The sequence below is a fragment of the Cajanus cajan genome, chromosome 5, assembly GCF_000230855.2.
Source record: "Cajanus cajan strain Asha chromosome 5, NIPB_CcT2T_4, whole genome shotgun sequence".
NCBI classification, from domain to species: domain Eukaryota; kingdom Viridiplantae; phylum Streptophyta; class Magnoliopsida; order Fabales; family Fabaceae; genus Cajanus; species Cajanus cajan.
The window spans coordinates 44,463,172-44,535,260 of record NC_138521.1 but is presented as its reverse complement, the minus strand read 5'-3'; the positions used below and the strand labels follow the sequence as shown (position 1 = coordinate 44,535,260).

The window sequence follows — 72,089 nt, the reverse complement described above, 5'->3', positions numbered from 1 at the left end:
TATATATATATATATATATATATATATATCTTTAGAGTCCGTTAAGAAAAAAAAATTAAATATTTATTTTTTAAAGTTGATTTTTGTTTTATCATTTCTCTTCAACTAAAATAAAATATTATCCGCTATAACATTTTCTCTCTTTACTTTTTTTTATTTTATCCACTAGATCGACCTAACATACAATAATTTAGATTCATTCACTCTGCTGGTTTTGTTTTCTTGTTAGTTTTGTTTTGCTAATTTTATTACACCATACCAAAAATTGAAACACGTGCTTACTTCCCATTCCCAATGTGGAAGTTCTGAGCGGCTACACAAAAGTGTGTGTGTTGACTATACTCACGCCAGCAATTCTCCACATCGTTAGGCGAAAACTAAGAACGTCAATCCCACGATTAACGCGGCAATAATGGTTTTGGATAATTTAGAAAATTTCAAATTATAAAAAAAAAATTTAAGTTTCACATACACTAAATTATAAACAAAATAAATAAAGTGTATATAAATGAAAGATAATTTTTATATTTCATTATTTTCTTATGTTAAATTATATTTTTAACCCACTTTTTAAGATTAATCAAAGCCTATTTAAAAAATTTTGTTGTGAAGTTTATCAAATTATTCGTTGTAGGATTGTTATTGGACTACTATCGCATATGTCTAGTATTGCAAATTTCACACTTCATATATATAATTTTCAGTGTATAAGAAATATATTAAAGATTTCACATTCTTTAATGATGAAGTTAAAATATTGTATACAAGTAGTGAAAGAGAAAATAAAAAAAGAAAAATATAAATAAGGTAAGTAATACAATGTGATAAGAAGACAAAGATAATAAAAAAAATGAGAGATATCACTAAGCTATTTAAAAAGATAAAATTAATCTCGAAAAATCACTGCTTGGATAATTTATCTAAATCTAAGGAATTTTTATTTTGGGTACTAATATAGAAAATTAACATTTTCTAAACAATATGACGAATGCGTGAATCAGCTAATAATAAATTATTATAATTTAACTAAAGTTTTGTTGTTCATAATGGTCTTTCTCAACTCAAATATAATTACTTTTAGTAAATGATACATGTGTTCAATACTAAAAAATATTTAAGATGATGTTTCCTCACAAGATATTTTAAAAATAAGATTTTTGAAAATTCATTATACACATGCATGCTTCGTGTAGTAGTGTATTGTTTTCTTTTTCTTTTTCTCTTTCTTAAGTGTAGTTGATTTTATTAAAATATTGGTGTTGTGTTGAATTGTTGTCTGGTTGTTGATAAACTATGGAATTATGAAATTCCTTATGAGTTTTTAGTTTTTTTAAAAGTATCTTTGAGTAAAAATTGAGTTGGATTTGTAGAAGAAGGGTATATTAAGCCTTTCTAAGATGTGAAGTTGTGGAGAAAAGATAAATACTAGAAGGGAGGTTAAATAGTGTGTATAAAAAAGTCACATATTTTTTGTAGTGAAGTAGTAACTCTAGTCAAATGAAGTTGGAAGAACAGTCAGATGAAATACTAGGTATTTTTATATTGGTTTGTCTCAACTACCAAGACTACATCGAATTCTCAATTCAACCAGATTGAATTTCACTATCTTTAAAACAAAGATACAAGTATTCTTTCAACAAGTCACTTTTGGTTCAACCCTAAGTATTCTTTGATCTGCCTCTTCACGTAACTACCCAAATATTCTTTTAACAATAAGCCTCTCCAAGCTTAATAACCAAGTATTATTTTATAGTCAAGCCTCTCCATGCTCAAAACAAGCGGTTTTTTTTTCAAACAAACCTCTTCAAGCTCAACCTTATAACCATGATTATGAAGGTTACACGAATGTTATGTTCGTCTCACTTAGATGTTATATAATCAATATAGAATAATGAGTGTTTACAAAGAAAGAATAAATTTACAGAGTATGTTTCTATACAAAGTATATGGTGCATCTTTTGTGTAAATTCTATCTGTCTTTTTGACTTTTCAATCTTCTTATATAGCAGCTCAAATTAAAGAAGATGACTGTTGGAACACTTTTAGTCCAGCTCACAAGTTTGTTTCATTTATTTTCATCATCTTTCCTTGTGATGGTAAGTGATTGTTCAGCTCATTTAATAGGAGCATTAAATACATTTCACCAAATGGTAGCTCTTATTTAATCAAGGAGGTTACTTATCAACTTCTCATACCAAATGGAGCTTGTAGAAGCAATGTCAACATAGAGTAGCTATTGTCAGAACCCGAAAAATTTTGATCTTGCCCACAAATGGATTAAACATCCATTTTAAAAATTTTATTAATTGAGGAATGCTCGGACACTAGACTAATCCTCAACTAATGGTTTTGAAAAGAGTTCATAGAGTCATCACCAATGTTTTGCTCAAAACATCAAAAAAAGAAGAAAATAGTTTCAAAATACCAAAACGGCCTTTACAACCAAAATTGGATTCGGGAGTCGATTACGTGTTGGTATCCTATAATGAAACTAGTGCGATTGCAAACGATAAGTTAAATATTAGGTTCCTTTTCTATTAACAATTATTTACATATTTACACAATTTTTCCTAAAATGCCTATATGATTGCCTTCGTCTATGAGAAAAAGAATAAATAGTAAAGAAAAATACCTCTTAAAATGAGCTTTTATAGATACTTCCAATGTAGTAAATTTAAGGTGTTTTTTGGCTACTTTTCACACTTCACAATGTCTCACCAATCTCAAGAAACATAACCAAAAGAAAGAGAAGAGTTCTAGATTTTAGAAGGACTATTTAGAGACTAAATTTTTTGGCCTCGAGCACTATGCACGAGCCTTCTATTTATAGGCACGAAAATCCACCAGAATGGGTTGTTTTGAATTCGGAATGGGCCGTTCTAGACTTTTTTGTTGTGTAAAATTTGAACTTCGAACGGTGTATTCCCAAAGCGTAACGACCCATTCCAGATTTGAATTTTACAAATAACAACCTAGGTTAGAACGGGGATTCTGACCTAGGGTTACAAGCCTTTTTCTAAGGTTGGAATGACCCGTTTCGATTTGGAAACGACCCATTCCAAGCTACTAATTCTGGCACTTTGTGTTTTTTTGGATCTTTGGATGTCATATTCGCCCATTCTAGTGTTATTTTAGGGCCTTCGAGAACTTCTTTTTCATGTTGAAAGTCCATTTCTTTGTTTTTGTGCCCCTAGATGAAATTAAGTGTCTACAAATGCCCCTCTTTACTTGTCCTTTTGGATATCTACATGTTTTTTTCAAAAGCAAGTAAAGACGTAAACATTTCGTCTGAATCTTCTCTTTATCTCTCTATGTCGACGGTTCCACATTGTTTCCTTTAGACAAATGGGTTTGCCTATATCCATATTCCTTAGAATAACTGAGTTTCAGGTTGCATACTTCGTTGGGTAATCAAGTATGGAAAATTGTACCATTTGATCTTTTGTCTTCATGTAAATGCTCCCTGCCGTTTCCTTTAGTTGCTTTTCTACGATCATGAGGTGAAGATCCAAGTCTTCTCTTTTGCTTCAACAATGTAGGTACTTTCACATCATTTCCTTTGGGGTAGATGGGTGTCATAACCCGAAAAATTTTGAGCTTACGACCAAATGATTTATACTAATTTTGAAAAATATCATCAATTAGGGAATACTTGGAGACTAGACTAATCCTTAATTAATGGTTTTTAAAAATGGTTCATGGAGTCGCCACCAATGTTTTGCTCAAAACATTAGAAAAAGAAAAATGTTTTCAAAAGTCCAATAATGGACTTAATAACCAAAATTGGGTTCGGGGGTCGGTTACGTGTAGGGAAGGTATTAAGCACCCCCACAACGCCCTAAATTGGTACCTTTATGATGAAATTAACATGATAAGAATTAATAAATTAAATATTAAATCACCTTGATTAACAATTATTTACATGCTTGGAATTTAAATTACGCGGTTAATCTTGAAGCATCTACATGATGATTTTTTGTTCAGGGTAGTCTTTATCAAGATGAGACAGATAAAGGAGAGAGAGGAGTATTAATGGAAATACCTCGTAATTGAACTCTTATTAGATCTTCAAATTCAGGGCTCAATAAGCGCTTTTTGGCTATGTTTCGCATTACACTATTCCTCACAAGATCTCAAGAAGTACAAAAAGGGAGAGAGAGACAGATTTCGATTTTATATGAAGTTCTGGATGAATTTTTTCGACCCCTGGAGCAGTGCCTGAGTTTATTATTGATAGACGTCAAAGCTGACCAGAAAGGCCCATTCTGGATTCAGAATGGCTTGTTCTAGTTCATTTCATTATGAGTTAAATTTGAACCTAGAACGATCCATTCTGATGATAGAACAACCCGTTCCAGATTTGAACTTGTCTCATAACAAACTGCATTGGAACGGCCCGTTTTCAACTAGGGTTTCTGGGTCCTTTAGTAGTTTAGAACGACCTATTCTAGTTTAGGAACGACCCATTTCAACTTGGGAACGGCTCGTTCCAGTTTTAGAACAGCCCGTTCTAGGCTACTAAACCAAATTTATTGGGCTTCAAGCCTTCTTATTATCATATGGTGTTGTTTCCATGCTTTGGGAGCTCCTTCCTTTCATGATAGAAGTCCATTTTCTTGTTTACGGGCCTAGAAGAAATTGGGTGTCTACAACTTCCCCTTTTTACTTGTCGTTTCGAATAGCTAGGTGTTTGCTTTTCCAAAGGCAAGTAAAGATGTAGACATTTCGTCTGGGTTTTCTCTCTTGCTTCGGTAGTAGATGCCTCCAGTTGTTTCCTTCTGTCGCATGGCGTTGTGATCTTTTATTTGTGGCTCAAAATTGAGGGAGTATGTTCTAAGCTCAGCCTCTTCGAGCTGGACTGATATTTGGGGCTTCAGCTAATCCGAGTCGAGTTCTAGTTTTGGAGGTCTAACAGCTCTTTCTAAACTTGTGCTAGTTTTGGGGATCTAGTAACCCTTACTATTCTTGTTCTAGTTTTGGGGATCCAGCAACCCTTATTGCTCTTGTACTAGTTTTGGGGATCTAGCAACCCTTACTGCTCTTGTACTAGTTTTGGAGATCTAGCAACCCTTACCGCTCTTGTACTAGTTTTAGGGATCTAGAAATCCTTACTACTCTTGTACTATTTTTGGGGATCTAGCAACCCTTACTGCTCTTGATGTTGGGTATTTTTGTGTCAGCCTCCCTAGGCTGACTGCTGAGATTGTGAGTTTTATAGTGATGGAATAACACTAAGGCCAAGAAGACCAACAGGTGATATATTGAAGGAAGCAAGAGGAATGGGTTAGTGTTGAAAAACCATAGGAGGAGTAAGCCTACTTTTGGGCCTTAGCTCCTAAGTTTTTATAGCATTTATTTTTATTCCTATTTTTGCCCTTATCTTTAATTTCCTATTTTACCCTTGTATTTTGGGGTGCTTAGGACTTAGAATTTATTTTCCTTGTATTTCCCATTTTGCCTTTGTATTATGGGGTGCTCTAGATAATTAGGTTTTTAATTTTGGGCTAGGGTGTTAATTAGAGGGTGATGCATGTTTTTTGGTGTCATTGGGTCTATTTTTGGTGTTAGAAAGGCTTAGGCTCAAGTGGAGGGCAAAGGTTGCATGGTCTTATCATGCACCTAGATATAGCCAATCTAAACCCAAAGATTCCATCCTTGGCCACCAAGTTGCATCTAGGGTTCATTTGCATTTCATTTGGAATGCATTTGCCTACTCCAAATGCAACCCTAGATGCCTCCCCTCCTATAAATACCCAACACCCCACACCTTGTAAATACTTTGGATATTGAATATAAAGAGAGTCTTTTGTGCCTTTATATCCTTCCTTAGACACCCTTGGCTAATTCGACCACCTCCCTCCCATCTCCACCTTGAGAGAAATAACCCTAGAAGTGGCCTTCATCATCATGAAGTGAGCCAACCCTAGAGTACCCTTCTCAAGCATTTCCTCAAACACCTTCTACCCAACCTCCATGTTCATCCATTCCATCATCATCCACCCTAAAACCTTGTGCAACCTTTGAAGAACTTGATCCTTGGAGTAGGCGTCCTCTTCCTTTGATCATCATCTCATGTTCATGCAAGTAAGGATGCCATCATATAGTGTCGGTCTCTCCAGGTCGGTTATTGATATTGTGAGTATTATTGTGTTGGCCTCTCCAAGCTGGTTGCTGATATTGTGAGTATGATTGTACCAGCCTCTCCAGGTGGGTTGCTGATTCTTATGGTCTGATTGCCTCTTTTCCTTTGTGAAGACGTTTGATGAAGATGAGGATTGCTGATGGTTGGTGCCCTTGTGCTGATGGGCAGTGGATCATTCTTGTTGTGATGAGTATTCTTTGTAGCCTTTCCAAGCATCCTTTGTTTGGGTGTTGCATCTATTCTTCTGTTAATGACTAGTCATCGTGATGTCGGTGTGGATTTGCTTGACCTTATCAAGTTGTCTAATCTGATCATTGTTATGAGAGTACCTTGCTCTTATGTATGGACTCTCATTCCCGAGTTTTAAAAATTTTATTATTGATGCATATGCATGATTTGGAAAATATTTATATTCTTTTGCCTTTTTTTTTTGAATAATTCCCCTTAGATGTGAAAAGTTATTTCTTTTGAATATGAGCCTTTTGTATTCCATACATGCACGATAAGCCTTTTAGATGTTTATTGTTATCGGGTGACCTTCCTTCACTCCTTCGATTACACCCATTCCCTTTTTTTTTGCTATGGAATTTTGTATTAATCTTCACTTGTTTAGGAGCTCGTACGAGATCATTTTATTTATTTAACTAACTTTTATTGGGTTGTTTTGATTCTCTTTTTAATAACAAAACACGTCATTTAAGCACACGGGTAAAGAGAATTGAGAAAAATGGTATCTTTATTGCAGATCAAAAAGTTTCAAGGAACGATTACAAAAGGAATCTAATGAAAAGGATGGCTAAGGTTGGCTGGTGTTTGGGATTAAGCAACCATGACATTAAGAAGAAAAGCTAAGCATTCTCCTTGTTGTCTGATCGACACTACTCCGGCTTATTGATCGACATCTCCGAGGGTTGATAGGGTATCTTGATTGTCCGTCGATCTTTGCTCCAAACGCTCATTGCTTTAATTTGTTTTCACTTTTTGTCCAGGATTCATTTTGGGAAACCTTTTTTTTAGCAATTGCATTTAAGGGTAAAACTTCTTTACGACATCGGAGTTTACTGGGTAAACAAGTTCTTCACAATCCATGTTGGTAAAAATCAATGCTCCTCCAAGAAAAGCTCGCTTGACCACATATAGACCCTTGTAATTCGACATCCACTTCCCTATCTTATCCTTTTGCGCTGGTAGAAGCTTCTTAAGTACTAGGTCTCCCTCTTCAAACGGTCATGGTTAAACCTTCTTATCAAAGGCTCTCTTGATCCTCCTTTGATAAGTCTGTCCGTGACAAATAGCGTCCAACCTTCTTTCTTCTATGAGATTTAGCTGGTCAAATCTAGCTTGTACCCACTCAGCCTCGAGGAGCTTTGCCTCCACGCGTAATCTTAAAGAAGGAATTTTCACTTCAACGGGTAGGACTGCCTCCATATCGTACACCAAGGAGAAAGGTGTGGCACCAGTCGATGTGCGAATAGATGTTTTGTACCCATGTAGGGCAAAGGGTAACATCTCATGCCAATCTTTGTAGGTGATGACCATTTTTTGGACAATCTTTTTAATGTTTTTACTGGCTACTTCAACCGCCCCATTCACTTTTGGTCTATAAGAAGAGGAGTTATGATGCTGAATTTTGAAGGAGTCACACAACTCGGTCATCATTTTGTTATTGAGATTGGATCCATTATCTATATGATTTTGTCAGGTATTCTGTATCGGCATATTATGTTCTTCCTAACAAAATTGACTACTACTTTACGGGTTACATGTGCATAAGACATGGCTTCAACCCATTTGGTGAAGTAGTCTATGGCTACAAGAATGAATCTGTGTCCATTCGAGGCTTTGGGTTCAATGGTTCCAATGAAATCCATGCCCCATATTGAGAAAGATCAGGGTGAGGCCATTACATTGAGCTCACTTGGTGGGACCTGAATATTATTGGTGTATATTTAGCATTTGTGACATTTCCTAGCATATGAGATACAGTCTTTCTCCATGGTTGACCAAAAATACCCTGCCCTTAGAATCTTCCTGGCCATGGCTTATCCTATCACATGGGTGCCGAAAGTTCCCTCGTGGATTTCCTTCATCAAAGATCGAGATTCCTCTTGGCCAACACATCTTAGTAGGACCAAATCAAAGCTTTTCTTGTACAGGGTCCCTTCATGTAGTGTGAATTCAATAGCTCTTCGTTTGGTCATTTTCTTGTCATTGTTAAATGCCCCAATTGGGTATTTTCCTTCTTCAATATATTGTTGGATGTCGAAATACCAAGGGTGGCCATCGTCCTTTTCTTCTAGCATATAACGATGAATTTGTGTCTCATGTCGTCTAATCCTGATGAATGGCATCTCACATCCTCTTTTATGGCAAACATGGAGGATAATGTGGCTAGGGTGTCTGCCAAATGGTTTCCTTCCCTCGGGGTATGTTCGAAGTTGATGGATTCAAATTAGGGCATCAGGCCTTGTACATATGCCTAGTAGGGGATTAATTTTTGATCCCTCGTTTCCCACTCTTCCCTTAATTGGTGTTTCACCAAAGCTGAGTCGCTGTAGACTTCTAGTTTGGTGATGTTGTTATCAAGGGTAGCCTGTAGGCCCTGTATGCAAGCCTCATATTCGGCCATGTTATTGGTGCATTCAAAGTCTAATCTTGCCATCATCGGGATATGTTTTCCTCAAGACGACATTAGTATGGCGCCTATTCCATGTTCCATTAGATTCGAGGCTCCGTCGAAGAACATGGACCATGATTCTTTTTGACTTTGTTTTCCTGTATCATTTTCTAAAGCCAAAATTTCCTAATCAGGGAAATCGTCCTTCATCTCGTGCTCTTCCCTAGTTGGTCCACTTGTTAGGTAATCGGCCAGGACACTACCCTTGATTGCCTTTTGTGAGACGTAGACGATGTTGTACTCTGATAGTAATATTTTCCATCTGGCGACCCTCCCTACAAGTACGGACTTCTCAAGTAGATACTTGATAGGGTCCATTTTGGATATCAACTGGGTGGTATGCCTCAACATGTTCTGTCTTAACCGTTGGGCGGCCCATACCATAGCGCAACATGTCTTTTCCAAAGGCAAATATCAAGTCTCGTAGTCAGTAAACTTCTTGCTCAGGTAATAGATAGCCCATTCTTGATTATTAGTTTCACATAGCTGACCCAACATACATCCCATGGAGTTCTCCAAGACCGTTAGATATAAAATGAGAGGATTCCCTTCGATCGGAGGCATCAATATCGGTGGATTTCTAAGACATTACTTGATACTATCGAAGGCGATTTGGCATTCTTCATTCCATTCCATTGGTTGATTTTTCTAGAGTAGCTTGAAAATGGAAGTACATGTATCGATCAGTTGATATATGAAACGAGCTATGTATTTCACCCTTCCAAGAAATCCTCTGACCTCCTTTTTTGTCTTTGGGGGCGGCATCTCTATGATGGCTCTGGCTTTATCTAGAGATCCACTTCTATCCCTTTTTCACTGACAATGAATCCAAGGAGCTTTCCTAATCGGACTCCAAAAGTATATTTATTAGGGTTTAGCTTTAATGTGTACTTGCGGAGTCGATTGAATAATTTCCTTAGGTGAATAAGATGACCATTTTTGCTTTTTGACTTAGCGATCATATCATCTACATATACTTCCACTTCCTTATGGATCATGTCATGGAATAGAGTTACCATCGCCTTTTGATAAGTTGCTTCGGCGTTTCTCAAACTGAATGGCATTACTTGACAATAGAAAGTGCCCCATGGAGTGATGAAAGAGGTCTTCTCGTGGTCCTGGACAACCATCTTGATCTGGTTATATCCCGAATATCCGTCCATAAATGAGAAAATAGTGTTTGTGAATGTATTATCCATGAGTACATCAATGTGTGGCAAGATCTTGATAGTTCACATAGACTCGCACCTTCCCATTTTTCTTTAACACATGCACTATGTTTTCAAGCCATTCTGGATATCGAGATATGATAAAAAGTCTGGCATCTAACTATTTTTGGACTTCTTCCTTTATCTTGAGGGACCATTCGGGCTTGCCTCTTCGAAGTTTTTGCTTTACAAGAGGAATCTCGTCTTTTATGGGAAATTTGTGTTCAGCGACTTCATGATCCAACCTTGGCATGTCATGGTAGGACCAAACAAAAATGTCGACGTATTCTTTTAGAAGGCCAATCAGTTTTCCTTTAACTTTCTTCTTGATCTTCGTGTCGATCGATATCTCCTTCTTGTCTTCTCCTTGCCATAAATTAATCCTCTCAATTTCCTTTTGGTAAGGTTGGATTATTCGATTCTCTTGGTCTATTAGTCTTTGCATCTTGGGGGACAAATTCTCCTTGTGTTCGAGTGATGCATCACACAAGTTTGAATTTTATTCAACTTCGTTTCCCTTAACCATATTTGCTTCCTTTGGGTTTTGCATTTAGCTTTAAAATTTTAATGCATGGAAAACGAAGAAAAAAAGAAAAGAAAAGGAGGGAGAGTAGACAAGGTTTATTGAAACAATGTGTCTTATTATTATAAAGACAAAATCATTACATGCCCTTTTATTATGGGAACCCACAACCTTGGGCGGGAGTTATGGGTGAAAAGGAAACAAATAAAAAGAACTCATGAAAACAGAAACAAATCCCTAACAAAAATCCCTATTCCGGTAGCCTTCCAACAACACAATCTCATGGCCTTTACTCCTCATGTTTGGAGGGTGGTTGCTTGTCGATACTGGGTGTGTTAGTGTCAAATTTTAACCACTGGGCATCTATAAGCCCCTATACTTGAACTTGCAAGGCCTTGCACCGCTCCATAGAATGTACCACGCAGGGAAGGAGGGTTGAATTTCTTCAGTGATGGAATTCAAACCAACATTAAGGCTTCCAAGAGTTGAGGCAACAATTCTATGTAGGCGGTAGGAATCTTATCCACCGCCTTCTCTTTCCATGACTCCGCTTGTGACCTGCCCTGATTCTTTGAGAGACCGGTCGCTATGGTGACAACATTAACCCTCTCTTCCTTTCTATTCTCATAGGATTTCTTGGAGTCGTAAATCATCCGGGCCTTCCCTATTCTCCCGTTCTTCAAGCCTTGTTCGACCTTTTCGCCTATGGTGACTATATCGGCGAACAGGGTCGAAGTATTCCCTATCATTTTATCGTAATATGGTCTACTTAAAGAATTGATGAACAGTGTCACCATCTCTTTATCGGAGAGTGAGGGCTCTACTTGTGCGGCTAGCTCCTTCCACCTCTATGCGTAAGCTTTGAAAGGCTTATCCCCTTTCTTGCTCAAACCTTGCAAGTTAGATCTGTCGGGGACCAGGTCGATGTCATACTTGTAACGTTGGAGGAAAGCGTCGGCGAGCTGCTTCCACATTTGAATCTTCCTTCCTTCCAACTACATATACTAGTTGAGGGTTGCATCCGATAAGCTTTCTTGAAAGTAATGTATCAGGAGCTTCTCGTTGCTTATATGGGCGGCCATCTTCCGGCAGTACATTTTCATATGCCTTTTGGGACAACTGGATCTAATGTACTTTAGGAAGTTAGGGCTTTTGAACTTGGCTAGGAATTGGATACCTAGTACCAAGCACATCTCTGCGGCCTCCTGAATGTCAAAACTATGACCCTCCACAACTCTTAATTTTTCTTCCAAGGCAATTAGATGATCCTTGGCAGCATCACCTACGTGACTAGCACTAATATCATCATGCTGGACCTTGCTCATAGTTTCGCATATTCGTGCCATTTGTTCCTTAAGCTACCTGAGCTCTTCATTCAGCTTGCAATTTCTTTCCTCTAATGATTCCATAGCCTTTTTTCTTTGGATCCTTATGAGTACGGAGTGTTGAAAAGCCACCTTCGAAGGATAACAACAGACTTCTATTAGGCTTTTCGATCGAATTTACTCAAAGGGGATTCCTAACAAAAATGACGCCTTGCCCTTATGAAGGTGGGCCATCGGTGTCCCTATTCGCAATGTTTTATGATGTGAAAAAGGTTACACTGATTCTTACGAAGGTAGGTCATCATTGGTGTCCTTTTTTGTAATATTTTACGATATGACAAAGGTTACACTAATTTTTTTTGTTAGGAATTCCTTGCTAGTTCTAGTGTATGTATGGCATACACATGCTTTATTATTTTTATATATATTTTTTAAAAGGGAATTATAACAAAAATGACAGACAAATGATTTAAAATGGCAATAATGTAACAATCATATGCTCAAACAACGTACATCCACGAGCGGTGCGTTCACATTCTAGGTTGTGGTTCCTGTTAGAGAAAGTGCGCTGTATAGGACGGTTCTAATCTCACTGGTCTTTAAGGCTCCCAAGGTGCCCCCATTATAGGTACCTAGTACCTCTATCGTTGTCACCTGGAAAACACTAAGCTCTATCGCAGTATTTCGGGCTAGAGTAATCGGTTATCACCTTGAGTGGAATTTCTAACAAGGCTCGCAGGCTCCAAGGCCATACTTGGGCCGGTCGTATGTCAACCACTCCCTATCTTTATATGCTCATGCCCCCAGGTGTAGGGGAGTTGTTGTGTGCTATGCTTTGTGTATAGTTGTTATTTCAAACATGTGCAAAATTTAAAGAAAGCCAAGCAATAAACAAACAAAGAAAAAGGGGAAAAGACATTTAAGTTATTATTCTTATTATGTTAACTTCATCATTTATTTGGGCCTGACCCTCTTTAAACGTCCCTAGTGGAGTCGCCATCTGTCTTTACCCGAAAAATTATAATCTTACGACCAAATGATTTGGACTACCTTTTGAAAAATCTCATCAATTAGGGAATGCCCGAAGACAAGACTTATCCTTAATTAATGATTTTGAACAATGGTTCATGGAGTCGCCACCAATGTTTTTCTCAAAAAAATTGGAAAAGAAAAGGTTTTCAAAAGTCCAATAATGGCCTTAACAACCAAAATTAGGTTCGGGTCGGTTACGTGTAGGGAAGGTATTAAGCACCCCCAAAGCGCCCTAAATTGGTACCCTTAACAACCAAAATTGGGTTCGGGGTCGGTTAAATATTAAATCTCCTTTATTAATAATTTTTACATGCTTGGAATTTAAATTACGTGGTTAATCTTGAAGTGTCTACATGATGATTGTTTGTTTAGGGTAGTGTTTATCAAGATGAGACAGATAAAGGAGAGAGAAGAGTATTAATGGAAATACCTCGTAATTGAACTCTTATTAGATCTTCAAATTCAGGGCTCAATAGGTGCTTTTTGGCTACCTTTTCGCACTACACTATTTCTCACAAGATCTCAAGAAGTACAAAAAGGGAGAGAGAGAGAGAGAGAGAGAGATTTCGAGTTTATATGAAGTTCTAGATGAATTTTTCTGGCTCTTGGAGCAGTGCCCGAGTCTACTATTTATAGACGTCAAAACTGACCAGAATGGCCCGTTCCAAATTCAGAATGGCTCGTTCTGGTTCATTTCGTTATGAGTTAAATTTGAACTTGGAACAACCTGTTCTGATGATAGAACAACTCATTGCAAATTTGAACTTGTCTCATAACAAACTGCATTGGAATGGCCTGTTCTTGCCCGTTCTTAACTAGGATTTTTGGGTCCTTTAGTAGTTTGGAATGGCCCGTTCCAGCTTGGGAACGACCCGTTTAGTTTTGGAACAGCCCGTTCTGGGCTTCTAAACCAAATTTGTTGGGCTTCAAACCCTCTTGTTTTCATATATGGTGTTGTTTCCATGCTTTGGGAACTCCTTCCTGTCAAGATAAGAGTCAATTTTCTTGTTTACAAGCCCAAACGAAATTGGGTTTCTACAATGGGTTCACCTGTATCCTTGCCCTTTGGAGTGCTTGAGTGTCGAGTTGCATGCTCCATTGGGTGACAAGGGTGGTAGATTGTACCATCTAGTCTTCCAGTTCAATGTAGACGCTCCATGCTGCTTCTGCTTATTTTGTGATAGTGAGATCTTTATTCATTGCCTGTTGAAGAGGGAGTATATTCTAAGCTCAGCCTCTCCATGCTAGACTAATATTAAGGCTTCAGCCAGCCTATGGTGAGTGTTACTTGTTCTAGCCTCTCCAAGCTGGACTAGTATTAAGGCTCTAGCCAACCTTTTCCACTCTTGTACTAGTTTTGAGAGTCCAACAACCTTTTTCACTCTAATACTAGTTTTGAGAGTCCAACAACCTTTTTCGCTCTTGTATTTTGCTGTGTGAGTATTATGATGTCTCTCCAAGCATCTCTTGTTAGGGATGACATGTGTGGCAGGGATTCTGGTATTTTTGTCGTGTGAGTATTGTAATGCCTCTCCAGGTGTCTTCTGGGGATCCTTCTGACTTGTTGATTGGTTGGTAGGAATCTTATGTTGTCCCTACCAGGTGAGTATTATGATGTCTTTCCAGGCGTCTTTTGTGGATGTTAGAGTTTCTTTGGAGAACTTTGTTGTCGATCTTTTGTGGGAGCATGAGCATTCTTAGTGACTTTGTAGATATCACAGTTGACATGCAAATGATCTTGTTCTTGCCGAGTTATCTATCTTGGTCATGGTGGGATGGCTTGTTGTGGGGAGACCTTGCCCCTTTGTAGATGGGTGCTTGGACAAAGGACTTTCTAGTGTTTTCTCTATTGTTTAGCTTCGACTTTTTCTAGTGTGGAAGCTTTGCCTTTTTCTATGTTGCTTTTTTCTTTTTGTATTATTATCTTATCTTGTTTTTTTCCTTGTTTCATTTTCTCAAATTGTAGCATAAATAGAGGCGAGAAAATGGAAACAAAATATAGTCTCATAGATATACAATTTTGGAGTACAATGATAAAACAAATACAAATACAAGCAAAGAGTAAAATGTCATAGTCTAGTCCTCATCTACTCATGCCATTGTTGTTGTTGCTGATGCTGTTGGGGCATCTCCTCCTACAGGCTTATGAGGCGGCTGTTGAAACTCTAATGCCACCTCTCCATCTACTGGTGGAGTGCCTCGATATCTGCCCCTCCTTACGACTACAGGGCACTTACTGCTTCTGCCCCTACTGTGGCTACTATGGCTGTTACGACTGCATCTCTTGTTGAGTGGGCGTATCTCCAAATTATATATTGTCCATGTTGAATGCCTCCAAAGCGGCATACCCCTATTAAAAAAGCCTGATAACACTCGTGACTCTGAGGGTGAGTTCATCGAGAGGTCGTGGCTCGGACCAATCTCTAAATCCTTGTCCACGATCTTATAGTGCTCGACTACTCGTGCAAGCATGGACCCAATCACTATGTAGCTGCAATGGCTCGCTGTACCTGATCTCTCACCATAGTCTTGTATGTGGTGAAGAAAGAAGGCTCCAGGATTGTAGCAAATCCCATGGGTCATGCAATACAGAGGGAATAGGTCCTTCTGTGTAATAGAGCCTGGGCTGAGCCTGGGCTCTGTTAGTGTCTGTGGATGGTCCCCGTTATGAGCTTATGGACCACCTGGAGTGTAGGATCCCTGATCCTCGAGGCCTTGGTGGTCTTTGGCATGACCTCCTCGCCTGTGAGCTCCCGCCACATGTCGTTAATGGAGATGTCAGAGGTGGGGAAGAGGAGGTTGTCGCTATACTCTACCATCGCAAGTTGTGCCTCTGGAATGAAATCGACTATCTAGTTGAACTCAGCCAACATGATGGTGTGGAGGACTCTTCCCATCCAGAATATAAACGTCGAAACTCTTGCCCCTCGAGTGCCATAGTTGTGTACTACTTGGCCAATGCCAAGAAGTCGACAGTCGCCTCCTGATAGGCTTGACCTATCAGCTCGAGTAGGAACTTCCATCGTAAGTAAATCTCAGACTCTCCCAAGGAGTCCTACCTGCTCCAAGATAGGAAAGTTGAGCTATCATGTGAACACGAAATTGAAGTTACACAGGTGTTGTCTCCCCCTATGTACCTCATCGCTCATCCTTGAGGTTGGACATTGTGTCTAGTGGTGATGGTGCCTGTTGTATTGGTGGTGCTGGTGGAGATGGCAAACGAAGAATCTTGCCTCGACCATGAGATGAGCCGCCTCTATACATGATTGGAGATAAAAGATGCCTAAAAATGCTCTAGAATGAATGTGGAGTTTTGGGAAATGGATAAGGATTATGAGGGGAGCTGCCTATTTTATAACCAAAATACGCGCGAAATGACCCATTTCGGGTCCATAACGGCCTGTTATTTGAGTGAAACAGGGAATTCTTGCTGAAGTTAAACTAGAACAACCCATTTTGCTTCCAGAATAGGGCGTTCCAATTTTAATGTAACTAGAATGGAGCGTTCTCGTTCTGGAACGACCCGTTTTGGCTAATGTGCTTTGGGACAGGCCATTTTTCACCTTTTTTTTGTCATCATGCAAAGATGTTGATTTGCTTATTTATGCATAATGCAGTTTTTATATATTTTGAACAATTCCCCTAGGATAAAGAAAAATATTCTAAGTGTGTGAAATGCTTTCAACTACATGCAATGCATGTTTTGATTTGGTTTTCAAAAGGTAGCTTTCCTTTTCTCCTTTCAAGAGAACTGTTTTGATATGTTGATGTACAACATTAGTTATATCAGTCAGTTAATGCATTAAGCTATTTTTAGGGGCTCTATTTTTTTTTTCTTTTTGTTTTGGAAACCCTAACTTTTGCCTAGAACATGTTATAAGGGGAATTTTTTGTTCTTTTTCTTTTGCCTTAACTTTTTGCCTAGGACGCCCTTTATGGGTTTTCATCCTAGCGGGTCATTCCTTTTCTTTCCTTTTTTAGGCCTTTTTAATTTTTGACAAACACCAACAAGACACGTCATTTACAATTGGTCAAAAGAGGAGAAAAGAAAGGTTGTTTTATTGGTTTCATAACTTTATACAGAAAGGGATTCAAGAATTGTTTAGAAAGAATACGTGGCCAAGGAAGGCTAGTGCTTAAGTTTTATACAAACACTTCTTTGCATAACAAGCATAATCATTCCCCTAATTATCTTAGATTAGGTATCTAAGTCTCTGGTGGACCTTCATAGAACCTTGACCTCTTGAGGACATATCCGAGCCACTTTTGGTTTTTGACTTTGATAGTAATCACTTGCTACTTTTATCCTCAATCCCTAATTTTTGCCTAGGACGCATCCTAATAGGAACTCTTTTTTCTTTTACCCTAACTTTTTGCCTATGACGCCTTTTACTAGTTTTCATCCTAGTAGGCTTTTGCAACTGATTTTTTTAAGGTATAATACCGTTTCATTGCGTCAGAACTCTTAGCCATCCATGTCTGTAAGGATTAGCCCTTATCTAAAGGAAAACCTATTTGACTATATGTGGTCCTTCATAGTTGGGTGTCTATTTATTAATTTTTTTTAGCATCTAAGAACTTCTTGAGCACATGATACCCTCTAGAAAGCTTCAAGGATGAGTTTCTAATCTTTTGATAAGTCCACGCATAACATGTAACATCCAATTCTTCTTCTTTGATGGGTTTTAGTTGATCAGACATTCTTTGAACTTATTCCGATTTGGAAAACTTGGTGACATTGCCCCATCCCATATACTAAGGAGAAAGGTGTTGCCCTAATTAAAGCATGAATAGAATCCTTAACACCCATGTAGAGCATTTCATGCCCAACTTTGTAGGTCTTGGATAATTAACTTGATTTTCGCTGGTTGCCTCAACTGTCTCATTCATTTTAGATCTGAAGGGAAAGAAGTCATTATTTTTCCTTCTTTTCCTCATGATAAGGCTAGATAATTCAGAGTTCTCCACCCAACAATTTTTGTGTCTAATAATTCTCTTCATTCAGACTCAGTTACTGCATCATGGATGTTTAGAGTTTTATTAATTTCATTCTCCTCAGTCATGTTTGTTTGTTTGTTTTTTTAGGTGTTGTAATTGGTTTTGGAATTGAATGCACAGGAGAGGGAAAAAGGAATAAACAAGGATTTAAAGAAATGACGTGTAACATTCATGACTGTAAAACTCATACAAGCCCTTATTTTGTGTGAACTCATGCCCGTGGGCGAAGATCATGAGTTGAAATTAATACAAAGAAATAACTTTTGTTTTCCTAGAGAAACCCCTTAACAACTTTCCAATGAACTGTTCCAAGATTGCTACTCATCTTGATCATTCCACAATGTTAGGTACAATGACCCCAAACTTGAGCCACCTGGCATTAATAAGCTCCTGTACGCGATGCTTCAAGGCCTTGTAATTTTCAATGGAGTGCCCTGCTGCCCCAGAATGATAATTGCAAGTTTCTTCGGGCCTATACCATCGTGGATAAGGCGATTTCAACTTCTTCAATGATATAGTCCACTCCAACATTGAAACCTTTAGCAGCTAAGGGAATAACTCTACATAGCTTGTAGGAATCTTGTCAAAATTCCTTTCCACCCTTGGTGTTGCTCTTGTCCTTTGAGGAATAGCAGGAGCAGTTGTAGCATTGATTCCCTCCCCTTTCTTCATTCCATAGACCTTGTTTGACTAACCTATGTCCAAAGGTGGAGGTCTCATGGTTTCGCGTATGAATGGGATGTCCTATGCTAAACACATCTCGGCGACTTCCTTTCTATTAAGGAAGTGCTCCTCAACAGTCCTTAGTCTCTCGTCTAGAGCATTCAGATAACAACTAACGTGATGATTATCACATTGCATTTCTATATTTTTAAAATTAAGAAATTAAATATTTATATTTTAAATTTGTACATCAATCAAAATAGACAAATCAAGGTATAATTTAGAAAAAAACAATTATATTAATAAATAATAGTCCACTTTAACAATTATATTAATAAATAATACTTATTAATGCAATAGGGACTGATTCTAATATAACTATACATTAATTTCTCGTACCCTACCAAAAGGAACATACCATTATTGTAACAAGTCATGTGAAACGCGTGCTTACTTCCCAAGACAGAAGATTTGAGCTGCTACACAAATTTCATTTTTCAAACTTTATGCAAGAAGTAAAAGTGTGCGTTAGTATTTATTTAACTCGATTAACTCGTGCCAGCAATATTGTATCAAATAAATATATTAACTCATGCCAGCAATTTTCCAGTTAGGCGAAACCTAAAATCATTCAAGAAAACTAACGTCAATCTCACAATTAATGGGTCAACAATGGTTTTGGATAATTTGGAAAATTATTTTTTTTTATCATAATATTAAAAATAATGATAAAAATATACTTTATCTGCAGTTGTTAATTTTAGCCATAGTATAAAATTTAAATTTAATAAAAAAACGCATTTGAAAATAAATACCTTAATCGATTGTTCCATTTTCCAACTACCCTTCTTTCCATTTCCAAGTATATAAAGACTAATTATTTTTAAAAACAAATTAGTGCTTTTATATATAGAGAGATGATCCAGATGATCAAATTACTCTAAGAGTAATTTTTAAAAAAATTATTCAACTCGATAACGATTCAACTGTTAAATTAAAAATTCTTAATATATAAATCAAATTTATTAATATTTAAAAAATTTAAATATTATATAATACTTTGTTAAACATGAATGGAGGTTCTTTTCATTGTTAATTGTTTTATAATGTTGTGTTTTCTTTCTAAATGTTTTTCAATATTTTCAAAATTCGACTAATCATCAAAACAAGTAATAAGATAATTCAAAATTTAATGGATCAATCATAATTCTTAACCTGTTCGTATTGATCTCGAAACACACCAACTTTTCAACAAGCCAATTCTCGGCCAGACTAGACAAACCTACCGGTGCAGTTTGCTTTTTGACAATTATGATATTTTTGGATGTTCTCCATACGTCGATGGTCCTTTATTAATTTACGACGTAACGCAATGTTTCTTGACAAGACACTGTACCATTGCAAGATTCTTCATCTTTCTTACTTCAGCCTTCAATTCGCTATAACGATGAACTCAGCAAGATATACAAGATTATCTCAAGCTTTATTATAGCATGGAATGTGGGCTATACACCCAACACAGTATGTAATAATTCTTTATCTGTGTTGATGCATCAACAGGTATCAATAAATGTAATAATGGTTAGTGCTTTGTTATCATAGGTGGCAAAAACATAATCGCATCACCTATATCTTAGAAGATTAAAAAGAGGCTATGCTTCTTAATGGGTAACCGTAAATTAAGCTTCATATTAATTGCTACTTGGTTGCTATTAGTCATAGATGATAAACTAATTGTATTTTATATTCCCCTCTATGCTTCTGCAGATCAATGTAAGCTATATTTCAATTCCTCTGATTTTATTCATAAGAGTAGTTCGAAATTTAAGTGATAGAACCTCTCACTTTTTTTTTTTAACACATCTTTTATGGTTACTTGTAAACATCGTGGGTATTTAATGTCACTATCATGTTGACGCGTATTTTCGTGGTTTCGTTTTCATAATTAAATGGTCAAAAAATTTATTCGTCATTTATATATTCTTTTAAGCAATGCATATGTTGTAATCACAAGAACTGCTTTCTTGGCTCTTCTTCTAGTCGTACGTGAATAACACAAATATCCTTTTTCTTCTTTTTTTCTTTGAATTTGGATGTGAGCATTGTACTTCAGTTTTCTATTTTTGCTGATACATATTTTGTTACATAAATATTTTGTCTTGTTTGTAGGATTAGCATAGGTTGTTTGAAGATTTGGTCTAATGGGGTTTATAGAGCTGCTTTCTGTTGCGTCTTTTCCGGTCATCAAAGTATTATTGATTACTGCAATTGGCTTGTTTCTTGCACTGGATAACGTATCAATATTGGAAGAAGATGCAAGGAAGAAAGTGAATCAGGTTACAAATACAACACTTGAAAAACCAATATTTTTTTTGTGCCCATTATGCAGTTTACTGAAAATGGTGCTCTTTCTGTTGTGACAGCTTGTGTTTTATGTGTTTAATCCGTCACTGGTGGGTAGCAATCTGGCCAAAACGATTACTTTTGACAGTGTTGTTAAGTTGTGAGTATTGACTTAGAGCATCTTGTGACCTGTGTTTCTAGTTTAAGGATGGGTTTGTTTGTGTTTAATTCACATTTTTTGTGTAATTTAGGTGGTTCATGCCGGTGAATATTCTTGCCACATTCATATTAGGATCAGCATTGGGATGGATTTTGATTAAAATGACAAGGCCTCCCAAACAAATGGAAGGTCTAATCTTGGGTTGTTGTTCTGCTGGTATGGACTCTACTGCACAAATAAATCAATGCAGGAAACTACACATGTAATGTGCATGACATAAAACAAACACAGACTTTGAATTCATTTCTTCAGTAGTAGATTTGATAAATCTTGAAGCTTCTGGAGTCTCTCTTCATTTGCGGATGGTACAATATCAGAGAGAAAAACATATATCTAATTGGGATCCGTTGTCTTTCTCTTTGGTTCCTTGTACATCCTGCAATTGGAGAGGATCCACATTGAAGACTAAGTCATCAAGATTAAAATGTTGCTTCATTGTCTATCTATCTTACTCTTGGATTTCATTTGTATATATGAATACAGTTAATCTGAGATTGAAGAATCAAACTTGTCACCTGCAATTTTTATGGATTCAGCATTCTGCAGATTGTAAATTATGAAAAAGGAAATAGGAAAAAGCAATTATCCTATGAAACGATGTTGATGTTGGGTAGGAGTTCCTAATAAATGAGATTTATGCCACCCAAAATTGTGATTGATGATAGTCATGTGCTTATTGTACCCACAAAAGTTCTACTTAAAACTAAGAAACATCTTGCTTCAAATTTGTTCATCATTAATGCATCTTATGGTTGAGCTCATCTTATGAACAGGAAATTTAGGGAACTTGCTTATAATCATTATTCCGGCAATATGTGAAGAGAGTGGAAGTCCTTTTGGTGACTCTGATGTATGCTATAAATATGGAATGGCTTATGCTTCACTTTCTATGGCGGTATGCTACATGTTTAATTTTTAAGTTGCAAGTGTGCTCATATAGTGTGCATTTAACTTGTCCACAAAGATAATAACTTAATTGGCTATAATTGATGTTAGGTTTATTTTTATGTTCATTTGGGGACTTCATAGATTGGAGCAGTTTTTATATGGTCATATGTTTACAACATAATGAGGATTTCCTCAAGTAGAACTGAACCAGAAGACAATACTAGCGATGCCAGCAGCTTATTGAAGGCTTCAGAGGAAATATCAGATTCAGAGTCACACCAAGCCAATTTTTCAGAAACACTTGATCCTACAGAAGACGTCATGGATGATGTTTATACCTTATTGCTTCCTGACGCAGAATCAAATGAAAAAGTGAGGCCAGCTATAATCATCCCTTTCAAAAGATAATATATATATTTTGTTTATAATGAATCAAGATTTTCCCTTTTCAGGTGTTGATTAACTAATTGCATTTTAAAAATAAAAGAAAGGAGCAGTTTGATATAATTCTTAATGAGATTCCATCTGTATTAAAATAATAATGTTTGACTAGCAGAAATTATCTCTGATAAATATAATTTAATCTTTAATTATTTACTTTAAAATACTATATAAAAATACTGTATAAACTATGTCTTTGAATAATAATAAAAAAATACTCACTAGATACGTTAGAAACATTATATTCTTTATTATTAGTAAAGTTTCATGTGAGCCCTGACAAAGAATCAAGTCACACTCTCAATTCGGTGATCTAGCATAAAATATACTTAATAATAGTGTATTGAAACGATATGTCTGAGAAAAAAAAATGTACATTGTCAGCATTCTTTTAATGGGTTTATTATGGATGATTTCATTTGACATTGAGTTCAAATTGAATCTTGACAAATAGTAACATAATAATATGTAACTCAGGAATACTAAATTAAACTATTTGTAATTAGAATTCCTCTATAGACAACATAATCCCACCAAGCATTTTTGCTTTTACTATCTCATGTATTTACTTTTACATATCTCATGATTATTGATCTGCTTCTTCATGCAAGAGAATTTACTTAATTTATTGTTAATCCATGATGCTCATATCACGGAGTGAAAAATGTTCATTTTCAAATCATATAATATTTTTTTTCTTTCTTTTCATATGACTTATTATGACAAAAATGTTGTGTTTTTTCCAGGCTTCAATTTCAAGTAAAATTAAGCAATGCTTGAGGAAGATTTCAAGCAACTTAAATTTAAAAGCCATCTTTGCGCCTTCAACACTTGGAGCTGTATGATACAGTAACATAGAATTTTATAACAATGTTTTTTTTTTTTTTTTTTTTTGTGCATACACGTATATAACAGAATTTTATAATGTGAGAGTATATTTGGAGATGATAGCATGCATTGCCACATTTACTTCACTAAAATTCACGATGTCTCATGCATTGCCACATTAGCAAACAGTACATTATTCTATATTTTGTCAATTTTCTTTTATATCTATTTTTGTTAAATGTGTTTTTTTTTTTTTTCACAGATTGTTGGATTTATCATTGGTATAATATCCCCATTACGTAATTTCATTATAGGTAGTAGCGCTCCTCTTCATGTGGTTGAAGAATCTGCTTACATGTTGGGGTATGAATCTAAAAACTTAACTCTTCAATATTTTTTTCTTACAAATTAAAAGATAGGAAACAAAAAAATTTTTAGACTTATTTTAACTACAAATTTCTTGTTATTGTTTGACATGATAGCTACCCACTATTTTTTTTCCCCGCAAATTTGAAACCATCTGATCAAAAGTTTCACGGGCTAATGCTATAACAATCATTTTGTAAAAAAGAAAAAGAGAAAAGAAAAAAAAAGTTTCAACAGTCATATGCATCATATCGTTGCTAAAAATGATTAGTGGCTTGCTTATTATGTTTGTGCACGTCCCAAAAGTTGGAAGACCTTTAAGACGTCGATTTCTTTAATCTAGATTTTAATATATTCAATCAGCATTAAACATGTCATGATATTTGTAATTTATCATTAAATTAATTAAAATGTAATTATGTAATTTTTAAGTTTTCAATTTATTTTTTAAAATTGTTCTTTTTATAATTTAATTTATTTTTTGTTATTAAAATATTTTTGATCAATTAAGTTAAAATTTTAAGTAGTATTTTGTGCTACTTTGGATATTTTAGAAGAGTGTCGGTTATGGGTTACAATAAAATTCATTGAGCGTATGGCTGTACATGTGCAAGTACATTACAGCTAAATCTGATTTTTACACTAAAATAGTAAGAGATGTCTGAATTTAAAATAGGAGACAAATACAGGGAATAAGATATAAAGATAAGGTTATTAAAGAATGAAATAAATAAATAAATAAATGTAATTAGTATATTAACAAGTGCATTTTAAATGATATGTTTATTATATATAATTAAAATTTATAATAAATTATATACAAGTTTTGTATTTTTTTGACCTGTAAGCTAACTTGACCTACTCGTATAATAAGTTAGTATAATTACTTGTTCAAGATAATATTCTGTGTCACTTATGTTCAATAACAAATATCATGTTTTGAAGTCGTAATAATATAACTATTTATTTTAAATTTTATTTTATATTAATGTTAGTTGTTTGAGCTAATAAAAAAAGTAACAAATTAATAAATTTATTTTAAAATTTAGTTTCTATCATTATTTGTTTTCTCCACTGATAACATTAGATTTACGATGAGATATGAAATAATTTCCATCTATTATTATCATTCTTTGGTTATTCAATCAATCAAGATATCTAACTTTTAACTTTCTTTTTTAGTGAGGCAGCCATCCCTACTCTCACTCTCATAATGGGTGCAAATCTACTTAAAGGTAAACTTTTTATATGCAAGTGCTAGCGCATTTCATACATCATTTAACACACTTTTTTATTATTTATTATTAAATTTATTAGAAACTATAAACTCACGAGTAATAATTGTTAAAAGAAATATAACTTCAAATATTTTATTTTTTAATAAATTTCAACAATTGAACATAAAAATAGTGGATTTAAGAGTCTTAAAAAGTGAATTAGAGTCTAAATTAACCTTATAAAATTGGTTTATAAAGTAAAAGTTATTCCCCACTTGTATACTCTTTAATTGTCTTATCTCTAATTGATGTGGGACTTGAATTTTTCCTAATTCATCTTATCATGTCTAGCATTATTGAGTTTGATACGTGAATAAATAATAGATGACCCTTTTTAATGATCTATAATAGTTGAGACTTATATTATTAGGTTTGGTGTGTATGTCAATGGTAGATGACCCTTTTAGAGTAGATCTAGATAGCTCTGCTATCATGTTATTAGAATAATGGGTTATGGGCCAACTCTACCTTCAAGGTGAAGTTTGCAAGACTAAACATCTATGGATGCTTCGCTAACTACCTAATAGCGAGTGGCCTAATAAGCCTGACAACAAAGAAATCATTAGGATATAAACTATGATATGCTATGATACTATTTTAAGAAAGTAGGTTAAGAGTTTAACTCATCCTTATATAATCGACTTGTAAAGTGAGGGTTGTCTCCTACTTATATATTTTTTAATTATCTTATCTTTAATAGAGATGACAAAAATATTTATATCTATAAGTATCCACAGATAATAAATTGGTAGTCTAAATGGATACCCATGAGTAATGGATACGAGTATATTTTTTTTTATCTCATTTATAAACTGGACAGGAGTGAGTATGGTAGTATCCATACCATGGGTACCCGCTAAATAAAATTACTTAAATATTTATATTTTTATCTTACATTTTTATATTATTTTTAATATTTCAAAAAATAATCATTAATTACAAGTTCAAAAATGAATATCAATTATTTATCTTTAATATTTTAATATAATTAAATCAAATATAAGTTTAAAGTTGTTTATAATACTTTTTTTTAAAAAAATATCATAAATATCCATGAATATTTGCGAGTATTTATAAAATTTGCAAGTATTCGCTTAATTAATACCTGTTTAATGAATACCTGCATGGATACGGGGTAACTATAGAACAAATTTTTATCTAGCAGAACATATAGGAATACCCTACTAACCGTTTCGATGAGATTCTATTGTCATCCTTAATCTGATGTGTGGCTTTCATTTTTTCTAATACAGTATATATTAAATAATGTCTATAGCATTTCCCACTTTTATAATCTTCATTGTAATTTATAAAGTCTATAGCGAGAGTCGAACATTTTAATTTGTTTGATTTGTTTAAAGAAAATAATTATGGAAAAATGGAACAGGTTTGAAAGGAACAAGTCCTCCAGTGTGGACCATTGTGGGAATTATAGCGGTGAGATACATTTTCTTGCCTCTTCTGGGTGTTGCTGTTGTGAAAGGGGCGATACATTTGAGTTTAGTGCGTTCAGACGCCTTGTATCAGTTTGTGCTTCTACTTCAATATGCACTTCCACCAGCTATGAATATAGGTAACGTAACTATATACCCTTTAAGCAATATAAAATTGGCTTTTTAAAGGGTATACTATATATCCTTGAGTTTCAGTCATGGTTAGAGTCTAATAACTATAGTTGACTTGAAGAGGTTTTACACATAACAAAAATTGAACACGAAATTTTGCATTCAATAGATTGTTCTAATAATAAATTAGTACAATGTCTGTTAAAAAAATGACTGTTTATATTTTAACACATTTTTATTATTTGGTAAATTAATTATATAGGTTCCTGGTTAGAAAGTTTGACTAATTAAATAGGAAGTGACAGATAAATCATTTGATAGAACCAATATTGATTTCATTCAATAAAAAAAGGTGTTAAAAAGTGTAGATAATAGGAGTTGACATAGTATACTTTTAATGCAACTATTGTAAAATAAAAAATAATTTGGTTAGTTTCCGAATATCATGTCATCATTTACTTGCTTAAAGTTTTGTTCTACTTTTAATATACCGAAAGAAGCACAAATCAAACTAGGAAATGACATTTAGAATTCGGATGGACAAGGATTGAAGAAGCTATTCGTTCAATCGTTAGGAATCTGCTTCTTTCTTTTTTTTTTTTTTTTTGTTTCAATTGTTTCTTACTCGGTAAATTAATTACCTATTTTGGTTTCCACTTTAATTTGGCAGGCACCATAGCTCAATTGTTCGGAGCTGGTGAAAGTGAATGTTCTGTTATCATGTTATGGACATATGCTTTTGCGTCGGTTGCAGTTACCCTTTGGTCAACTTTCTTCATGTGGCTAGTGGCATGATTTTGGATTGGTGGAAAAAATATTTTTAAAATCGGTCATTTTTTATATTTAAAATTAATTATCTGATCAATTTTAAAAGAGTCGATTTTAAAAAGTAGGACTTTTAATATCAGTCAACGATCGATGTTAAAAGTCTAACTTTTAAAATCGGCTCATGCATGATCAATGTTAAAAGTCTAACTTTTAATATCGGTTATGGAATGACCGATGTTAAAAATGGTTAACTTTTTTAAAATATTTGACTTGTTTTAGGAGGATCATTGAACAAAACTTGCAAATTAATAAAATATCAGACAATTCATATGTTTTAAATGGACCAAATTACATACAAATCACAAGAGTTGGTAAATGTCAACTATATATGTAATCAAAGTAACTTCGTCCAAATTTAAAGTGGTTTAAATCTAAGGTTGCTAAGCCAATAACAAAATTATTACCAGTCAAATCATTTATAGCGCTTTGTGCATCCTACAAAAATTCAAGAAAAATACAAGTCAAAATACCATCATAAAGCACTAGTACAGAAGGGGTCTTTAACGTCGGACATTTTAAGCCTTTTACGTAGAAAAAGTCTCCGACGTTAATACGGGAGACGTAAATTTACGTCGGCTATCATAGACGACATAAATTTACGTCGGATGTTTCCTCTGCCCGACGTAAAAAGGGGCTTTAAAAGGGGAAAAAAGATGCAATAATTTACGTCGGACTAGACCATGTCCAACGTAAATTTACGTCGGCCAGTGCTAGGTTCGACATAAATTTACATCGGACATGGTCTAGAGCGACGTAAATTATTGCGTTTTTTTTAAAACGTTTGTTGTTTTTTGATATATCCAAAATTAACCTGCATATATATATAGTCCAGAATATAAAACCTAAACCAGGAAGTCCAGAGTATAAAATCTAAACCAGGCAGTCCATAATAGAAATTCAAATTATATTTCAAAATTGAATGACAAAGAAAATAATATATAAATGTTAAAAAGCATAAATTATGACAATGTAAATCTTATTATCCTAAAAAAGCTATAAAACATATGTTTATCAATGCTATCAAACTAGAAACATAATATCTAACTAACTAAACTTAGAAATCTAACTATTATATACTTTGAAGAAAAAAAGTTGCCCATTGTTCTCTTATCTTGATGATCTCATCTTCGGGCAATGGAGATGGATCTTGAAAGACCTGAAACATTAATTTAAGTGTCATTAATATGCAATGTTAATTATCGTAAAGCTAAATATACTTAAATAAATTTTGATATGAATTACCTGCGCCCAAGAATCAGTAATACCCGCAGAAACTATGGCTCTCATCCAATACATGATGTAATAGCCACATTCAAACGAGTCTTGTTGCTTATTACACTAAAATGAGAAACAAATAACTATTATTTCCAAAGTCAATAAATTTAAATATTATTGCCTGTATTAATTAATTTGTTAACCTTAGGGTATATGAAGTGCAATGTCTTTGATGATCTGCTTCTTCCACTTAAAATATTAGCTCCAGACACGATTCTAATTAATTGAAAAAAAAATAGATGTTAGTCAATATATATAATTACAGTTTTAAAACATAATGAAAAAATTTAGTTACCCTTGCAATTGGCATTTAATTTCGTGGCTTGGTTTTCGATGTAGTGAACAAAACCACACCACGATGTATTCCTTAGGAATGATAACCGTTAACTGCCAATGGGACCTACATTGTATGACAAACAAATTAGTTATAAAATTACCATGATTAAAAAACTAACCCGTCAATGTATGGAGCCATGTATATATCTCTTCCTGAGTCACTCATCCATGTTTGCATATATTGTTGGATCTCGACCTGAGTGTTTCCTGATTTTTGCATATAGACCTAGCCATGCAAGTGAGAACACATACAAGGTTATCAACATGTCAAAAGTCAACCAAAAGTCAAAAGTTAACAAAAAAGTCAATATCTACTATATAAGCACCTATAACATGCAAAACAACACGAAATGAATTTTAAAAAATATTTCACTACCAGAACCTCATTTCATATAAGATTTCCTATTTTTGATAATTTTTTGCTAATTTTTAAAATCAAAAATAGAAAAAAAAAATTGAAAAGTGATCTAGATGAAGGAATTTGGAAAAAAGGACCCCCCAACACCCATAGTTACATTGTAACATGGGTGCCTTGATGTGTGAATTTTAGCTACCTTCTGGCAAAATTTGAGCCCAATCAAACCTAATTTTGCCATATTACCAAAATACCCCTATGTAAAAATCTATAAAACTCTATCAAGATGAAGGAATTTTGCAATTCTAAGCCCAAATAATTCTTAAAGGCAGTATGTTTGTTGAGAATAATGTTTTACCTTTGCCGACCAAGTTTCAGCCCAATCGGAGAAGAAATGAAAATTTTCGGGTTAGTTGCATAAAAGGCAATTTATCCACCTTAGGATTTCTACTAGTACTCTGCTTTTTGTTACACCTTTTACTTTGTTTAGCAGCAACAAGAACAACAAAAAGAAACAACAACGAAACCATAATGAAACAACGACAAAACAACAACAAAACAATGACGAAACAACACTTTGTTTTGAAACAGCAACACTCTATTTTGTTGCAACTTTTCTAAAAGCACCAACTCTATTTTGCAGTAAATGGAAATAGCAACAAAAATAAAAGACAAAATACCTACCTACAATGGTTAGTAACCAGAAACAGGAACAAAAATGGAGACAAAAACTTACATACTACAAACCTAAAATCTAAAATTATAAAAGCAATATACTCTATATTATTTAGAGATAGAAAAACCAAGACATTTATACAAACACTTGGTATACAATACTAAAACATTTAATCAAATAGTTAGTATACATGGTAAAAATCAAAACAAAGTTGCTTATGTCCTTGACAATGGTGCCATTTGATAGCGTTGCCGAGTCATTTTCAAACAAAACTAGGTTTCTAAAAAAAATTGTAATACAGAGAACTAACCTAGGTCATCTCTCAAGGACACAAGTTCATTCTATTTTTGATTTTTATCATGCAACTGAGTTAGGTTTGGGGGGATTTTTTTTTTGTTTCAAACAGATTGTAAACAACAATATAGAAAACAGAAGATTGAATCTCAACATAGAATTTCAATATTATCAAATACCAGTTCAAGGTTTCATTTCCTATGGTGTAATTTTCATTGTTCACAAAAAATACGAATTCTTAATCAACATAATTCAATTCATAATTAATCATTACAAAAATCTAAATCTAGATTATGAATTCCATTAAAACAAGAACTACATTCGCAATCTCAAGATCCTAAAAAATTCAAGAACCGTAATCAAATTGAATTAGGTTGATTTAGGTTATTTCAAATTTGAAATTACATCTTCACATTTCTATTTAAGATTCAAAACGAAAGTTAAATATCATGAAAAACGAAATTATCCTAAACAGAAAAGAGAAGAGGAAATTAAAGAGAATTCGTTCGATAAAAATTAGGAACTCAAATTTATCGTAGTTCTTGAAACCCTAAACCGATTAACGGATTAGTTTTGCCTCATAATCATGTTGCTTCAGCCAATTATAGTGGAGAAAAGACAAATTTCGTGAGAGAGAGAGAGAGAATGAAAGAAACTTGTAACACAAGTAAACTTGAATATAAAAAAAAAATGAGGGAAAAAAATTAAATGCAAAGAGTCATTACATGTATTTAAAGACAAAGTAATGGGCTTAAACTAAAGGCCCAGCCCACTAATTATACTCCTAAAGCTTAATTAATTACAAGTAAACAGTTTCAAGACAAACTGAAATTTTCAGTTGTAGGGCTGCGAGCTTGAGGTGCAATTTTGGGCCTGAAAACGTCCGAACTGGGTTTTTCTCCTAACATAGAAGTTGTAGATCTCCCTCTTATCTTTCGAGGAACACCAAGTTTGCTCAATTCCGAGTTGTATGAATCCAAATATGGCCTGCACAAGAAACTGTGTCAAAACAGGAAATTATTACAAGAATTTAGTAAAATTTATAACTAAATCCTAAATGACTCAATAACACAAATCTAAACTAATACATGAATATATGAAACTTAAAAAAATCAAATAAGTCAAAAAGATTAAAAAAAATGTATTAAAATATGGCTATCACTCATCAAAAAACTTAACCAATCGGTCAAGCAAGCCCCATGAACCAATCTCAAGTGAAGCTATAAAGTATCTACAAATATTTTACTCTTGACCGCATCTAATTCCACACTAATCAACATCTTGGCATGAAACAATTTTAAGGGGAACGATGGATCTTGGAATCCAATATAAGGTTCCACCTTGGGGACCAAGAAGTTAGTTGGGATCAACTCGACACGGATTTTTGCCGAGAATGGATGGAAATCATTGGTGGTTCTCTCGCAATTTCTCCTTCTACCCTCCATAGGTTGTGTATCTGCTCATGCAATGCAACACAACCTGCTTTTGCTCATGTTGTTGTCTTTGCAACTATTGGGCAGCCTCGGCATCATCAACCCTTCTCCTCTTATCTGAATTGTCCTGTCACATTTATGTTAACATTGCTCAAATTTTCTCCTAGGTGGGAGCCTCCTCATCATCGTAATTAGGGATGGGAGGGGCATTGACATTGTGTCATGGTCTATGAAACACCCTAATCATACACCTATCGGATACGACATGTATCTAATATAGCAATACGATTATTTTAAAATATATAAAGATATGATATATGAAAGATATGTATCATCGTATGTATCAATATTCATGTAATATAAAAATAAGTACTTGTAATTTTGATCAAAATTCATAAACATTAAATATATAATTGTTATTTTATAAATTCAAATTAAAAACATATTTATTGTACATTATTAAAAACAAATAAATTATAAATCATGTATTCATAAATTACTTTTTATGATTTACAAATAGAAATAATATTACCAATTTCATTTCTTTCTTAAAATTATCTATATAGAAGATAATTTTCATTTACAACTCATCAACAACCAATATTTCTATTTTTCTACATAAAACATGTTTATATATCTTATTTAGTTGTAATGAGTATTTCATAATTTTTTTAAAAAATTTAAATACTTTATCGATACATATCATTAATAAATATCAATGAAATATCTGAGAGTATCGGAATTGAATAAAATTTTCATAATATTTTTAAAAGTTAAAATATTTCATTGATACTTAATAGTGAAATATCCAAGAATATCATATCAAATACATATACATAAAGTAAATTGAAGTATCAGTGTTTCATAGGCCATAGTTGAACCATTTTAATTGGAAAAGTAAATCTTTGGAGCATGGGAAAGGCATTTTTAATTACCTATAATGGATGCGAACGTTCTAGTATAAAACCTACAATGATCTCATCCAACTTTGACTTTATATATTGGCAGAATTATATCTTTTGTTCTTATTAATTTGAATATGCCTTTTATCTCATAGTTTATTTATCATATTAATTTGAATATGCCTTTTATCTCGTAGTTTATTTATCTTTATTTGATAATCACTTATCCTGGTGAAGATTATCTTTTATTTTTTTTATCATTATACGCCTCAATTGTGGTTCATGATATATATATCTTTTTTTTTTTTATATAAGTACACCTCCTTTTTTTAAAAAAAAAAAAAATTTTAAAATATTCTTAATTTTTTAATTTTTAATTTTTAATTTTTTAATTTTACATCTACAACATTTAATTTAGTATTTTTTTTCTCACACATCTTCCTTTTTTTTTTCAATTTTTACATGCACCCCATTATCTTTCCTTTACCTTACCTATTTTTGTAGTATGTGAAAACTAAAAAAGGAAGAAAAAAAAATGTGTGAAAAAGAAGAAGAAAGTAGCAAATTGAAAATTAAAGATATAAAAATAAAAGATTTAAAAAAAATTACAATATTTTATAATTTTAAAAAAAAATATAAAAGAGATGTACTTAAAAAAAAGGAAGTGTATATATCATTAGCACTCAATTGTTTGTAAGTTTGTGGGCTTAGTCCAATACTTAATTATGATCGATAGAGGGCTGTTTGACATAACGATCGGTCCAATTGTACTCGGAATTGGATTTAGGAGGATCCAAAAATATTAAAAAAAAATTAATTTAATATTATATTATTATAATTAATAAAATGTTATTAATTATAAAAGTAAAAATATTTTTATTAATATTATTTAAACTTTTTTTTAAAATAAATGTTTCACACATAAATTCATTATTCAAAATATATTACATAAAAGTTTATATATATATATATATATTATGTTAATTTTAAACATGATTATATGTGAAATTTTAAATAATTGATTTTTCTATTAAAAATAAGAGGGATGCCACTAATTGAGATGCCGATTCGATGACTTTAAATTTTTCTTCCTTCAAATAACTGTTTCAGCAAGGGCAGTTATGTCTTTTCAGAACAAAATTTAAGTTTTCTTTCCGATTCAGAGAGAAACACTTTTGGCGTGGGATCCATTATCTCATTGTCATTTTTTTTTATAATCCATTGATCAAGATACACTTCATTCTGTTTTATAATAAGTATTTTTTAAATTTTTATAATTTTAATTGATTAAAAAATTAATAAAAAGATAAAAATAATAATATTTGTATAAAATTAATCTAATGATTAATATTTAAAAAAATTGAAACAACACTAAACTCACTTTACATATAATGTTATTAAAGGTATAAATGAAAAATAAATAATTAATACAATATTAAAAATGTTAGGTTAAAAGACAATTTTAGATCTCTGTAATCTTAAATTTTGTTGTTAACAAACATAGAAGTATTTTATCAATAGAATAAAGTTTTCAAAATGACTAAGATGAACTTTCTAAGACATAATCTGTGAGTACGATGAATCCTGGTATAAGATGAAAGTTACATTGAGACGATTTTATTATTGAAGAAGATGAACACTTAGTCATAAAAATATATAAAATATATATATATATATATATATATATATATATATATGCATTAAATCTTTATCATTTACGATCTCTAAACAAGAAATTGATTACATCTAAATGTTTTCTTAACAGATCAAATTTAAAAATACTTCCTCAGTACCAAGTGTAGACCCCTAAAATTGTCCGGGTCGGAAATAAAGCTTGAAGACTCTCGAAGACTGAAGGAAAACCAGCCAGAAGGACTCCTGGAAGGCCCTAGGAGGGTTCTCTGTAGGTCTAGAGGTCTTAGAATAGCTCAAAATAAGGAAGTGGAGGGAATGAAGCCCAATACGGCCGTACTGAACCTAATACGGCCGTATTGAAGCTTCAATACGGCCGCAGTGAACTCAATACGGCGTATTGAAGTTTCTGAAACTTCAATACGGCCGTACTGAAGTCAATACGCCCGTATTGACACTTCAATACACCCGCAGTGAACTCAATACGGGCGCATTGAAATTTCTGAATTTCAATACGGCCGTATTGAACTCAATACGACCGTATTGAAGTTCAAAAATTTCAATACGGCCGTACTGCTCCTGTAGGCCGTATTGCGCCTATTCCCTATAAATATGACGTCAATTGGACGTCATTCCACACTTTTGAACATAGTTTCAACCCTCTCCTTGAGTATTCTGGGGTTTTTGAGCAGTGTTCTGCCCTAGAAATCACTCGGAGAGTTGATCCGACGAAGTTCTTGAGCCCCGAGCCATTTTGCTTGAGGATCGAACCTAGTCGAGGGGAAATCTTTTTGATTCCCTTAGTTAAAATTTTGTTCTAGGAGAGCGAGAAGCGGGCTTGTAGAGCGAGGGAACGCCAAAACGCTTCCCAGTTCATTTTTTGCAATATATAAAAGCACGCTTCAAGAGGTTTCCCTTCAATCCTTCCTTTTACCGCTTTCTGTTTGTTGCATAATTTAATAAGTCATCATGTAGATAGTTAATTTATAATTGCTTAGAATAAATAGGGGTAATTTAGTAATTTTACGCTGTTATCTTAGAAAATAATCTGTCATAGGGAACCCGAAAGGGGCGCTGTGGGGTGCTAACACCTTCCCCACGCGTAACCGACTCCCTTACCCAACTCTGGTTGTAATGGCCAAAGTTGATTTATAAAATCAATTGCCTTATCCCTTTTTCCAATGTTTTGAGTAAAACATTGGTGGCGACTCCACGAACCCTCCTTTTGCGAAAACCACTAATCCATGGAGGGTCCCGCTTGGGATTAATATGGATTAGTGAGACTTTTAATAAAATTGCTCGTTTGACGAGGTCTCAGTTTGAGAATAAGTCATTCTAAGCAATCCATATTTTAAAACAAACGAGTCCAACCATCCTTCGCGAATGCCGAAAGCCCGTTTCGGGCCGGTGGCGACAGATGGCGACTCCACTGGGGAAGCCTCGAGAGTCAGTCCCATTTAGTGACAGATTATTTTTAACAAATAATAGTTAAAATTACTTCATTACCCCTTGCTTGTATGATAACATGCTTTATATATTTGGCTTTAAATAACTGTTGTTTGTTTAAATTTCCGCAATTGTTTGAAATAAAAATTGCACACAAACCTTTGCACACAACAGTTCCCTCTATACCCGGGGGCATGAGTGGTAATCCATAGGGAGTGGATGTTAGTACGGCCGGTTGATGGGTTTATAGGAGCCTATGAGACCGTTGTCGGAAAAACATCACTCAAGGTGATAACCATGAACTCGAGTCCGACAGTGCGTTGGAGCTTTCCATCGGCTTACGACGAGAGGAATTGGGTCCCTATAATGGGGGCACCTTGGGGGCCTTTGACCAAGTGAGAACAGTTAGATCCTCCTTGAATATGCACTTTTCTGCAGGAGACCCCTACCTCGTGATTCGCTCGTGACTGTTCGTGGATGAGTGAATTGTTTGTGCATTCGTTATGTGACATTGTATGAGCATACATTTGCATTCTTTAAACAAACAACATTCCTATTCTATTAAAATAAGAATAAATAGAAATAAGGATCTTCTAGTACATGGTGTTAACATCTACCTTCATTGCATTCATATAGGTAGTTTCCCTTTTCACCCAAAAAATACAAAAAAAGATACAAAATATTCAAAAGAAAAAATATGTATTTACCCAAACCAAGCAATATCATGCATCATCTTAGGAAAATCCTAAAAACATGATAATGCTTAGTTCAATAAACACAATGCATGCATATTCAACATCATCATCTCATGCATATAGATCATGGAGGGATCTAGGAATCATTCATTTCATACATCCCTCCTAGTAATTCAGTAATAAACATAAATAAAAAGAAAGGATTAAATCGATGCGTATTTTCAAAAATGGATCGCACGCCGTTCGTCATCAAGTGTAAGCCAACAACCGCGCCAAGCAAGCGCAGATCAACTCCGTTGTTGGTAATCAAGACGAATAAAGGGGAAGGTCCGACACCATTAAGGATCACCGCTCCAAGACCTTTCCCTTACGAATCAAATAAGGCTGTGCCGTGGATATACGACATCCACTCTTCTGCCGACAGTGATATCTCCAATATCGCTGGACTTGGGGGCATGACTAGGAGTGGCAGGATCTACACTCCCAAAGATCTTCATGATAAAGCTCCCAAGAATAAAGAAAAAGGAAAAGATAAAACCGAGGAAAAAGAATCCGAGGAGGAGACTGACGAGCTGTTAAAGTTTATCCGACAGAGCGAGTACTCCATCGTGGATCAACTTCATAGGACGCCAGCAAAGATTACGCTGTTGTCGTTGATCCTAAGTTCCGAACCGCATCGGCAAGCTCTGTCGAAAGTCTTGAACGAGGCATACGTGTCGCACACTATCTCCCAAGACGAGTTTGAGGGGATTGTTAGTCACATCAAGGCTAATGATCACCTCACCTTCATCGATGAAGAAATCCCCGCCGAGGGATCAAACCACAACAAGCCCTTGCACATCTCTACAAAGTGCAAGGAGTAGCACATCGTTAAAGTCTTGGTAGGTAATGGATCTTCCTTGAAAGTGATGCCAAAAAGAACGCTCAAGCAATTGGCAATCAAGGGAGTCCAAACGCGCCCGAGCAACATGATCGTTCGAGCTTTCGACGGTTCTAAAAGAGAAGTAGTGGGAGAAATCAATCTTCCAATCCAAATTGGACCCACTATCTTCAACGTCGAATTTCAAGTGATGGATATCACTCTCGCATACAGCTGTCTCCTCGGCCGACCTTGGATTCATGATGCGAAAGCTATTCCTTCTACGCTCCACCAGAAAGTCAAGTTCATAGTGGGTGACAAACTGGTGACCGAACAAGCTAAAAATGACATACTCATCAGCAAGCCATCCAACATACTTTATGTGGATGCAGCAGAGGAAGCTTTAGAAACCGCCTTCCAAGCATTGGAAATCGCCAATGTCGAAACGTTTCCCCGAGAAATGAAGAAGGTAGCCTCCATGTTCACCAAGAACGGATACTTGCCAGGACAAGGATTAGGCAAGGACTCCCAAGGAATCCCGGAGCTACCCATTATCAAGGACAATCCGGGGAAACAAGGGTTAGGATACAACCCTGTTAAAGATCAAAGAACGAAGAGGAATCAAGATCCTTCTCGACGTTCTTTAAGCCAGATCTTTAGGAAGGCCGGTTCACAAGCGTCAAGGCCGGTCGTCGTCGTCAAATGTTTTTCTCCTTCCGATAGGGATGTATAGACTCAGTGACTATTAGAGATCACTCCTCGGGGACAGCCCGACCCCCGAGCCTCGATAGGGCACATGTTTCCATTATGATTATAATAAAATCATTCTTCATTAATTCTTTATTGCTTCTTTTCTCGCTTGCAATAAAATTCTAGACCACATTATTTTAACCCTGTTTGAATAAACATGAATGAGGTTAAAATCATCTTAATAATAATAAACCCACATCATTTTTATGTGGAAGTGTGTGTGTCAACTTGGAGCACCTTTTCTTGGCCTCAATAAGTGCCATCATGGATAAAGAAATCCTAAAGAGCAAAAGACCCGCTAGGAATCCCACAAAAGGGTGACCTAGGCAAAAGTTAGGGTTACAAAATAAGACCAAAAGACCCGCTAGGAATCCCACAAAAGGGTGACCTAGGCAAAAATTAGGGTTACAAAATAATGAATAAAAACAAAAGCCCGCTAAGACACCACAAATGGGTGTTTTAGGCAAAAGTAAGAGCCGTCAAAAAAGAAAAACAAAATAAATCCATGATGGTACCATCAATTGAATTCAACAAAGGGGCTCAAGAAAAGCTATCCAAGTTGTCAAAGCACAATCATTAATAACAAAGATGTGCTTAACCTCATAAGTGTTTAAACAAACAAACCTAAACACAATAAGCCTACCTTGGCCATCCATGCTTACAAAAACAATTTTTCAAAAATAAAATAATCCCCTCTAAAACACAAACTTTTGAAAATATATCCTTTCCTTCTTTTCTCTCTTGTCCCAACGATTTTTGAATAATCTAGTGGAAACATGGAGATATAGTGGTCAATAGGAGGGTTGACACATCTTCTAAAGAAAGGGAAGGATCATTTGGTTGATGACACCAAATCTCAAATATAATACGCATCATTCCTCGGTTACAGAAGTCGGCAGCGCACAGTCCGTCTGGAGGAATGGCAAAATCCAAACACAAAAACGCATCGGTTAATTCTTTTGAAAAAAGAATCAAATAGAATTAGGTGCATCATACTGCATACATGCATACAGATGATAGGTGTACTGGAAGATCACTTATTCTCTGTTTATTGAAAAAACAAAAAAAATATATAAATAATATAAATTTCAGAAAAAACAATGCGCCTGTACCATGTTCAGTACACCCGTACTAAAATCAGGGTTATGAACAAAATTTCAACTCAATACGGGCGTACTGAAATGGATGCGGCCGTATTGGCCATAAAGAAATTTTCAAAGACCTCGTCATGAGGCAACTACATAAAATAGAAAAAATAGAAAAATTGCTTGTGTATGACAGCAGCAAACAAAATGCAAAGATTCAGAAAATCAACAGCGTCATACAGAATAACTGAGCCTGGAGAGGCTTGCCGAAAGAATACTCTCAGAATAACTGAGCCTGGAGAGGCTTGCCGAAACAATACTCCCATAGAATAACTGAGCCTGGAGAGGCTCGCCGAAATAATACTCTCAAAATAACTGAGCCTGGAGAGGCTTGCCGAAATAATACTCTTTAAGAATAACTGAGCCTGGAGAGGCTCGCCGAAATAATACTCTCAAAATGACTGAGCCTGGAGAGGCTTGCCGAAATAATACTCTTTAAGAATAACTGAGCCTGGAGAGGCTCGCCAAAATAATACTCTCAAAATAATTGAGCCTGGAGAGGCTCGCCGAAATAATACTCTCTCATAATAACTGAGACATTTCTATACAGAAAAAGCCAAAACCAATAAAGAAAAGGCAAAAACGAAAAAAAAGCCGTAACCAATAAAAAGGCAAAACATAGAAAAAGCCGAAAACGAAAAAGGCAAAAATACAGAAAATCCAACAAACAGCTTGTACAGAATAATCGAGCCTGGAGAGGCTCGCAGAAATAATACTCCCCAAAGGGAACCTCAGCTCATGAAGCCAATATCCAACAAGAGCTTTCAAAGCAAGATTGTCAAAATCTCCCAAAGGAAGTACGATCATCCAAGTAATATATCCAAGTCAAAGGACTTCAGACTTCCTCAGTGGAAAGTAGCTCTCCGACTCAGGCATTGAGTGAGGCTAAGCCTGTAGAGGCTTCCTAAATAATACTCTCCCGATCAGACAGAATAATTGAGCCTGGAGAGGCTCGTAGAAATAATACTCCTTCAGAATAATCGAGCCTGGAGAGGCTCGCAGAAAGAATACTCCCTTCAGAATAATTGAGCCTGGAGAGGCTCGCCAAAATAATACTCCACATCACAGAATAATTGAGCCTGGAGAGGCTTGCTGAAATAATACTCTTACAGAATAACTGAGCCTGGAGAGGCTAGCCGAAATAATACTCTTTCATCATAACTAAAGCCTGGAGAGGCTTGCAGAAATAATACTCTCTCAGAATAATTGAGCCTGGAGAGGCTCGCAGAAATAATACTCCCCAGAGGGAACCTCAGCTCAAGCTCACGAGAAAATCCCCAGCGAGAGCTATCAAAGCAAGATCGACGCAATCCCCAATGGAAGTGCGATCATCCAAACAGTATATACAAGTCAAAGGACTTAACACTTCCTCAGTGGAAGATAGCTCTCCGACTCAAAGCGCTGAGCGAGGCTAAGCCTGTAGAGGCTTCCTAAATAATACTCTGGGATACAATAAGATCCCAAAATCCCCAATCGCCTACTCAAGAGGCATCCCTGCAAAAAGGAGAAGAAAATAAAAAAATATCAATAATTATTCCCCAAGCGGAATCTGGCACTCAGCCGAACACCGAACATCAAGATAATTCGCCTACTCAGAGGCACTTCTTCAAAAAGAAAAGATCCAAAAGATCAATAACAAATCCCCAAGCTGAATTTGGCTTTTCAGCCAATCATTGAACATCAAGATGATATGCCTAACAGAAGAGGCTAATCAAAATCAACGACAAAATCCCCCAGCGGGTAACAGCCTACACAGAGGCATTCCTTCAAAGAAGAGAAAAATCGGAAAAATCAACAACAATTCCCCAAGCGGAATTCGGCTTTTCAGCCAATCATTGAACGTCAAGCTGATACGCCTAACAGAAGAGGCCAATCACAACTAATGACAAAATCCCCTAGCGGATAACAGCCTACACAGAGGCAACAAAATCCAAAAATTAAAAAGAGTTACCCGAATAAGGATAAACCGGGATACTCCACCAACGTCAAAGGACGTCAGCCAAACATAAGACATCGCTCAACTCAGAGAGAAAGAGCATCTGTGTCTATACCCCAAGGAGTCAGAAATTCCCCAAGGGTACCAACAATGCAATGCAAGTTGGGGCACAGGAACCTGTGAATGACTGCACATCCCCTAGACGGATCCTTGCGTTATCCAGCCCTCAGTGGCACAAAAATCAAAAACAATCGTCGAAGCAGCATCGTGGACTGTGAAGACAAAATCAACATCCAGAATCCCCAGCGGATAACAGCCTACACAGAGGCAGCAAAATCAGAAAACCAAAAGAGACACCCGAACAAGGATAACCGGGATACTCCACCAACGTCGAAAGGACGTCAGCCAATCATAAGGCACCGCTCACATCAGAAAGAGCATCTTTGTGTCTATACCCCAAGGAGTCAGAAATTCCCCAAGGATACCAACAATGCAATGCAAGTTGGGGCACAGGAACCTGTGAATGACTGCACATCCCCTAGACGGATCCCTGCGTTATCCAGCCCTCAGTGGCACAAAATCAAAAAACAACCGTCGAAGCAGCATCGTGGACTGTGGAGACAAAATCATCACAAATCCCTGGAAAGGAGATATTCACGCTACCTCGTCGTCACAAACACGGAGGTATGCAGCTTCCGGCTCGGGCAATGAGCGAAGCTATCTCTGGAAAGAGGGTACTCACCGCCTACCGTTGTCACAAAGGTACTTAGCTTCCGGCTCGAACAAAGAGTGAAGCTAAGCCTGGAGAGACGGTACTTACAGCTTCCAGCTTGGGCAACAAGCAAAGCAAGGCCTGGAGAGGCAAAACTCACACTGCTCACCGTCGTCACAAAGGTGCTTGGTTTCCGGCTCGAACAAAGAGCGAGACTAGGCCTGGAGAGGCAAAACTCACACTGCTCACCGTCGTCACAAGGGTACTTGGTTTCCGGCTCGAACAAAGAGCGAGACTAAGCCTGGAGAGGCGAAACTCACACTGCTACCGTCGTCACAAGGGTACTTAGCTTCCGGCTCAAACAAAGAGTGAAGCTAAGCCTGGAGAGGCGGTACTCACAGCTTCCAGCTTGGGCAGCAAGCATAGCAAAACCTGGAGAGGCTACTCGACAATTTTCCACCGGAAGACGCTACAAGTCAGAAGGTCGGCGCATCACCCGGACAATTGGGTCAACTCCTTTACTTGTCGGCCGGTATACCAAAAGGCCGTCCGACTAAGTAAAGGGGGGGCAGCTGTAGACCCCTAAAATTGTCCGGGTCGGAAATAAAGCTTGAAGACTCTCGAAGACTGAAGGAAAACCAGCCAGAAGGACTCCTGGAAGGCCCTAGGAGGGTTCTCTGTAGGTCTAGAGGTCTTAGAATAGCTCAAAATAAGGAAGTGGAGGGAATGAAGCCCAATACGGCCGTACTGAACCTAATACGGCCGTATTGAAGCTTCAATACGGCCGCAGTGAACTCAATACGGCGTATTGAAGTTTCTGAAACTTCAATACGGCCGTACTGAAGTCAATACGCCCGTATTGACACTTCAATACACCCGCAGTGAACTCAATACGGGCGCATTGAAATTTCTGAATTTCAATACGGCCGTATTGAACTCAATACGACCGTATTGAAGTTCAAAAATTTCAATACGGCCGTACTGCTCCTGTAGGCCGTATTGCGCCTATTCCCTATAAATATGACGTCAATTGGACGTCATTCCACACTTTTGAACATAGTTTCAACCCTCTCCTTGAGTATTCTGGGGTTTTTGAGCAGTGTTCTGCCCTAGAAATCACTCGGAGAGTTGATCCGACGAAGTTCTTGAGCCCCGAGCCATTTTGCTTGAGGATCGAACCTAGTCGAGGGGAAATCTTTTTGATTCCCTTAGTTAAAATTTTGTTCTAGGAGAGCGAGAAGCGGGCTTGTAGAGCGAGGGAACGCCAAAACGCTTCCCAGTTCATTTTTTGCAATATATAAAAGCACGCTTCAAGAGGTTTCCCTTCAATCCTTCCTTTTACCGCTTTCTGTTTGTTGCATAATTTAATAAGTCATCATGTAGATAGTTAATTTATAATTGCTTAGAATAAATAGGGGTAATTTAGTAATTTTACGCTGTTATCTTAGAAAATAATCTGTCATAGGGAACCCGAAAGGGGCGCTGTGGGGTGCTAACACCTTCCCCACGCGTAACCGACTCCCTTACCCAACTCTGGTTGTAATGGCCAAAGTTGATTTATAAAATCAATTGCCTTATCCCTTTTTCCAATGTTTTGAGTAAAACATTGGTGGCGACTCCACGAACCCTCCTTTTGCGAAAACCACTAATCCATGGAGGGTCCCGCTTGGGATTAATATGGATTAGTGAGACTTTTAATAAAATTGCTCGTTTGACGAGGTCTCAGTTTGAGAATAAGTCATTCTAAGCAATCCATATTTTAAAACAAACGAGTCCAACCATCCTTCGCGAATGCCGAAAGCCCGTTTCGGGCCGGTGGCGACACCAAGACTTTGCAAAAAGGAAAGAAAGACATGTGTTTGCATTAAAAAATGACAAGTAGATCCCTCTAAATATGGAAAGTAATTGTTAAAGCTATTTGAATATGGCATCAACCTAACACACACATGGTTCTACCTAGTCGGTGCCAAAAGGTGATAAGTAACTTCTTTAATCAGATAAAAAGTGACAATTTGGTAAAAATATTTAATGTAAGCATTTATTATACCAACGTGCATTTCTCTCCTTAATAAGCAAATCGTGAAGACAAATGAAGCAATCCATGAGAGAGAAGTTTAAGAATTTGCAACAGTTATCTTCACTGAAGTCTTATAAAAGGGAGTTTGAAGTTCATAAATAAATAAATAACAATCTAGAATGAAATATTATTTCTTCATTCCTTTTGTAATCATCTTTATACTTAACCTGTTATATCAAGTCTTGAAAGGAAGATGAAATAACTTTGTAAACCTTTGCAACTTTAAGTTATTAGTTTGAGCCTAAGGAGATTTGTACGTAAAAAAATACTCGCTATTTAAGATAAAAAAGGTTTGTTTGTAAAAGAATATTCGTTATTTGAACAGAGACTTGTTTGTAAAAAAATACTCAATGTTAAAGCCTAGAGAGGCTTTATGTAAAAAAGAATACTTGAGTAATTGTTTAAAGAGACAATTCAAAGAAAACTTAGGATTGAGCTAGAAGTGATTTGATAAAGAATAATTGTATCATTGATAAGATAGTAGAACTTGATTTGGTTGGATCAAGAACTAAATGTAGTCTCAATAATTGAAACAAACTAATATAAATCTCTAAGTTAATTCTTTGTTTGTTTATCCTCTCATATTTTTTACATCACCGTTTCACTAGTCTACGAAAAAGTGAAAGTTTTTTTAGAAATATTATTCAATCCTTTATAGTAAATCTCTTTTCTCTATATAAAAGTTAGCATAATCCTCATTTTATATATTTTTTTTATTCTAATATAACACTTATTATGAGATAAAAGGTGTATTATTTTTTCTTTCTTTTTGTTTCTAAAGCTTTCTCATCTTTTTTTTCATATTATCCAAAAACGGTGTAAAAGATTTAAAATGAGATCTATATACTTGAAAATCTCAAGGCCTTTTCCCCCCTTATAGAGTCTATTCCCATTTTGCTTATAAACACTTATTTTAAATTTTTAAGGAGCCATGTGACACACATGTTTGCGTGGGAAGACGGAACATAGATTAAATTTTCAGACTTGTAAGATGCAAACGCAAAGTAAAATTGCGTGTTGACTGTTTTTCAACGGCCGCCAACAATTTTCCACAATTAGGTGACATTATTAGTCCGCCATTAATGACCCATTGGTTCATACTTTGGGTAACACAACCAAGTTAAAAGCAAAGTGTACATAGGCCATTCAAATTTTGGTAAAATAAAGTTTGACTTAATTATAGTTTGTTTGACTTGGAAAATCAACTTTTCCAATAAATTAAATTATTCGACTTAAATTAAATTGTCTAAGAAAAATCATACTAATTTATTTTGTTTTAATTTTTAATTAATAATTACTAATAATATAAAATATATAAAATAATAAAAATATAATTTGATAGATTTTGGTTCACATATTGGATTAACGGATTTGCAAAGTGCAATTTCATTATCTGAATTGATGAAAGTCAAATTTCTTTGGTTAGAATCATATTTGGTTCGATCAAGGAAAAAAAAATCAAACTAATTTATTTACTTTGGTATGAATTGTTAGATTTATCAAATTCTCTAAATTAATGAAGTGAGTTCGTTTTAAGGAAGTTCTAATCGTTTTTAACAAAAAAAAAAAATAATAATAAAGAGATAAATCTAGTAAATTTACAAAAAAAAATTGTCAATTTTTTTATTATAAATAATACGATACAATAACTTTATGAAAGATTATTAAAAATTATAATAGAAAAAGATAATTAATACTAGATTAAAAACTAAAATAATACTTATTTTAAAATTTATTTTTTCTTCTTATGAAACACTTATTATGAGATTTAAGATTTAAAGATGATATTTATACAAATATTTTAAAAATAAGATGTTTGCAAATTAATAACACGCATGCTTGGTATTATTTTATAACTTAAAAAAATTCTTCTAAGGAATGGACTTAAAAAAACTATTATTTTATATTATTATTAATTTTCTATTTCTAGTTTTATTCTTTTTTGAAAGGGAAGGACCAAAGGGGCATCAGCCCCTCACCTAACAAGGATTAAAAACCAAGATGGTAACCTTTTATATCTTAAAATTATTATTTTGATATAATTAATTTAAAACTTATATTAATTATCTAATTAGTTTATAATGTAAAATATTACAATAATGGTGTATCATAATTAAATTTTAATAAAAAATGTATTTAAAAAACACCTTAAATGATAGTGTGTTCCATATTAAAAAAAAAAAATTGTTTCTGCTCCTACCATAAATTCGCTGTCATCGTAAGGGTCATCGCATCCGAGGTATTGTCCGCTTTGACACTCGTTGGCCCGTTACGGTTTTGTCCTTTAAAAGGCGCCTCAGTGTGTTAAGGAGGGGGGGTGTTTATAAACTACCTTTAGTTTTGATTCCTAAGTGATGTGGACTTACTTTTAGGCATACCAAAACAAGCCCCCTAGTCGATGCTAAGAATAATTTATAAACACACTCCCTCCTTAACCCACTGAGACGCCTTTTAAGGACAAAATCGTGACGGCCCAACGAGTGCCAAAACGGACAATACCTCAGATGTAGGTGACCCTAACGATGACAGCAGACTTACAGTAGGAACAGTTTTTATGTATTATATGGATAAAAATAAATTTTATATTTAAATTAAAAATTGAACTTCAATTTTATATTTAAAAACACATACATTAAAAAATTAAAAATATAAATATTGAACTAACTATACTTCCAAATTTTAATAAATTAAATAATGCTAGTATTTTGCTTTGTGCAATATACAAACATATTTATTATACATGATATAATTAAAATTTATAATAAATTATATATAAAAAATTATGTTTAAATATATAAATTATATTTAAAATAAATATACATAAATATTCTTAAATTTATATGATAAAAAATATGTATTCTAATTTTTTAATTTATTGATAATTTATTTTAATATATTAATATTTAATTAATAAATAATTATAATAAATTAAATATAAAATTTAAAAATTTATATTTAAGAAAAAATTTTAAAAATATCCTCATATATTAAAATTAGTTACATAATATATAAGGGCTGATATCAGGAGAAAAACATGTAAAACTTGAAAGTATAAAGAAGAAGACGATTTGTGAACGTATTGCATTCATTGATATGCTAAAATTTAAATACATGGATTTACAAAAGTTTAAAATCAAAAATAGAGAAAAAAATAGGAAACTAATTTATAGTTGTGTAATCTATAATTTGAAATTATTGATATCTTAATAGTAACAACTGATTTGTTGTTGTCAAGATTCACATTCAAAACTAAAAAATTGCTGCTCCTTGATTTGTGTCACAGCTGCTCCTTGATTTTCGTCCAACACCCCCCTTAAGTTGGAGATGGGATTGAAATGTCAATGATACCCAACTTACAAAGGAATCGTTGATAAGTGTTACCTCCAAGTGGTTTAGTAAAAATATCTACTAATTAGTCACGAGATCGAAGATAAGTAGGAGTAATAAGACTCTTAATAACAAAGTGAAAATCAATCTCAATATGCTTGGTGCATTCGTGGAAAACTGGATTTTTGGCAATGTGAATGACAACTTGACTATCATAGTGAACTGTAACTGCATTGAGATTAAAGAGTCCATTGCGGGCACTACCCCGAACAATCGTCTTCTTCATTGCTCGATCCTAAAATATACATTCAATAGATGAAAAAATTGCATCACAATTTGTTGGATTTGTTAATTGTGAAATAGATAACAAATTGAATTTGAAAGTTGGAATGTAAAAAACATTCGTGAGCGTAAGTGATGGTGAACAACAAATAGTGCCTATGTGTGTCATAAGCGTTTGAGAACCATTAGGAAATTGAATAGAGATATGTTTATGAATAGGAGAATATGAAGAAAACAAAGACAAAGATATACAAATATGATTAGAAGCACCTGAGTCAATAATCCATGAAAGAGGGAAATGAGCAAGAGTTGTACTTGCCAAATTTACAGATGAACCAATAGTATCTTCCTTAGCTAGAAGTGTCAGAAGTTTGCGGTATTGTTCAAATGATAATTGATTAACATGATTAGCGGAAATAGATGACATTGTCCCTGTTTTCTTTACCAATTTATCTGGAAAGCTGTGAATCTGATAACAAGTAGAAGGGTATGACCATGCTTATTACAGTGGTCACAGAAAGGATGATGGCGCTTGCCGGGTGGTCGAGATATCGGGTTAGAAGCTTGGAGTGTAGTAGAATCAACAACAGGAGTTGATTTGAAACTGATCTCTTGTTGTTTTTCTTCTTGACGGACTAGATTGTAGATACGTTGAATCAAAGGAAATGGCTCCATCAAAAGAATTTGACTATGAATAGTTGAAAAGCGATCATGGAGACCTTGAAATTCCATGGTGCGATCTTGATTTTGTTTCTCAATAATGCTTTTAGCAATACCACAAATACATGGAGAGATGGGGCAATGGAACTGAGCTCGTCTCATAAAGACTTAAGTTGTGTGAAATATAAAGAGACAGACATACCATCTTACTTGAGAGCAGAAATTGATTGTTTTAATTGATATATTTTAGGAGCATTTGATTGAGAAAAATGATCCTTTAAATCAATCCAAATTTGTGCTGCAGTTTCAGCATACAAAATACTTGGATGAATTTCAGGCGAGACAGAATTAAGAATCCAACTAGCAACCAAATTATTGAATCGTTGCCAATTAGGAATATCATCTTTCTTCTCAAGAGTTGGGAGTGATCCATCAACAAAACTAAGTTTGTTTTTTTGCACGAAGTGCCATTATCACAACACGACTTCATGAACCATAATTGTCTCTCGTGAGCAAAGTTGTGCGACAAGAACAATTGATGGACTATCTGAGTGATGAATGATACCATGTAAAACGTGAAAGTCTAAAACAGAAGATGATTTGTGAACATACTACATTCATTGATATGCTGAAATTTAAATACACAGATTTACAAAAGTTTAAAATTAAAAATAGAGAAAAAATAGAAAACTAATTTACAACTATCTTATCTATAATTTGAAATTATTGATATCCTAATAGTACCAAACTGATTTGTTGTTGTCAAGATTTATGTTCAACACTAAAAAACCGCTGCTCCTTGATTTACGTCACAGCTGCTCCTTGATTTTCGTCCAACAAAACACACACTAGCCTCACCATTTGTTTCACTCGGATCTTGTTCTCATTTCTTTTCTTCTTTTTGTGTGTGGTATTGGGTCCCACGGATTTATTACTACTGGACATTTTTTATATGAAAAGAAAGAGATGCAAAACAAATTTTATGGGTAGTCATCAACTATATTGATTGTCCAGTTATATTCAATGGAATAACAATTTTTTTTTTCAGTTTTATTCCCACAACTGTTTAAGTACATGTTTATCAAAATGGTGAAAAATATATTTTTTTACAAAATTAAAAATATGTTTAATTGTTTTTAATTGATTGATTCGACTCAAACTAACTAATCGTTAACCGAGTTGGTATAATTTAAATTATATAAAAAAAATATATAAATTCGACCAAACTGAAAACAAACTATCTTTATTGGTTTGAGTAATAAGTTTGGCCAAATATAATTTAAATTGATCTATATAAATATTTATAGATTGTTCCAGTTTTGAAACATTTTTATTTTCATTTATTAATATATTGAAATATCAAAACAGTTTTTAAATTTTATAAAATTTTGTAAATTTAATCTATTTATTAAAAAATATTAATTTCATAAATAATTATTAAAATTTAATATAGATTATAAGTTATTGAGTGAAGTAATTTTATTAAAATTTATTTTTGAAACATATATATATATATAACCTTAAAACAAATTTACCAATTATGAGAATTTGTATATAAAAAAGATATGAGTCGTGTGATTCTAATTGAAGTGTGCCTTGGTTGATTGAGGTTCAAGTTGTATCAGCGTTGACTATCTTCTTGGGTACAAATGATATGATGGAAAGAGGTCAAGTACATGTAAATAACTGTTTAATGCTTAAATTAATAATAACTACGGGCGATAAATATACGATACATTAAAAAAATTAATATTTTATTTTAATTTGTTGTATTTTTGTTTGTAAAAAAGGGAAGTAGATTAAATTTATAATTGTAAATTATCTTCTAGTGTTTATGAAAAATTTCATACAATATGATGAGATAATGAAGGATTTAAATGTTTAATTGACAGTTATATGTATATTACTTTTAAATATAACGAGGATTTTAATTAACATTTGAAATTTTAAAAAATAAATAAATGAGACTTAAGGGAGTGTACTGGATTAGGATTTTAAAAGACTTTTTTAGTTAAAAAAAATCCTGCGAATTTTAAAAGACTTTGCAGGATTTTCATGACTTTTAAGATTTTGCTGGATTCTACAAGACTTAAAATCAGGATTTTAATAGATTCTGCAAGACTTTTAAATCAGGATTTTAATGGATTCTGTGGGATTTTGTAAAATTTTCGTGGATTTTTGACATTTGATAATATTTCAAAAGAAAATTTATACATTCAAATTTAAAAAGAGTCAAAGAAAAAAATAATAAAAAATAATAATATCTAGATAAATAATAATAATAATAATTCTCCATAATATCTTATCATCTTAAATAACATTCACCCACATATTCATAGCTATACTAGTCCTCCAAGCATTAGCGTTTTTTCGCTCTTGCTCCTGGGTTTGAATAATAGGTTCAAAAGTATGATCTTTATTAACTGGTAACGTTGAAGATGAAGGTTCATCCACCGCTTCAATTGAAAATTTATCAGAACGACATTCTTTACGTAGAAAGTTATGTAGTGTTGCACATACTAACACAAGTTCTACTTGTGTCTTAAATAAAAATAGAGGTGCTGACTTGAAAATTGTGAACCTTGATTTAAAAATACCAAATATTTTCTCGATCACATTCCTTAAAGACGCATGACGAAGATTGAACAATTCTTTCTCATTTTCAGGGTCATTATCCTGACATGCAAAATCTTGTAGATGATATCTTACACCTCGAAATGAAGCTAAAAATTGGTGTCGATCAGGAAATCCACAATCCACCAAAAAAATGTTTACCTAATTACATATGCAATATATATAATATTAGTATAATAATAATAATAATAATTATAATTATTTAAAGAATAAGCATTTAGATATATAGAATATATATATATATATATATATATATATACTATTTTAGTTATATATTATATGATAATTTTTAACGATATTTATAAATGTAAATTATTCTAACAATTATTTTAATAATATTTTCTTTTTTAAAATTTAAGCTAATGAAGACATAAATCCTAAACCCTAAAAAATTAGATACTGCAATGTCTTGTGTTAATTTTCTTTTTTTAAAATATAAAAAGTCCTAATTTCATAATATAAAAATAAAAAGAAAAATTCATATTTAAAAAAGTAAAATAATTGTTGAGTTATAAAAGGAGGGGGATAAGAGTAACAAACTTAAGGGAATGAGAGAAATCGCAGTTTTTATGCTGAGAGGGTTCTTCCCCCAACTAAGATCCATTTTCATCTCATTCTACTCACAGAAACCCTAACAAATTCATCTTATATATATATATATTGTAGAGATTATGATATCAATTTCATCTTTCACCTTTTTCTTTTCTTGACGTGTGTTATAAAAAAATTACCACTTAAAAGTTGAAATTTCAAGCATTTTTTTGTGTTATATAAAGGAACAAATTCAACTACATAGAATAAAATAAAGCAAGTCAATTAAAGAGAACGAACAGAAAAATAGAGCAAATCAATGACACTATCATTTACATATCGGAGTTTCACAAAATAGGGGAATGAGATGGGAACAGTACTACAATATTATATATGAGCAATGAACAATAGTGCAGTATTATTAGCAAAAAAAAAATGGAGAAGACAGGAACATAGGAAAAAAAAGATGAAAAACTCACTTGAAAATTCTTGAAAAATCACTTCAAACAATCCTTCAAAATTCGATGGATTTGGATGAGATTGTTTTATGAATTTGGTATTTATAGATAACACTAGAAAGTCCTTCAAAATCTCTCTCACACAACAATCCTTTAAAATCCTTATATTTTTGAATACCAATGGATTGTTTTTAAGTTGTAAAAAATCTCAAATGAATATCAATGGATTTTAATGGACTTTTTAAAAAATCTTGAAAATCCAGATTGAATACCACTGGATTGTTTTTAAGTGACATAAAATCCTGATTGAATACCAATGGATTTTTTTACTCAAAAAAAGTCTTTTAAAATCCTACGAAATCCTAAACCAATACACCCCTTAATTTGCAAAATGCTTATTTCATATTTAATTTATGCATTATAAAAGTATTTGACATATCAATAGGATAAAAAAATATATTTGATGAATTTTATCTTTATTGGAAATGATATTAAAATATATGATAAAAAAGAAAATCTAGCAGTAATGTATGATTAAAAAAAATATTTCTCATGTCTCAAATGTTAAAATTTCGTGGTATTAAATTACATGATTTGAAAAATTAATTTAAATTGAAATTTATGGATAGATTGTATTTTTTTTTATTGAATAAAGATTATGTATTAGTCTTTTAAGTTTAGATATATTATAAAATAAATTTAAAATATAAACTTATCTTATTTTAAAGTACATGTTCTCATTTTTCAACGTGTCTTATTTCAAATTTAAACTGATTTCCTTTCATTTTTTTTCCTTTATCAAAACACACTACTTGTATTTAAGTAATAAAATATTTACTAAATATTTATTTCTATAAACAATTTTCATAATAAAATCTAGAGATAATTAGTACTTGATATTTATAAAACACATTTAATTATTATAATTGATAATCAGTGTTAGCTGGTTTATAAATTTTATTAATGGTTAAGATATTAACCGTAACTCTTATGTACTTTCATATTATGTCTGGTTTATCTATCCCTATTCATCCATGTTCCATTACTCCATTGCATGTATATCAAATGGTGATAAACACATGACTTATATTCCATCAATAAAAACATGTACTAAATATTTATTTCTCTAGACAATTTTCATGATAAAATTTTAAAATATAGAGATAATCAGTAATTGATAATTATAAAATGCATCTAATTGTTATAATTGATAATCAGTAACATGTGGTAATAAATTGCATTTAATTAGTAGTTAGATATTAATTTGTAATTATAAATTGATTTCAATTGATATAAAAGATGATAATATTCTTCCAACAACAGTTTTCATATGTATGTTTCTAATCATTTTGGAAACACATATTCCTTAATAATAATAAAAAATTATGGTTTAAAATAGGACAGAAATCCTCAATAAAAATAAGAAAGAAAGCACACATAATAAATATATTAATCATAATTTAAAATTTTATCTAACCTAAAAAACTTAAGAAACATAACTTCAATGTTAGATATTAATATCAAGAGAATTGAGTAAGGAACTGTTGTGCACTAGGGAGTTAGCACACACATACACATGTCTCCACATTGGTGAGATATTGTCCGCTTTGGGTCTAAGCCCTTTCGATGGTAGCCCCATAGAGCTCACTTACGCTCTCCATCATGAGCTCCGGTCACCTCAGATCATCGGCTCTGATACCACTTATTATGCACTATGGGGTTAGCACACACATATACATGTCTCCACATTGGTGAGATATTGTCCGCTTTGGGCCTAAGTCCTCACGGTTTTGCTTTTGGACATCGCTCAAAAGACCTCTCAACCAATAGAGACAAGTGTGTGTATATAAACCCATGTCCATCCTCTTGTTTGAACGATGTGGGACTTTGCTTGCATCCCAACAGGAACCTATATAGAAAATTTTCATTACCATATTAAGAATAAAGAATTTTACACATTATAACTTAACTAAGAAGAAATATCCTCTACTTTTTTTCATGTATTGTGTGAGATAAAAATTAATTTAGAAACTTAATCCAAAAGAAATAGGCATATATGGACATTGAAATTTGTTTACCTCTTCGCCAAATTTGTTCAGACAGACAGGAGGTTTAGGTAAGTATCTTATTTTATATTTAAGTATAATTGATTTTAAAAGAGAATGGAGATTACTGATCTAGCTTACTCAGTGTTTTTTGTCTGGAAAATAAATCAGTTTTTCTTGTCCTTTAGCATATGCATCTTTATGTGCTCAAAAATTTGATGGCCTCACTGGTTTTCATATAATTTTTTTTCTTGTAAAATGAATTATTAAATCTTAAATCATGTATGAGAAAAAAAACTTAATAGTGAATGGCCAGTGATTGGATAAATTAATTTAGGTTAAAAATGATAATGAAAGGTGGATCGAGTAGAATAATTTATAGAAGAAAGATGTAACAAAAGATTGTTAAAAAATTGACACATAAACAATTTTAATAATGTGAGGTAGGATAATACAACGATGTGATAGTGTAATATTGAGTAACTCAACTTTTATATTTTCAATTAAAAGATGGATTTTATCAAAATGATGACGAATGATAATACATATATTTTCAATTGAAAGATATGGATTTTATCAAAATGAAAGATGAATGATATTTTCAATTGATAGAAAAATGAAAATTAGCTATTTGATTAGGTTTTTAAATTTTCAAAATCAAACCAAACCACACTTATTTGTAAATTAATATATATATATATATATATATATATATATTCTTTTTTTTTCAAATGCATAGTACATATATACAAATTTGACTTATAATATAAAACTTATTTTATAAAGTTGTAAGGTACTAAAAAAGTATTTTCTCTCTAAATATACGTTATTCTCTAAATATACTTATAATATTTAAAAATATTTTATAAATATTAAACTAAATTTTAGAATGAAAACTCATGATTATTTATAACATTTGAAAATGATTTTTTAAGTGGCAAGCCGTATATATGAGAGAAAATATTGAATATGATAACTAAATTTGTATTAAAGAAATATTTATTTTTACAAAAATAATGAAATAAGAATTGGTGTTAAATATTTCAAGTGACCAAAATATTTTAGTATTTATATAATTTTAATTTTATTTTTTACATAATTTTAAACAAATAACATAATACTACATATTTTAATTACTTTTTGAATAACAATTTTTTAAAACCATAAAAAATAACCAACCCAAACCGAATATTGGTTTGAATTTTATAATTTATTCAAACTAAATCAAACTAAACCGGATTTAATTTGTTTGTTTGGTTCAAATGATTTTTAAGGTAAAAGAATCAACCAAACTGCATTGTGAACACTTTTAGTGTGTGTTTGGATTTGCGTTTGAAGAATTGATTTATCAAAATCAATTTTCTGGACGCAGAAGCTATATTTTTTAGCTTCAACCAAAATCAATTTTCACCCTTAAAATCATGTGATGAAAAAAAACCCAAACATCCTTTCTACATGAGGAATCACGTTTTTGCACGAAAATACGCACGTTGAATCAATTCAACGCATATCCAAACAGGCACTTATTAAAATATACTTTTGAAAAGTACTTTTTAGAAATAAATAAATAAACAAATTAATTGAAGACTATTTGAAAGAAAATAAAAAAGACAGGAGGAATAATAACTTAATAGTGTGTTTGGATGGAGAATTTAAATGGAGTAATTCATTTATTTGAAGAATTTCAATTTCTTTGAGGTGAAATACTTTGTTTGGATGAAGAATTTATAAGGAATTTGAAATTCAAGCATTTGTGAAATTCCTTGAAATAGTAGAATTTCAAATTCTCCCAAAAAGAGTAAGAATTTGAAATTTCTCATACTTTTTTCTTCTTATTTCACTTATATATTTTATCTTATCTCTTATCTCTTCATGTTTTTAATTATTGAATATTCAAAAATATATTTAAAATTATTAAATATTATCTATTATTAATTTTTAAAATTATTAAATATTTAAAAATTAGCTAATATTTATTTTTTCAAAATTGAATTTAAAAATCTCAACATATAAATATATTTTTAAAATTAATTTTATCATAATGGAATCAAATTATCATATCCAACCTAACAATTTAAAATTTGAGAAATTTGAATTGACTTATCCAAACAAAATATTTTAAGAATGATAGAAATTGAAATTAAAGTAATTCAAATACCAAGAATTTAAAATTCCTTGAATTTATAAAATTTCTCATCCAAATACACCATAAATGTATTTAACAAAAACCTTGAGCATATCACAATCAACTCACAAATTGGGCAGATTCTTCATTTACTCACGTAAATTGAACCTAAGGCTCGACCAGTAACAACTCTAATTTAATTTTCCGTTATTATCTCAGGATTATTATTATTATTATTATTATTATTTTTTTTTTCCATTTTATATATTTCCTTTTTCTGGTTACCTCGAGCTCCATGCTCATGCGTAACGCAATGTTCCTTCTCAAGACTAGTTAATTACCAACTTCTCACTTCCGCCTACAATTCCCTATAACGACAACTCAGGAAGATAAAAGAGGAATATGTCAATATAATAATTTCTTTGTAGTTGTGGCAAGTGCCTTGTTAGTACCGGTGGACCAAAACTTCATCAAACCACCCTATGTCTAAAAATAAAAAATAAAATAAAAACATAGGCTATGCTTTTTTTTTTTTGATAAGCAAAAGAAATTTAAATTAAAGGGAGTACAAGGGGTACTCCAACCCATTACAAGAGACACATAGACAAAATTAGAATCCAGGCTAGAAAGAAACTATGAGAAATACAAACTCGAGTTATAATACCAACTTGTGTAACTAAAAGAACATCCAGGGACAGAACTATTAATCCACTTCCATGAACGCAATTTAATATTATCCAACACTTCCTTGCAATCTGTAGTACCTTGTTGAAAGATAATGACATTTCGATGAAGTCATAGTGACCAGATAACAGAAACCCAAACTACCCGCAAAAGGTGAGAATGTTTTTTATATATAGAAAGATTCGTCCAATATAAATAAAGAGAAATTAAAGAATTTGGAAATAATTTGGCTATGCTTTTTTAATGTTGATTAGGCACGAACTTTCGAATTAATTGCAACATGGTTGCTAGCTATTAGTAATATACTAATAATTATAATTAATATTTAATATACTAATAATTATAATTAATATTTAATAATTTTATTCCACTGATCAACGTCGGCTACGCCTTTAATGCCACACCTCTTATTTTATTCAAAAGGGTAAGTTCGAAAGAACTTGTATGGCTCCACATCATAAACAGTCATGTTCACCCATATTTTTATGCTTTTCGTTTCGTTTATATATTTGTCACGTAACTTAATCTAATGTCGTTTATTTATGACTTTTCTCTCATTATATTTATTGACTTTTTTTATTCGTCGATGCGATGCAATGTCTGGTTTTCCACACACTTTCACGTTCATGAACGAGTTCAGTCGTGATTATTAAGGTCTTATATTTTTTATTTCATGCACGAGGAGGGGACAAAATTCTTATTTATTTTATTCAATACCTGTGATTTTCTATAAGAGAAAAGATTGCGCTTGGGTTTTTAATTTTTAATTTGTGGAAACAGATTTTGTCACACAAGTAATTTTTAGATTGCTTGTTGAAGGATTAGCATAGGCACGTTGTTTGAAGATTTGGTCTAATGGGGTTTTTGGAGCTGTTTTCTGTTGCGTCTTTTCCGGTGATTAAAGTATTATTGGTTACTGCACTTGGCTTGTTTCTTGCACTGGATAACGTATCAGTATTGGGAGAAGATGCAAGGAAGAAAGTGAATCAGGTTACAAATACAACACTTAAAAGATCATTTTTGTTGTTTTTTTTAGGTCCCTTGTGTTGTTTACTGAAAATGGTGCTCTTTTTGCTGTGACAGCTTGTGTTTTATGTGTTTAATCCATCACTGGTGGGTAGCAATCTGGCCAAAACGATTACTTTTGAGAGTGTTGTTCGGTTGTGAGTATTGATTAAGAGCATCTTGTGACTTGTGTTTCTAGTTTAAGGATGGGTTTGTTTGTGTTTAATTCACATTTTTTGTGTGTAATTTAGGTGGTTCATGCCGGTGAATATTCTTGCCACATTCATATTAGGATCAGCATTGGGATGGATTTTGATTAAAATGACAAGGCCTCCCAAACAAATGGAAGGTCTAATCTTGGGTTGTTGTTCTGCTGGTATGGACTCCTCTGCTCAAAGCCCCAAACAAATGAATGCAGGAAACCACACATGTAATTTGCATGACTTAATAAACACATACTTTGAATTCATATCTTTAGTAGTAAAAGGTATCATAGGGAGAGAAAGACAACATTCTCAACCTTGACCTGGTTGTCTTTCTCTCCTTACTGCAATGTCCCACAAGGGAAATGGATTCATGCATTTATTAATTCGGATCATATGATGAACATCGGACGATTGATATTTTAAGGTGAATTATGAATTGTTCGATTTTCATCAAACAAATATGATTGACCGAGTGCGTGAATGCATGCTTTTCCTGATCATAGGGAATCCAGATCCTAAGTAGAGAGGATTCACATCCAATATTATGTCATGAAGAAGATGAAAATGCTGCTTCCATAGTCTGTCTAAGTGTCTATATATGAATACAGTTACCATGTGGTTGAAGAATCAAACTTGTTACCTGCAGATTTCAATTTATTCTATATTTTTGTTCTCTTTCTCTAGGCTTTCTCTATCTATAATTCTGCAGATTCTAAAATATAAGAAAGGAAAAGGGAATTATCCTACGATACGATATGGTAGAGTTGTATAGGATTTCCATATGCATGATATTTATGCTATCCAATTGTAACTGATGATAATCATATGCATATGTTGCACACACAAAAGTACTACTTAGACTAAGAAAACATGTTGCACTAGTGGTATCCTGCTTCACTTCATTACTTTTGCAATGTATTATTTTTATTAAAGCATCAAAATTGATGCTTTCTATGGTTGAGCTCATTTTTTTATATTGATATGAACAGGAAATTTAGGGAACTTGCCTATGATCATTATTCCGGCTATATGTAAAGAGAAAGGAAGTCCTTTTGGAGAACCTGATCTTTGCCATCAATATGGAATGGCTTATGCTTCACTTTCTATGGCGGTATGCAACATGTTAATTTTTAAGTTGCACAAGTGCTGATATATTGTGCACTTATAAATAAAAGAATAACTTTAGTTGGTTCTAATTGTGTTTATTCTTTGTGTTGGGTCCATTTGGGGAACTTCAGATTGGAGCAGTTTTTCTATGGTCATATGTTTACAACATAATGAGGATTTCCTCAAGTAGAATCCAGAAAGAAGAAAGTACAAGCATTGACAACAGCATATTGAAGGCTTCAAGGGAGAAATCTGAGTCACACCAAGACAAATTTTCAGAAACACTTCAGCCTGCAAAAGACACCATGGATGATGCATATACCATACTACTTCCTGGTCCAGAATCAGAGGAAAAAGTGAGGCTTGCCAAAACTTCCCTTCTAATTTCAGAATATATTTTTTTAATAACTTTCATTTTCGCATTGTTTAATGAGTTAATCATCTATACACTGTCAGTATAAAGTTTTTTTACACTGACAACCAATCATATCTTTTAATAGTGACATGTCAGTTGCTTATTTAATGAAATAATAATAAAATAAACAACTTTAAAAAATATGATTGATTGCCAGTGTAAAAAACTTTACACTGACAGTGTATGAATGATTAAATCTTGTTTAATTACCGATAACATGTTAAGTGGATGTTTAGATACTAATATAAAATCATAGTGTAAATTTTTTCAAATTCACTTGAGGTGCTGATTCCAAACACACGTCAACAAGAAAGGAGAAATTTATATTAACAACACATTCTTTGAAGCATATTATTTCCATATATATATATATATATATATATATATATATATATATATATTAGATAAACTTATTGTGAGTACTATGAAAGAATCTAGGCCCACTCTCAAGTAAGTGGAGCCCACATAAAATTTATTTGAATAAAAGAGAGTATTAGAAACAATATGTGAATGAATATTAGCACTCTCAAATGGACTTGTTCTTACCGGGAATCCGAGGTAGGGATGATCCGCTGGGTAAGATCGGCGAGCCTCCTTTGCTGGTACGCTTGCTGCTCCAAGATGGGGGTGGTACCTGCAAAAGAGACTCCGATGCTAAAGTTGGGTTTGTATGAGTATGAGTCTCGTATAAGTAATGCACGTACCTTGGTATGAATTAGGGTTTCGTTGGGCCTTGGGCTCGAGATCAGTTTATGACCTAATTGGATAGCGAGCCGATGTCGCCTAGCGCATGTCCGAGGTCACTCCGCGCTGTGATGCCGAGCTCGAGCTCGACATATAGTACACTAGCTCCCCAAGCTCCGAAGACCGTAGGTCGAGGAGTTAAGACCGAGCTCGACAAGGGGTCGTGACTTTTCGCGTACGCCTATTTGTCATGACGCCATGTGTCATAACCGTCACCTCGTTCCCATAGCGCGTGGGCAGCGTAGTGACAAGATTGTATTTTTATTTGTTTGATGACGTGGCCTCTTTGGGCCGATGTGGTGTTCCGATGTCCATATTTCATGATTGGGTTGAGGAGCTCGGCAATAATGAGCTTACTGCTTGGTTAGGCTGGTAAACCTTTGACCGAGTCAGCAGATTGGTGAGGGACAAGTCGGCTGGCCAGTACACTTGCCCCCAAGCACCGAGTGATGTAAGAGCAAAGGGGCTTCTGAGGAGTTCCCAAATTTGTTGTTTGAAGGTTCAAATTCGACCTTGTTAAGTAGATGTGATCTCAAGGTTCGAACTCGACCTTGGCATATCAAGGTTCGAACTTGACCTTGGTTACGAAAATGTGATCTCAAGGTTCGGACTCGACCTTGGCATATCAAGGTTCGAACTCGACCTTGGTTAAGAAAATGTGATCTCAAGGTTCGGACTCAACCTTGGCATATCAAGGTTCGAACTCGACCTTGGTTAAGAAAATGTGATCTCAAGGTTCGGACTCGACCTTAGTTAAGAAAATGTGATCTCAAGGTTCAAACTCGACCTTGGCATCAAGGTTCGGATTCGACCTTGGTTAAGAAAATGTGATCTCAAGGTTCGGACTCGACCTTGGTATATCAAGGTTTGAACTCGACCTTGGTTAAGAAAATGTGATCTCAAGGTTTGAACTCGACCTTGGCATCAAGGTTCGGATTCGACCTTGGTTAAGAAAATATGATCTCAAGGTTCGGACTCAACCTTGGCATATCAAGGTTCGAACTCGACCTTGGTTAAGAAAATGTGATCTCAAGGTTCGAACTCGACCTTGGCATCAAGGTTCGGATTCGACCTTGGCAACGTAATTTGTATTTGAAGGTTTGAACCCGACTTTAACATCAAGGTTCGAACTCGACCTTGGCAAGTCGTCATGGTTAATGTGCCAATACCGAAAATGTATGGGAATGGAGTTGCTTTGTTGATTTATTTCTGAGGTGTGCCTCGTTAAAACCTTCCTTGGCCAAAAACCCTTTTCTTTAGTGGGAAAAAAGGCTGAGGAGGAAAAAGAGTATATCACCTGAATTTACAAGTTAAGAGAAATAAAATTTGAGGTGGGTGGAATTCCAAGTTCCAAATTTTCCTTTGGAGGGGTCTGTTCTTGCTTCTCCCCGTAATCGTCAAACAAGGTCGCCAACTTTAAATGTTCGTGGCCTGACCTTGGTCTTGCTTTCCTTGTGGTTTGTCGCGAATTGCCTTGCGAAACTCGGCATGCTCCTCCATCTGGATGTACCCAGCAGCGTAAGCTCGGAGCTCATCCATGTCGGGAGGAGGTCGTCGGTAAAGGCTGTCGACGAAAGGTCCTGGCTTCAACGCCATGAGCATGGAGTGCAGTGCGACCTCGGGGTTTAAGTTGCAGATTTTGACGGAGACGCCAGCGAAGCGCTCCATGAATGTCCTTAATGGTTCGTCATCGCCCTGTCTGAGGATGGCCAAGGCGGCGGATGTGATGTGATGAGGTTGGCTCGTTGCATATTGCGCCGTGAATCGCCTGACCAGAGTGCTGAAACTGTCGATCGACTCAGCGGAGTGCTGGGTGTACCAATTGAGTGCAACCCCCTTGAGCGAGGTCGAAAAAACCCTGCACAGTATAGCGTCCTCATTAGTATAGAGGTTTACCTGTGTGGTGTATAGATCGATGTGCTCGTCCGGATCTGTTGTGTCGTCGTAACGGTCGAGGTGGAGAGGCTTCCACCCAAAAGGGAGAGGTGTCTACATGATGCCATCCACAAAAGGATGACGGCGGAACGTCGTCTGATTCCCCGTGCCGTGGGCGGGAGCGTTGCTGACGTCATGCGCCGACCTGTTCGTCGGTACATGAGACCGATGTGTGGCAGGCCTGGGAGTCGGTGCCCTACCTGCTGTTGGCGGTTGAGAAACCGAGTGCCCTTCGTCCTCATGCAGGTTACTCTGTGGAAGGGGTTGATCCAAGGGACGCCGAGGGAGTTGAGCGCGAATACGCTCGTTCTCGGCACGTAGTGCCGCTAGGTCAGCTTCATTAGCGGTACGCATCACTGCTAGGTCAGTTTCGTGCTTGGCACGCATACTTTGTAGATCAGCGGCGTGTTGTTGCCGCATCTGTTCGACCTGCTCGATCAGTCTTCTCAATGCTGCTTCGTTATCCATGCTGGTTGCGTGATCTAGGTCGTTTGTTGCGCGTCTGCTATGGCTTCTGGTGAAAACCATAAGCATGGCCAATAAGAGCTGTCTTGATCGGCCCCACGGTGGGCGCCAAATGTTCTTACCAGGAATCCGAGGTAGGGATGATCCGCTGGGTAAGATCGGTGAGCCTCCTTCGCTGGTACGCTTGCTGCTCCAAGATGGGGGTGGTACCTGCAAAAGAGATCGACTCCGATGCCAAAGTTAGGGTTTGTATGAGTATGAGTCTCGTATAAGTAATGCACGTACCTTGGTGTGAATTAAGGTTTCGTTGGGCCTTGGGCCCGAGATCAGTTTATGACCTAATTGGATAGCGAGCCGATGTTGCCTAGCGCGTGTCCGAGGTCACTCCGCGCTGTGTTGCCGAGCTCGAGCTCGGTATAGCGGTACGGATAGTACAGGACTTATCTTGGAAACTTTCATTATAATTAAGAAATTTAGGTATCCAGTAATCCGGGTTCTCCCATTTCACAATGAATAGTTATAAACATAACCATATTGACAACTGTATAACATACAATGACTTCAAATTGAAGCTTGACAACAGAATTAACACTTAATATCTTTAGTAATGTAATGATATGAAACTTATTAGGAGTGCTAAATTTAACTGTGTAATTTGAATTCCTCTATAGACCATATAATCTCACCAAGCATCTTTGCTTTTATTATATCAATTTATTTAGTTTTATGGTGTGTTTAGAGAAATTTTTTTTATAAATTTAAAATTTTTAAAATTTCAATTATTTTTATTTCAATTTTTGTCATTAAAAAATATTGTACTTAGATAAATAATTCATATTTTTTATATTTTAAATTCTTAGTTTGGATATGATGATTTAACTTTTATCATGATAAAATTGATTTATATATATATATATATATATATATATATATATATATATACTGATTATAAGATTAAGTTTTATAAAGATAAATATTAATTATTTTTTAAATATTTAATAATTAAAAAATTATTAATATTTTTTATGTCGATTTTGAAAAATAGATAAGAAAGGTAAGAGAGAAAAAAAGATAAAAGAAAAAGTAGATAAAACATAATAGAAAGAGGTAGAGATGAAGAGAAAAGGAATATAGGAAAGAGGGGAGATGGAAGGGAGATAAAAATTAGAGAGAAGAAAAATAGAAATAGCAAGAGAAAGAGAGAGAGAGAAGAGAGAGAAGGAGGAGAGAAAATAAAATATGAAAGAAAAAAAAAGAAAACAAAATGATACATAATAGATAGAAGAGAGAGAAAGAGAGAGAAATTAAATGATAGACAATAGGTATGACAAAAAATATATGAAGAATTTTAAAATTTGTTTTAGAAGAATTAAAAATTTTACTATTTTAAAAATTTTCATAAATATTATTTTTTTTAATTCTCAATCAAATAAAATATGTTACTCTAAATTATTTTAAAAAAATTTTAAAAAAATTGAATTACTCTATTTAATATTATTTTATTTTTTATATCTAAAGACAATCTCACAATTGATATGCCTGCATTTTTTTTATCTAAACAGAAAATCTCATAATTGATATGCCTGTTCATGATGCAAGATAATTTACCTAATTTAGGGTGAATCCATGATGCATATATATCACGAACTACAAAAACGATGGTGCATATATCACGGTGTACAAAAATGTTGATTTTCAAATCTTATAATCTTCTTCTGTTTCTTTGCATCTGTCTTATATTATGACAAGACATGTAGTCATGATAATGTGTGTTTTTTCCACCTTCCAGGTTTCATTTTCAACTAAAATTAAGCACCACTTGAGGATGATTTCAAGCAACACAAATTTCAAAGCCATGTTTGCCCCATCAACCCTCGGAGCGGTATGATACACTATTCATTTCATTAATTGGAAACAAATTTTGTCATGTGTTTTTCTTATCATTCACATTTATTTGGTTCATACATAGTAATTAACACAGATTGCACTAGTTTTAGATCCGTGTAAATACATTTAAATTGCAAAATTCACGAGGTCTCATATGCATTATTGGCACATTAGCAACACATTATTCCATTTCTTTACAATATTCTATTACATACATTTTAGAATATTCTTTACATTATTCACGGGGTGTCACGTAAGTAATAGTCACAGACTCATAGTAAGTATTCTGTCATGTCTCAATGATACAAATATCTCGATTATTTTTGCATATCTGATGAAGTAGTTTAAGTGTTTTTCTCCAAATAAATGTGTTTTTTTTTTCCCACAGATTCTTGGCTTTATCATTGGTGTAATCCCCCAAATACGTAATTTCATTATAGGCAATAATGCTCCACTTCGTGTTGCGGAAGATTCTGTTTCCATGCTGGGGTATGCATCTCAAAACTTATCTTCTATTCAAGATGTTTATGAGTTACAAAAGATAGCTAGTAACTTTTTTTTTTATTTATTTTTTTATTTTTTTTTTATCTCACCAATACAAAGTTTGCTCACTGCTCAAAAGTTCCACATGCTAATGTTATAATAACAATCATGTGCATAAAAGACCTTTTTGCTCGTGCCAAAAGTTCATAGATCTTCAATTAGCTCGTTTTGGGTACAGAATGATTTCTTTAATCAATACTTTAATATCTTTGATCAACATTAAAGATAACATTTTGAAAATTATTATTAAATTAAAATATGATTATATAATTTTTAAAATTGGACTTTTATATTTTTGATTACTTCAATTATTTTTTTATATGTTTTTCAGAAATATTAATTGTCGTGCACCAGATGCTTACGTATTAACTTATAGTTAGGTGTAGAATAATTCTAAATCTTCGAGCTAATGAATAAAGGAATCATCGAATGCTTTTAAAGTTTTTAAGATATTAAGTTCATTTACATTTTTATTTAATATTTTCTTAATAAAAAATATTAGAAAGATTAGAAGAATATTATACAAGAATATATGAATAGTATATATGTACCGATTTAAACAGTGGTCTAAATATAAATTTTGATATAGAGTAAGTTTAATTACAAAATCTACTTTAAAATTTATATTTATTATGATTTTATGAATGACTAACGGCGTAAAATATTTTACATTTTCTTTGTAAATAAATATTGTACACTTATAATAATGAAAACTATTTATAAAATGATATAATAATACAAATATTTATACATGCTTGTGTGTGCATGTGGGCATGTGCAAATGTTGTAATTAGATTTTTTATTTTACTGTTATTCTGGGGAGACATCTCACTTTAATTTCTTTGTCCCTTACTTCCAGTGAGGCAGCCATCCCTACAGTCACTCTTATAATGGGTGCAAACCTACTTAAAGGTGAAGTTTTCTATTGTTTTACAGTGAGTTAGCTTTTGTTTTTGTTTTGTTTTGTTTTTGTTTTTGTTTTTTTTTTAATTTCTTTGGTGATTTATTTAAAGAAAAGAATTATTGGCAAATGGGTCAGGTTTGAAAGGAACCAGAACTCCAGTGTGGACAGTTGTGGGAATTGTAGTGGTCAGATATGTTTTTCTGCCTATTTTGGGTGTTGCAGTTGTGAAAGGGGCCATGCACTTAAGTTTGGTGCATTCAGATGCCTTGTATCAGTTCATACTTCTTCTTCAATATGCACTTCCTCCAGCCATGAATATAGGTACCCTAAATCTACTTTTTAAATAAAAGGGTATATTATATTTTTATCTCTTAAAATATTTTGGAATTCAACTTTATTCTCTTTAAAAGATCAATGTTCTTAGTTTTTAATTACATTTACCATAAAAAAGTGAAGTGGTTTTAGTCTCTTTAAAAACTGAAAACATGCATTTTTGTTAAAATATTGAAAATAAAATATATTTATTTTTGTGTATGAATTAAAATCGAATTTCAAAATATTTTAAAGGGCCGTAAATATATTTTAAAGTAACTTGTATATTAGGCAATAATTATTTACTATATTCTAATACTTTTTTATTTTTTGATAAAATTCTTATATAGGTTCTCCCGAATAGGAAGTCTGACATGTTAATAAGAAATGATATTGTATGTAAATCATTTAGTAGGACCAATGCTGATTTTATTGAATAATAAAATGTGCTTTAAGGAAAAATAAATAAATGTTGATGTGTCGGTAGTATTTTTATTTTTTTTTAAGTTTCTTACTAACTAATTAATTAGCATATTATTTGAACATCATGACATTTTTTTTGGTATTACTATATCATGTCATTTAATTTGCTCTTCTAATGTAGGCTTTTATCCCTGCTTTTCTATTTTGCAATTTTGGTGTGATTTAGTTCTAAATTCTATCATATGTTAAAACTGGATCTCTATTAGATAGTTGGATATCCAAAATTAAAATATACAGAATTTGTGGACCTCGATTATCTCTTAATTGACAGGTTAGTTTGTAAGACATCAATAACTAAGGAAAGCACTTCACATATCAGAATATTTTAAATAAATAAATAACTTTCATATTAAATTAGAATTTACATGTTTTATTAATATATTTTAATATAGTATTATATTTTTAAAATATTCTGATATGTAATTTTTTTATATTATTGAATACTGATTATTTGTTGTTTTATTCATCATATTTGGTAAAAAAAAATAATTACAATTCATACAAAAAACTGTTATACCGAATAATTACATGTTAGTTTGTCAATTAAGATATGGTTGATGTCAATAAATTCTATTGAATTTTGGAGGTCAAACTATTATATACATAGACATCCAATTTTCTACTCTGCAATCTGCCTAAACTACATTCTATTCAGAAAAAAATATAAAAATAAAGTTAACATATATCATAAAATTCCGAGACTAAAATCGATTAATTTAATAAATAAAACAAAATTGAATATAATATAAGGAATTAAAACTACATTTAACCCTTACCAAAATAATAGCAAATCAACCTAAGAAATGACTTTTAAATTACGGATGGGCAATGAAGCTATATTTACATTTGGTAGGAAACTGTTTTCTATTCTTTTTTATTTTTAATTCTTTCATATTCCTGTTCAGTAAAGTCTTAAACCTTAACTAAAGGAGATATTTAAATAATAATAATAAAAAGGCATGTAGTTTTGATAGTGGAATTATATCTTCAAAGTTTAATTAATAAAAATCTAAATTTAGAAAATCTACTTTTTTTATATTTAATAAAGAAGTATAACCCTTTTCTATAGGATGCATAGTTGCATAACACAAACATCGAATGACTTGTATTAACAATTATTTTTTTATTTTATCTATTTTCATATATAATAATAACAACAACAAACTTAAAATTAATTAAGACTTACACGTATTATTCAAATTCTTCTTTGTTTGTTTGTTTGTTTGTTTTTTTTTTTTTTTTTCTTTTGTTCGGTTGTTTTTATGTTAGATATTTGGTAGTCTTGAGTACTCATAACAAATTTTGTTGCCACTTTACTTTGGCAGGAACCATAGCACAATTGTTCGGATCTGGTGAAAGTGAATGTTCTGTTATCATGCTATGGACATATGCTTTAGCATCAATTGCAGTTACCCTTTGGTCAACTTTCTTCATGTGGCTAGTGTCTTGATTTTGTATTCATTAATACTGTTATTATTAAATGTTTTTTTTAATCTGAGTCTTAATTTATTATATCTAAACAACTTAAGATCTCAAATGATAGTAGATTAGTAGTGATAACAATAGGAAAAAACCCATTCTCAAATTTTGCAGATATATTACTTATAATTGCTTAATGAGTAAAAGTACGAGTACGAACACATAATATATGATACACAAATTATCGGAAATAAAGATTAAATAGGTAATAAAATATACACAACATTGCACATAAAAAATAGTGAAAGATATACTATAAAAAAAATTGTCATATAGTGACACACACCCTATAATGACACAATAATAAATATAATATATGTTGATATATTGTTAAAAAGTGTAGGTATAGACTAGTGATACACAAAATATGTTGTTAAATTTCATTCAAAATCAACACTAAAATTTTATGTAGTTATATGTTAAATAGGTATATATGCCTACATAGATTATACTTATAGTGACACGTTTTGTATGTTACTATATGAAACATTTTTTGTAGTTATAAAATTAATGTGGTTTAACATATTTTAAATATTTAAATAAATATTTATTATCTTAAAGATTACAAGTTTATTAGATTCTAAAAATCGTTTGTTCATATTGTTCAACACCATGTGTTGCTTAAAGGACTAGATTCAAGATCAAGATTCAATCCTCGTCTTAAATATAGAGTCGTGACTAAAAATATCACTTTAATCTTATAAGAACTAACTCGATAAAAATAAGTTTTATCTCTTTATAATTTTTTTTTATAAAAAGTTTATTGAATAACTTATAACAAACTCTTTCCAAATAGTGTATCACTTTAGGAAACTAGTATCTCACTCAAGAGATACAAGGAATACGCACATGATATTATTCTCCGACTCACAAGTGACCTTCTTACATCTCTTGGAGTCACCTATTTGGAATTCTCTTCCCTTAACACAACTTTCTTCTCACTTCGGGTGTATCTTTTCTCTTCACAAGGGCAAAGAAATATAAAATGATAGTGGAGTTATTTGTAATATCAATTGAAGTGCAAAGAAGCCTAAAATGACACACTACAAGAAACTTGTTTGTTTGCGGCATTTTTTTAGTAAGAGTGGCGGCAGTTTTGACCGTCACAAAATTATATTGCGGCAGTTTATAAACTGCCGCAATCTTGTGCGTCGAGACTCATTTTGTGGCGATTTTTTAAATAGCCACACAAACAGCCGCAACACATTTGATAAAATTGCGGCAGTTATGAACGTGTCGCTATTTTGGAAACTAATAGTAGTTAAAAATTAGCGGTAGTTTTAAACCGCCACAAATGTAAACGTACATTTTATAGTAGTTTGTAACTGCCGCAATTTAGTTCTTATATTAAATGTTTATTATAATTACATTTTTCAACTTGTTTGTTTAAATTATCATCTCAAACATATGTGATAAAGATAAAATAATACAAATGATGCAAATAGAAGCGTCATTCATTAACTAAAGATATTAAATCCAAATTTAGTACATATTAGATTTTCATCTTTCAAACATAGAAATGGTCCTTAAAATTAAGAAACTTAGGTACATAAAAATAAAGAAAATATAAAGATGGTCCTAAAAGCTCCTAACAAACTAAAATTGAAGCAAATCTCTAAATAGTCCCTTGTAATGACCCTTTATTGTCTTCAGGAACATGATTAGACTCAGAAGAACGTATCAAATCTACTAGTGATTCCAATTCAGCTGCCTGAAATTAAAATAATCACAACTTAGATTCGAACTTTTACTTGGACAATAAAATTTACGAATTTTTAAAAACATTATTTTATACCTGATTTCCTTTAACAATTTGCATAAGGAAAGCTAATTGTTCCTTCAAAATAATAATAAATTAAAAAAATGAAATTTATAGAAACCTAGTAGACACTTGTCCTCTTTCATTATAGTTGTAATACCCTAAGTTTTCTAAAATTATTAAAAATATGTTTTAATTAATTAAAAGGGTTTTATAAAATAATTAAAGGTTTTTTAAGTGATAATTATGAGTGTTTTACTTAATTATTAAAAATTTTTAAAATTATTTTTTTATATGATTTAATCGGACAAAATGTGTTTTTTTATTATAATTATTTTTATGTATTTAATTTTATTTATATTTTTTTATTTTCAATAAAGAAAAAAGGTTTTGATTTTAGAAAGAGTTTTAGAAATCCACCATCACTTTACACTTCTTATTTTTCTCTACGCTCCTTTTTCCAAAACCCAAGAACTCCAAAAGGAGAATGCAAGGAGTACATCCCAGAGATCCCCATTCATTATCAAGCATCTATCGACGAGGGAGAGTGAGAGTTTTCTCTCTAGGGTGTAGGGTATTTGTTCGGTAGTGGGATTGATCACTAATCTCATTATTTGTCTTTTGCGCTTTGTGGAAGAAATCCAAAACATGTGTTTGTAGTTGAGTAATGCATGTCGTATGATTCATATGTGCTATGTGGTAAATCTTTGACTTGTATACGTTGTGTGGATATGAATTATTTGCATTAATTGTGAATCTATGATCAAGATCCCATAGTTCCTATAAAAAATACTAGGATGAAGATTGATGAAATTGAAAGATTTTTGTAAAATTGATGTATGAGCTTAATTAATTGATGATATAGAAGTTTATTTCATACATTTATTATGTTTTTAATCAATTGGATTGGGAGAAGTTAGTTTGAGTGTAAGTTGTGCTTTGTTATGAAAACTTTTGTATGAACACACCTCAGTATTTACGTGATTTCTCTTTGTGTGATTAAAAAATAGGATTCTATTTGTTGGATTGAAAAGTAGACATTTAGGGTTATAGTTTAGACTTAGGAATTACATAAAAATGTTAAAAAATGACCAAGTTATGTGAGTTAGAAGATGAACCTCATATTTTGTGTGCATGTAACCCCTTTACATTTTAAGCCTTGCAAGGTGACTTAAATAATCAAATTAGCTTTTAATGTCTTCATAATAATTTAAGCCTTGAGTGTTAGATTTTCAATGGCATTGGAATCACCCAAAATGAACATCTAGAACTTAATTTATGATCAAATTAGTGAGTGAAGGTAAATCTTTTAAATTTAAGCTTAAATGTTGAGGTTTTGTAATTTTTAAAAATAGTAGATGGTAAAACGAACACTTAAGGTAAAAATAGAATTTGTAGATAATTATCTTTTTTTCAATAAAATTTAGATCAACATGATTTCGTAAGTATAACTCCAGATATCGTGTTTAGACTCGATAATGTCATAGACACTTTAGATAAGAAGAGATAGTTTGAGTTCTAATAGTGAGTTGTTTTATCCTTTAAGTGCTTAATATTTTGAATGGTTTGGGATACTTATATCAATAGCTAAGAAAAATAAAGTATAATAGGAGATATTTGTAAATGAGTTATGAGTAATTTATGATGAAGGTATGAAATTATGTTGGTAAGAACTTGTGCTTGAGTCTTTGTGCCTGAATGAGATATCAAGTGCTTCTATGTGATTTGCATAATATAAAATGTTTAAGCATGGCGCATGAGAAATTTATATGTGATATGAGATGATTGTATGTGATATGATATGAAATGTTGATGTTTGACTTAAAAATGTTGTTGCAACGCTTGAGACATTGGTGAATAATGAGATGTGAGATAATGATAATGTATGATACAAGAATGAAACAATAATGATATCGTAAATGAATGATGATCTTGTGATAAAGCTATGTTATGTGTAATTTTGATGATGATTGAGTAAAGAGTTTTGTATGTGAGGCATGCTGTTGGGGTTTCATGGGGTAAATTTTCAAAAAAAAAATAGTTTTCATTAAAAGATCTTATGAGTGAAACAACCCTTTTTGCACATATCACACACTATTGAGAATCATACTAGGGGTTTGAAATTTTATCTTTAGAGTGTGCTTTAAGAATTTCCATTGAATAACCTTTATTTGAATAGAAGACGATTTATCTTTGATGTCACGAAATACCAAAAGCATAATGTCTATACTCAATCCACACAAGCAACATTG

The 72,089-nt window shown here is 33.2% G+C and overlaps 2 protein-coding genes and 1 long non-coding RNA gene across 9 annotated transcripts; 2 read left to right on the top strand and 1 right to left on the bottom strand.

Annotated features, from left to right (window-relative positions):
- Positions 1-19,844: 19,844 nt before the first annotated feature.
- LOC109788894 (protein PIN-LIKES 3) lies at positions 19,845-27,603 on the top strand. Of its 5 annotated transcripts, XM_083075250.1 has the most exons (12): positions 19,845-20,089; positions 20,171-20,236; positions 20,738-20,904; positions 20,992-21,071; positions 21,163-21,287; positions 21,905-22,026; positions 22,161-22,391; positions 23,207-23,299; positions 23,551-23,651; positions 24,837-24,889; positions 26,319-26,504; positions 27,167-27,603. In XM_083075250.1, the coding sequence occupies exons 3-12, from the start codon at positions 20,770-20,772 to the stop codon at positions 27,289-27,291; spliced, it is 1,251 nt and encodes a 416-aa protein (XP_082931376.1). In that variant the 5' UTR covers positions 19,845-20,089; positions 20,171-20,236; positions 20,738-20,769; the 3' UTR covers positions 27,292-27,603. The 5 variants fall into 5 exon arrangements, with proteins under 5 accessions (XP_082931376.1, XP_082931377.1, XP_020203340.1 ...); XM_083075251.1 differs by lacking the exon at positions 20,171-20,236 and having other exon boundaries at positions 19,845-20,093; XM_020347751.3 differs by lacking the exon at positions 20,171-20,236 and having other exon boundaries at positions 19,845-20,128.
- A 3,330-nt stretch (positions 27,604-30,933) lies between these two features.
- LOC145957750 (uncharacterized) lies at positions 30,934-32,110 on the bottom strand. The gene is made up of 2 exons (XR_014433752.1): positions 31,601-32,110; positions 30,934-31,247 (listed from the first exon to the last, which is right to left on the bottom strand). It is a non-coding gene; the product is annotated as an uncharacterized LOC145957750 (long non-coding RNA).
- A 24,954-nt stretch (positions 32,111-57,064) lies between these two features.
- LOC109788892 (protein PIN-LIKES 3) lies at positions 57,065-68,092 on the top strand. Of its 3 annotated transcripts, none has more exons than XM_020347748.3 (11): positions 57,065-57,247; positions 57,413-57,583; positions 57,677-57,756; positions 57,850-57,974; positions 58,794-58,915; positions 59,043-59,267; positions 64,260-64,352; positions 64,746-64,846; positions 65,760-65,812; positions 65,940-66,125; positions 67,925-68,092. In XM_020347748.3, exons 2-11 carry the CDS (start codon positions 57,449-57,451, stop codon positions 68,047-68,049), a joined length of 1,245 nt encoding a protein of 414 aa, XP_020203337.1. In that variant the 5' UTR covers positions 57,065-57,247; positions 57,413-57,448; the 3' UTR covers positions 68,050-68,092. The 3 variants fall into 3 exon arrangements, with proteins under 3 accessions (XP_020203337.1, XP_020203336.1, XP_082931375.1); XM_020347747.3 differs by having other exon boundaries at positions 57,066-57,247; positions 57,374-57,583; XM_083075249.1 differs by lacking the exon at positions 57,065-57,247 and having other exon boundaries at positions 57,263-57,583.
- The last annotated feature ends 3,997 nt before the right edge of the window (positions 68,093-72,089 follow it).

What these genes read in the sequence shown, in the direction of transcription:
- LOC109788892 (XM_020347748.3), top strand. Translation starts at nt 57,449, where the DNA reads ATGGGGTTTTTGGAGCTGTTTTCTGTTGCGTCTTTTCCGGTGATTAAA. An exon ending in CAAGGAAGAAAGTGAATCAG is followed by an intron (nt 57,584 to 57,676) that starts GTTACAAATACA and finishes TTGCTGTGACAG; the next exon opens with CTTGTGTTTTATGTGTTTAA. An exon ending in GGGTGCAAACCTACTTAAAG is followed by an intron (nt 65,813 to 65,939) that starts GTGAAGTTTTCT and finishes CAAATGGGTCAG; the next exon opens with GTTTGAAAGGAACCAGAACT.
- LOC109788894 (XM_083075250.1), top strand. Translation starts at nt 20,770, where the DNA reads ATGGGGTTTATAGAGCTGCTTTCTGTTGCGTCTTTTCCGGTCATCAAA. An exon ending in TTTGACAGTGTTGTTAAGTT is followed by an intron (nt 21,072 to 21,162) that starts GTGAGTATTGAC and finishes TGTGTAATTTAG; the next exon opens with GTGGTTCATGCCGGTGAATA. An exon ending in ACGCAGAATCAAATGAAAAA is followed by an intron (nt 22,392 to 23,206) that starts GTGAGGCCAGCT and finishes TGTTTTTTCCAG; the next exon opens with GCTTCAATTTCAAGTAAAAT.